We start from the raw sequence: 70,943 nt of genomic DNA on the forward strand, positions 1-70,943 counted from the left end.
TTTATTAAGGTTCAGGAACAGTTTGAACCACAGTGGGTTTTATTCATCAAGTGATTTGCCTTTCAGATCTGTCAGGCAGACAGCTGCAACAGCCACCGAGCGAAGGACAAGGGCTGATTGCTCAGCCCCAACCTCTTGGCAAATGCATCAAGTATTTATTGTAAAAGACTGACAAGGGAACCTTTGAAAAAAAACCCAAAACCCAACAAAACCCTTGTGGTTTGTTTTTTTAACTACTTTAAGGCATTTTGTCCCCATAAAGAACTTCTTAAACACAGAGGGAATAAAAGTTATCTTATTCATACTCATTTTTCTCTTCAGAAAACGACTCCTAGGACATGAGCCTTGTGCTGGGGATGGAACATACTTTCCATGTCCTGGGAGTTTTTCCTCACCCCTTTAATTGTACTCACCTCCCAAAAAACTGGAGTGCAAACCCTAGCTAAGTGCTGGGTCCCACACTGAAGCGACCCTGGAACCCCCAACACTCAGCAGGTCAAGTGGATTGTCTGGGGTGTCTTTATTCTCAGCACCATGGATGATTGATTTCATTCACCTCCAATACAGCAGGGAAAACCTGAGTTTCTCCTGTATGATGTTCATAAATGATGTATCAGTACAATTCACCATTCATTTCCACATGCTTTTTACATACCTACCTGTTGCTTCAAGTGCTGCCCGGCACAGAAGCCACACAGCCTCCCCAGGGGTGTCCCTGGGCACCTCCAAGGGTTGGACAGCTCTGGATCAGGCGGATGCTTTGCCCTGGGACCTCACTAGTTTGTGTGGAGCTACACAGCAGTGCTCAGAGCAGAGGAACAAAGCTGGGGTACAACCTTCAAGGGAATCACAGTGAGTCGTACATCCAAGCAGGATTCCCATCCCCACCATCCCTAAGTTCCCAGCCTCAGCTACCCCAGAGCTGCCATCCATCACTGCCCACAGCCCTCGACATCCAAACCTTGCCAGACCAGGTGACTGGACCTACAGCACAACACCACAGTAGCTGCCTGGCACATTACATCACTTTTCCCCTGGGAGCAGATGAAGGGTACATGTGGCTAATGATTTAAACCTCCTCCCTCGTTACCTTCCTAGGGAACCCGAGATTCCCATGGTGAAAGCTTGCATTGCCACCTGGAATCTCTCCAGAGAAGGAGACTCCACACCCCCTGGGCAGCCTGTCATTCGTGAGCTCTGCTCTGAACTGCTGCCGTGGGGAGCCCCAGCCCCTCTGGGCAGGGAGGGATGCTTCCAGCTCCTCACACCACAGCCAGGACTTTGTATGCTCAGTGCTTTTTGAAACGTGGACCCAAATAATCCATTTCTGCAGCAGAGATAGGCCTACATCATTATCTGTCCTTTGCACTGCCAGGCAATGTATATTAAAATGTTTGAATAGAGAACACTGCAATAAGTTCAGTTTTGATTTATTTTTTGCCTTCTGGAAAGTGTAAAAAAATAGAAGTGAATATAATAACCAAGAAAAGATAAAAATTCTAGTCTGCTTTCTTTTAAATTGAAGTTTACCTAAGTTACACACACGCAGCATTTTAGCAGCACCTTTTACACTTCAAAGGATTTCTATGTTTATATTAAGACCTTGATCAGTGGGATTTGTTATTTGACTAATTCCATTCATGGGAACAAACCAGAGATACAGAGGGTCTTGTTTGGGTGAGTTTTTCCTGATGAAGTGTTTTCTGTTTGGCAGAGGGAAGCAGGGAAGCTGCCAGTCACCCAGCCCCACACTTCTACTCTACCAAACTCACAGAGCTTTGGGTTCACAACACGTTCTCCCCCACGTCCCACCTCACAGAACACAACAGCTACTGAGCTATTGTGGGACAGCCACCGAGCCCCCAGCACAGCTCGACTCAACGGTGGGGAACCACATCCAGCTCCTGCAGCAGCTTGGGCTTTAGAATTTCAAATTCAGATGGAATAACCCGACCTCACACACGATGCACCAACAGCCCCTGTGCTGTAACAGTCCACAGCTTCCCAGAAGCTGCCTGTCGCTGCCTCACAGGGTACTGACAGGAACACCCTGACCCCCTGATAAGTCAGGAGCATTTCTAAAGGGGTATTAAAAAACAAACAAGCAAAAAAGGACTCGAATGAACTGAAGTGTCACCAGTTTATCCAGCTGGCTCCGGTCGGATGATGGGTCAAACTGCTCCTGGTCTGCCAGCCCTTGCAGATGCTCGTTAGAGAAGCAGCGACGGTAAATTCACAGTAACGGTGCTTGGGCTCCACCTCATCCTAGAATCACAGACTGGTCAGGGCTGGAAGGGACCTCAAAGATCATCAAGTCCCAACCCCCTCCCATGGGCAGGGACACCTCCCACCAGCCCAGGGTGCTCAAGGCCCCATCCAACCCGGCCTTGAACACCTCCAGGGAGGGGGCAGCCACCACCTCCCTGGACACCCTGTGCCAGGGCCTCCCCACCCTCGTAGTGAAGAATTTCTTCCTAACATCCAATCTAAATCTCCCCCCCTCCGATTTAAACCTATCCCCCCTCATCCTACTACTCCCCACCTTTCTAAAAAGTCCCTCCCCCGATTCCTTGTAAGCCCCTTCCAATACTGGAAGATGCTGTAAGATCTCCCCACAGCCTTCTCTTCTCCAGGCTGAACAAGCCCAACTCTCTCAGCCCAGTTTCACAGCAGAGGGGTTCCAGCCCTCCAGTCATCACCATGGCCTCCTCTGGACCCATTCCAACAACTCCACGTCCTTATGTTGGGTACCCCAGAGCCGGACCCAGCACTCCAGGTGGAGCAGAGGGGCTGAAATCACCCCCCAGACCTGCTGGCCACAATCCCTTTGATGCAGGACATGGTTGGCCTTCTGGGCTGCGAGCGTGCATTGTCATCTCCTGTCAAGCTTCTCACCCACCAGCACCCCCCAGTCCTTCTCTGCAGGGCTGCTCTCCAGCACATCATCTTCCAGCTTGTGTTGACAAGGAGGATTGTCCAGACCCAGGCACAGGACCTCGTGCCTGTCCACGTGCAGAAGCAGGTCTGTCTCCCCTGGGTGATGCACGTCTGTCCTGCTGCCAGGCTGGGGTTCGGGCACCACGGCAGCGACACAGTGCTCAGCACTTGTGACCAGCATGGTTAGTGCTGCAGGGATGTGCTGTAAGTAGATCCTGGAGAAAACAAAGCAAGGTTAGAGAGTCGCTTCTTGTCTCTGCTGAGCTCTTTGAACGGCACTTTCTTTCTGACAGAGTAGCAGAAACACATAATGATCCCTATTAAAAAACAAGAAAAACCCTACCTGAAGCAGAACCAAGCAGGGGTAAGCCAACACAGCCCAGCTCTGTGCAATTAATCTTACTCCACTTGCCAAGGCTATTGTTAACCTTCAAAGTGACCCGTTAACCACAGCATGACCTGATAACCCACTTTCTCAAGCAGGCTGTCAAAAATATCTGAGGGAATAAAGCACTCAGGTTCCCTGGTCTCAAGTCTCCTTGATGCTCCTTTAACAAGGCCAGGCTCCCTCCACTGCTGGCTCACCCAAGGAGAACTTGTGATGCAAACACTAGCAGTTAATTGCTACCCAGGTCAGAATTTAGCTCTTGGGAAAGCATCTCCAGGCAGGATTTGCCCACTGAGAGGTTGTGCACATCCAAAAGTCTCACCCAATGCTCCCCAAGAGATGGGCTGGCACTCATTCCCCTAGTCATTAACAAATGTTTCCCTTGTCCTTGAGATCTTCCCATTAAACACCCCCCTGTCTCTTGCAGAAAGCAAGCTTGACCTTTTCTATAGAATTAAGAGCCAATTTATTGCGTATTTTAAATTCATAATGAGATCAAAAGGGATAATGCTAAGATGACCTGGAGATCAGTCCAAGACATGAGAGATAATTGTTTCCTTAATTGTGATGCCCGAATTAAATTACTTTTGCACTCTGTGTACTCAGATGATATGTAAAGCAGAGGTCTCAGCAGCCTGTGGTCATTAATACTCCGGTGGCAGCTCCTGCAGCAAGAGGGGACTTAACCTCTCAGCTGCAGTTCAGGTGATTACATCCTCACACATCTATGCTCCTTCCAAACACGTACCCCAGGCTTCATTTGCTGATCCCAACAGCCACGCTGGGTGCAATCACTCCTGCCAGAGCCACCAAATCCCAGCCAGGGACAGGCTCAGATCATACTCTGTCCCTAGTAATTAAATTTAATCCAGACTTTAAATTAATTTAATTAAATTTAATCCAGACTTTGCTCAGGTAGGGAAAAAAACCACCACAACAAAACCCCAATGTGAATGCAGTGAGGGATGTTTGGAGCAGCACCAGAGGCTGCACGCATCACCCATCTTTCCTAACAAAAGAAAATGTTCAGTCTAATTTGAGGGTGACATCTGAAGTCGTTCGTTGCTGTTTAGAAAACAAACATTTTTCTTAAACCCAGCCAGCTGCTCTGTATCAGGAAAAATAAGCCACACTGCTCACAGGGAAAGTTTTGTTCAGGGATACAGATAGCTCCCAGAGAGCCCCATGAATTAGGGCTTATCTAGCACCCGCAGGCACAGGGACAGGGCTTACTTGATGTAAAACCAGAGACACTGGGCTTTGCAAAAAGAAAAAAAAAGGTTTACTTTACAAAGACTTGACAAATTATTGTCTGAGGTTTTAATGAGTGGAAAATCTATAGTTACAGGCTGGCTGGGTGCTTATAAATGATGCTAATAGGTAAGCAGGCATCCCACCGGTGCTCTCGGGTCGGGTCCCTCTACGGCACGTAGCGCATGGGTAATGTGTTTGTAACACCTCTGGACTGTTTACTAAGCACTTGCACTTCTGTCTCTCAACTCTACTGTTTGCCCAGTGAGATTTTCATACACAAACAGGGAGTTATTTACCAGCTGAGCACAGACAGGTCACGCTGGCTGAAGTGCTCCTTCCTCAAATCCAGGGCTGCAGCTCTGGGCACCTCGGTCACTGCTGCTCCTCCTTCAAAAAACTGCATCCTGTTCTTTTGCCAGCATCCTTTTTCCAAACTGTAGTGGAAAAAACTGGAATTATTGCACAGAATGGCAAGTCTAAGCCCCCAGCAAACCACAAGTGTTTGTTTTGGAAATACAGGTTAAAACTTCCAAACACTGCAGGAGATTTTGACCTGAGACCCCTGAAGCGTCCCCAGTTACCAGTAGTAGCCACAAACCCAAGATGTTCCTCTTCATTAGACACATTTGGAAGACACTGCACAGTGTTAATAGCACTCAAGGACAGACAGGTTTCACCAACTGCCCCAAAACAGCAGCAGGTTTTACCATTTTATGGTATTCTCACAGAGGCTTCTGGTTTCCTTCCCAACCCCAAGAGCCAGCGAGCACTGGGAGCATCACGATGCTCCTGGAAGCATGGCTGGCTCCATCCCACCATCCCAACTGCACCCAGCAAAGCTTGAAGACCAACCAGAGCCTCAATGGTAGAGGGAGGCTTGTTACAGGAGTCAGAGATCCCTCAGGTCTGATCTAGTGATTAGTTTGTTGAGTTCTAACCAGTAAATTTAGGCATGTAAGGTATTTAATAAGTACCCATGGATGGGTGGTCCATACTCCATGATTTGCCATGCTTGAAGTTCACATGGGATACAAAGATTGTCTCACAAACTTTCTGCGTCTATCTTAAATGTTAGATGCATGCAAAAGATGTCACTTACCACACCACTGATGCCTGGTGCCAGGTCAGGGGTGTCTCAGCCTCGAGGGCTAACTGGGAGGCAAGGGACATCCCCACCACACAGCCAGCTGTTACTGGGAGCAGCCCAGCAGACCCCGATGGCTGCAGGTATCTGTAGCACAAAGTGCTTGGTTTGTGGTCACATATTCTGCTGTGTCCACACAGTTTCAGCTGCTCATCAGCCCAAACTCCAGCCAAATTGGCTATTTTGGTTTTATTTGGGTGCCAGTTCTTGTTGGTTGCCTCACAACAGGATCCACTTTGGGTACCCATCCTTGCTGAGCAGCCACCCGGACCGCAGTTCAGCTGGTTCGAATGGGGGGAGTGCATCCATCACAGGGCTCCAGCTCCCGGCTTGCAGGGGAGAAAAGACAAATCAGACACACAGCCAGGCAAATAGAAAATGCTGCTCAGCATCACACTAAGTCCCACCTTGCCTTGGGCACTAAAGAAAGATGAGACACATGTTGCCCCAACCCCAGGGCCACCACGGAGTGCCTGCAGCCACCGCATCACTCAGCATCATCACCCCACCAGCCACCACCATCGCTGGCAGTGAGGGGCAGGAGAGCATTTCCTGCAGCCAGCTTCACCTCTGCCCACAGCCCTCAGCACACGTTGCCTTGAAAGGTAGATAAAGACATCGATATGCTTATTACATTCCTTTTTACACATCATTTAGAGCTGATTTAAGCTTTGGCAAGAGCAAACAGTGTTTATGTTAAACACTCTGCAATAGCTACCCAGTGGCTTTTATTATAAATAGCTGATGGATTTGCTGAGTTCTCTAACCTGCAAAAGCCATCGATCATTTAATAAAATTGTTAATGCAAACACAACTGCAAGTTATTAACCTGACTGTGAAAAGTATTTAAACATCCTAAGAAGGCCTGTTAATGGTAGAGAAGACAGAACAGCACGTCTCTGTACATCCAGTATATCTGATTGAAAGGATAAAGAATTAAAAGACAATATTAAAGTTAATTATATATTAGTCACCTCTTGCATACGCCAGGATCCAAGCTCACAGTGGTGGGCAGCCAAATTAAATCTACTGAATGGCATCAATTCCTACCTTTGCAAGGGGTCTGGCCCCAGAGAGATGCAAATTACCTCACAGGGCTGGTGGCAGGGCAGTAGGGGTGCTGGGGTCCATGAGCGACCTGAGAGGGAAGCTAAGGGTCAGGCAGAGCCACGCTGGGAGCTGGGATGAATCTTCCAGGTGGGAAGAGCTCTGGGGTTGGTGGGAAACTGGTTGTGTAAGTGGCTATGGACAATACAGCAGTGGGGTAAAGGGACCAGCTAGTCTTTCCTTCTACAGCAGCACCTAGGGAAGGAAGGGACCTTCCTAGGACAGCTCCATCTCCACTGTACATACTTACTGCCTGCCAGTCGTGCCTGTTGGCAAGCTAAAATGACAGGAGCTGTCCTTTTCCTACCTAGAATTGCATTTCTGTTCCTTTCCTCTAGCCCAAAGATGTTTCCCTTACAGAGAGTGATGGGAGCACACACAGACGTGGGTGTCACACCCCCACCCACACGGACTAATGAGAAACCACTGGGATGGAAACAATGAGATTGTATCTTACAGCTAACTGGGTAAGAGGCATGGTGTGCTGAAACCTGGGATAATGAACCTGGAAGCCAGGGACAAAGCAGGATGAATAGCAAGTAAATTAAAGGGTTTGCAGGAGGCTGATTTGGGGGAGGGGATGGAAAAGCACTCAGACAATTACCATCCAAAAAATCCCTAAAGCCTCCAGAGAGAAGTCCAGCATCAGTAGAGGAAGATGAAATCAAAGCAGAAAAAAAAGATTAGTGGTTGTTGACAGTGGAGAAATTGGTTATAAATCAGGGAAAGATGCTGAGGTCCCCAAGAAGATGCTCCCAGTATCGTTCACTGACTGCACGATGGAAATTATTGCTTTGGAGGAGGTCAGTGCAGGGCACTCAAAAACCTGTCCAGCAATATAAACCACATTAAGATGTGAAGCACCATGAGCCAGGTGAGCCCAGAGTTCATCTGCACACCCAGCTTTCAGGACCCATCCTGGGGAGCAGAGCTGACAGGCTCCCCTCCAGCCGGGCGAGCACGGGGATGCACAGCACGGCTGCTGGAAAAGTCCCCCCCAGCAAGGACTAACACAGCCGTCTGTGTCTGTTAGTGCTGAAGAACCACAGCTGGGACCTGATGACTGGTGGAGCCCCCCCACTCCCTCCAGCAGCATCATTTCTTACCAAACACATGCAGCCCCCCCAAAAAAGCGGATTTTCCTTCAGTTGTGTTACAGTTAACAAGCAGTTAACAAGCAGTGAGCCTGCTGAGCGCTCTGCCACAGCCTCCAGCCCCAGCTTCAGCCTTTAGCCCCCTCCCTGCAACGGAAGGTGTGAGAGACACATAGAAGTTAAAAAACAATCCCTAAATGAGAAAGCAGATGCACAACTCCAGCTCCACTCAGGGAGCAGAGATTTGCCCAGGGGGTGTGGAGTCTCCATCTCTGGAGAGATTCCAGCCCCATCTGGACACTGACCTACCCCAGGGACTCTGCTTTGGCAGGGGGTTGGACCCCATGGGCTCTGGGGGGCCCTTCCAACCCCCATGACTGTGTGATAGGCACGCTCATCCATGGCAACACCCTCTCATTTTGCCCCACCTGCATATGCTGTGTCAAGAGGAAATTCATCTGTCTCAGCAGATCTGAGTACCCGACTCCCAGCACCCCTGAGCTCCCGTCCCATTCACACACACCTTTCACTGCCACGGAGCTCCAGCCCAGCCTCCTAAGTAAGACTCAGCTTCTTCATCCATCTCACCGCATTCTAAACAACTTCCCTAGAAACTGGCAACATTCCCTAGACCAACAGAGCCTCCCTTACTTCCAGCAATTATCTTAAGGTCTGATTAGCATTTTAAATGTCACCTGTATAAATTAGAGCTGTTTACCGCTAACGCTGCCGGTATCCTGAGTCATCTGGCAATAACCAGTTTTGTTTCCCCAAGAAAGAGCTGCCACAAGTCCAACCCCCAGATGCTGGCTGGGGCTGGGGCTGCCCCCCTGATGCTGTTGGCAGTGGAGCTGTAACACCTATGGGTTCTCCCTAGTGCCTAATCCTGGCAACACACCTACTCCCGAGCATCCCTTGGGATACATTTCTCAGCGGTTGCTGTGGATCTCCACTGCCAGCAGGATGTAGAGGCAACAACCCTCTCCAGTGTTTTCAGGCACTGGTTTGGATTCTCCTACAGCCAATTCTTAGGTTATAAATAGTAATTTCCTTTCCTTACACCAAACTTTCATGACAAACAGGAGGTCTTCTCCCCACTTGAAAAGTTTGAATTCCACTTAACTAAGTCAGGCAATCAAGAGGCTGTGCTCCCAGTGAGCAGCTGTCAAATTGGTTGGCTCCCAGTTTAGACTGGAAGATGTCTGCTGATCCTCAGTGCCCAAGGGCTAGGTAAACCCTGAATTAAACTCCATCCCCTTGCCAGTGAGGCTCCGTACCCCGGCTCGCAGCCACCACACTCGGCTCATGGACAAGACAGCTTCTGAGCTGGAAAAAGGCAAAGCCCACCCAAATCTGACCATGCTCACACCAATATTCCACAAATTTGAGGTATTGGAACAATAGAGCCTGACCACATCTACCTATATGACCTATAAGAATAAGCAACAGTGAGGATTTGCAGTTCTATCACGTTTTCTCATCCTCTGACCTGGAAAGGTCAACTCCAGCCCTGTAGCAGAGATGGGTCAGGACCGTTCATTGGACCTCGTGCGATGCCCTCACACCCCAAGTGCAAACCAGAGCACGTCCCACCCGCAGCCTGTGCCCCCTACTGCTGAGGAACATCTCCCCAGCGCCTTACTAAGCAAAGTCCCTTGAGGATGGGAGAAGCTAGAAGCGTAGGTCCTGACCACCTGCAAAGACCCTCTGATGGTCAGTGGGCAATCACATCCCCCCTGGTTTTTTATGATGTCATCGTAACAACTTGTATCATTTTCCTTCATTTCTTACTCCAGGGTTTTTTCCACCCTACAAATTCTGGTTTACACACCTGCACCCAGGACTGAGAACTGAAGAGGAGCTGCTAAAAATCACAGTTTCTCCCTGGAAATTAATAATTGGGAGGAGAGAGTCCCTTCCCTCACATACCCACAAACTAGAATTTTCCACCTTAAAAAAAATAATAAAAAAAAAGCACAAAACACCAAAGACCTCAGAGACCTTCCCATGGGGTCTGAGACCCAGCTCAGCACCCACAGGTCTCCCCATCTGCACCAGGGACCAAGCGTTCCCACTCTTCTTTCTAAAGAAAGAACAGCACCACGTTTGGGTCTTTGCCCTCAGGCACATCAGGAGCAGCATCAGAGCCCCTGAGGTCACAGGCTGGTGTCCTTCACCAGCATCAGTGGGGAGAATTATTATTCTAAGGAAGTTTAGGAAATGATTATTTTGTCCAACTTTCCAGTTCAGCTTAAAGATCAATCTAGGTGAACTAATTTCATCTCCCTAATGATTAAATGCTTCATATTAATATAACCCTGAGAAAGTGAGTTCAAGAAGCCTGGGTTGGTTTTTTTTGTTCCCTGGAATAATTAGATCTTGAGAATAATTTTGTACCTCCTTGGCTTTCTCCAAATTTATTTCTTTTTAAAAAAAAAAAAGCAGCTTTCCTGTGCCTTCTGTTGCCATCTGTCCTACCAGGCAAACCAGCATCTTAACTCTGGGCTTACACAGTAAATAAAGTGAGAACACAATGAAGAGCCAGGCTCAGCAAAGCTGACTGACACCAGCACTGCTCAGCAGCACCACAGTACAGACAGAAACACCCTGCTCCTTAACAGCACGTTGGAAAATACCCAGGCTGAGGGTGTTTCCTGTGTAACTCACCAGGAGAAGTCAGTTCTGCCAAGGAGAAGACAACTTCCAATAGACCCAACGTGCTGATCCTGCAGCGATGCTGGAGACGCCGGGCAGAGCACGGTGATGCTCCGGAGCGACTTCCAACCTCCTGCATCCCCAGTCCTGACCTGGGACCAATTAGTGAGAAAAGTTGTTAAACCCAGTGATGTCTTCAGAAATCAGGGAAATGAAATACACCTCAGGTTATGGAAAGTGATGAACATCCTGTAGCGAGCTGGAGGGTCTGGGCCCCGTGTAGCTCAGCCACCCACCAATGCTCTGCCCAGCAATGCCAGGGAGGTGGCCTTGTGCCCCCCCCCCAGCACCTCCCAAAAGCACAGGGACTCCTTCTGTCCATACCAGAGGACACTGCACAGAGAAAACGCGCCCGGTCTCAGGATTTCACCCCCCTCCTCCCAAAGCTTATGCTGCAATTTCACACCACAAAGCCTGTGATTGCCCTTCACAAGGATGTTTTTAGCAGGTGATGGCCAGGCTCTCTGCTGGGGATGGGGGGACAGCGTTTGAGGTCTGATTTGACCCGATTCTCCAGTTTCTGCAATATGAAAGTGTGGCTTAAAGAGGAATTCTCCCTCATTGAGGCATCCCTGCAGACAGCCCAACACCCTGCCAGCAGACACTGCCCTCAGGCTTGGACCTCCAGCACTGCCCAGTTCAAGGCTGGGAACTGCAGCATTAATTAAACACAGCCCAAAGAGGCAGCAGACAACAAACCACCTTGGGTTTAGCCCTGCAGTAGAAGCCAGTGCTGCGCCTCAGCCATTCCCAGTAAGGCAGAGGAAGCACAAGGGCAGTGAGGAGACCTGGCAGAGCAATGCTGCTGGCCTGCAGCAGTTAGATTGGATATTAGAAAAAAAATTGTTAAAGAGTTGTCAGGGCTGGAACAGGCTGCCCAGGGAGGTGGTTGAGTCACCATCCCTGGATGCCTTCAAAAAAAGGGTTGATGAGGTACTTAGGGATATGGTTTAGCATAGGATGGGAATGATTGGACTCAATCTTCAACAGTCTCTCCCAACCTTGTGATTCTGTGAATTGCAGGGCAGAAATCCCACCTTTCACGTGAATCACCACACTGCTCCAGGGTGCTTCACAGAGGAGAGCACAAGGGTACATGGGTCGTGCTGGTTTCAGTGCTGGGTTGGGTGTTTACACTTGACCAGGACAAAAACAGAAGGAGGAAACAGAAAATAACATCAGCCATTTGTTGATGCTCAATTTAAAAACCCCTTTTAAAGTCAGTTTTATGCAAAATTCACCCCTCCTTCAATCAAAAGGAAGACACCCTGATATCTACCAGCCCTGATGCTGGTGGCAGGGGCACAAGGAAGGGCAATTGATGTCATTGTTACACTACAGATTGCATCATCATTACTGACCTGTCCTGGGGCTGGACACTGATTGCCTCTCCTAGTTTCCTCTCCTATTATTGTTTGCATGTATCTGACTATTCCTGCCCCATCCCCCCGTTATATCCAATTATATCTTTTTAATTATCTTCAAAACAGAAATTGGAGTCTCCTCCTCTCCTCCATCCACGCTGATGCACCAGAAGCCAGCGCAAGCACGGGCTTGGCCCTGCAGAACTTACCTGGCACCGTGTCCTGCTCCATCCCCAGGGACAAGGAGCTCCTGGATGGAGCTGTGGTGCAGGTCTCCAGGCCAGCTCTGGCAGCAGCGTGTGCCCTCCCTGGGTACCAGCAGCTGCCTGATCCCCGAAATCCCTCCGTGCTTCTGAGCTGCAGCCGGAAAGGTTTTGACCCCAGAGGGTGACACACGTAGGAGGAGATCCTCAGGGCTCATTCAGCGTGTTACAGCCTCGGAACTGCTCCTGCAGCAGATCCCCTGAACCTGCATCGCAGCGAATCCCAGTGAGACCCCCAGCCCCAGGCAGGAGGAGGAAAAGGCCAAGGCAACACACTGGAAAACAAAGCCCAGGCTTGTTTTATCGCATCCCTGCGGTGACACGTGTGGCAGCACCACTCCACCCACCACTGAGCTCTTCAGAACCTGCGGGGACCAAAGGAATTACACACCAGAAAAATACAGGGGGCAGGGAGGGGACAGATGCTTTCAGATGGTGAGGATTCCTCAAAGCCAAGTCTTTTTGTACAGCACCTTTGGGATGGGGCAGGAGCCACCCCCAAGCCAGGCTGCCAACCCCTCCCCAGGCAGGACCAGCTCCTCAAACACAAAGACTTTTATTCTTTTAATTCTTTTTTCCCCATGAAAACTGGTATATACAGGCTGGACTTTTAAAACAGTCATACAAACCGCCTGGAACAAATTGATTTTGCTGCTCCTGCATTTATTATGCAGGAAGAGTTGTCCCTAATTAGATAATATTAGATTTCTTGGCTCACACAAAGCAATTCAGAAATAAGGCTCGTGGTTATTGATGGGACAGACCATACAAAGAAACCGAGCGGGGTTTAATAATGCAGAAAAATATTAAAGGGAGAAAGGTCTGAATCCTTAATGAGCAGATCCATGGGTTTCATTAACCGGTGCTCAAGAGGGGTTTTTTTTAGGGTGGCTGTTATTACCTAATTAATTAAAGCCTGACCAATAAGATAGATTAATCTAACGGAGTCGCATCTTGTATTAATAGCAATACTAATTAATCACTGGACTGAAGCATCCCTCACTCACTGAAACCTTCCTGGGGTAAGGTAGAGGGACCACTGGGAAGGAAGGGGGAAGGATGGGCTGAGCACGGTTGTGCACCACAACACGTGGTTTGGGGGGAGCTGGGAGGGCAAAGCTGCAGCTCTGCCAGTGAGCGGGCTGTGTGACATCAGCTGCGACACGCGTGTGACATCACACCCCTGCCAGCGCACACAGGTCCCAGGTCTGGCATTGGCCACAGCAGATGGACACGGCTGAAAGAGCCAAACCTCAGGGTTCCAGAGGCTGCAGGGTGTGAGCCCAGCAGCACAAGCCTGGCTGTGTGTGACTGGGAGCAGCCTCACATCTCCTGCAGCTCGGCTGCACAACCCACAGATCAGCCCTACAGAACCACCCGCTCGGTTCACTGCCAGGAAGGGGATCAGAAATCCAAACACACACCCAGCTCAGGACCAGCAGGCCCACGTTACCACCCAGGTCACCCATGATATGGCCACTGAACCTTCTGAGGGCTGTGCTGTGCCAGCAGACGAGGCCCATCTGCTTTTCTTTACCATCGTACCAGTTGTTAAACCTCTTCCTTGGGTCAGAAAGCTGGGCGGGCGGGGGGGCTCGTTTGTGTTGTGTCAGCAGCAAAAGCAGCTCCAGGGGCAGGAATCCTCCCAGCCTCCCAGTGTGTCCGCAGAAGCCAAAGGCTCCATTTCTCACATTATGAATAATACATCTTTAATAGTGTTGCCATTCCTGCAGGTTTAAGTGCCTCAGCTTGAACCCTTCCCTCAGCCCCATCCTTGCTCTGCCCCTGGTTACGTCTCCGTGCAGGCGCAGCCCTGGGATGAAGGGAACCAGCACCACACCGACACACAGGGGCACCCTAATTTTTAATTATTTTTTAGAAAATCACCCCGATCTCTACTTGTGTGTGAGCAGCCTGCACTGCAATGGGTGGCAAAATTAACACCAGAGCCCCGCTCCTTCCCCTTACCCGCACCAGACGCTGAGCTTCCGGGATGTCCTCTAAGATGAGAGCCATCCCTGGAGCTGAGGAGCCGCTGACCTTACTGAAGCATCCCCGGTGCCTGCAGCTCCAGTGGGATTTGAAGGGCTCAGCTGGCTGCAGTCCCTCTGCCATGCCTCAGGCTGTCGCGACATCCGAGGAGAACATCAGGCTGGGATGGGATCTCACCCCTCACTGCAGCCTCCACGGTCGCCCTGAAGCTCCCTGGCTGGTTGGGGCCTGACTCCTTCCCAAGCAAGCCCTCCCTGAGCCAGTTGCCCAGGACCATGTCCAGATGCTTCCAAGCATTCCCACAAATGGAGACCCCACAGAGTCTCTGCACCAGTGCTCAGTGAGAAGGAGGAAAGTGCAAAGCCCCATGCAAAGAACTGACATAACTCATACCACCAGTTCACACCAGGAAGCACAGCCCCATGGGACCTCCCAGGCTGCACTTGCAGTCTCCCCTGGGGAACACGAGGTGACAAGAAGACATGCACTCACCCCAGTTTTCTAAGGAACAGGAGCTTCACACCAACAGGCTGAGCATGAGCAGAGTGTTTCCAGCCCCAGGCTGCCAGTACGTGACCTTGGCACCCCGTGTCCTGCTCCCACTGGCAATCACAGCTCCCAAGGGCCATACCAAGCAGGAATCACTCCAGGTTTCTTCCAGCAGAGGACCAGGACGCTGTTTGAGCTTCACGTGGGTTCGGCAGCTGCTGAGAGCCACAGAAAGGTGCTGGGAGGTGACCCTGCCAGCTCCCCCACCAGCAAGGACAGCGAGGCCGAAAGCCGAGCTGGAATAGAAGCAGCAGAGAGAACCTTCCACCTCTGCCAAGGCATGAACTCATCCAGGCCATAATTTAACTATTCTCTCAGGAATTTCACCCATTTTAAATGAAAAGCATCAGCTCCAGTACCCTTGAGGAGCTTTTCCCTGGGGGGGTTCTGCAGGCTGGTGCCTGCTGGCTGCCAGGATCAGCATGTTGCTCCCACACAGCCCAGGAAACATCTGGAGCTTCCCCAGCTGAGCCACGGGGACAGGATGGGGACACTCTGTGGGTGACACTACCAAAGCCTCTCGACCCCAGTGCACCCCAGCCCAGCAGCCAGCACCTCCACCTCTCGCTATCAGCGACCCAGTGAGCACACAGCTGCCCCCAAGGTGCCAATGGCCCCTATGGCAGCTCCGCCTGACCTCCCACAACCAGCCGGCGAAGGCTGTGTGCCAGGCAGACTGCAGTCGTGCTGCCATCAGGTGCAAAACACACTGGCCAGGGCTTGAAAAGTGGAAAGAAGAGAGGAAGGGGGGAAAAACAAACCCCAAAATACCCCCCAGAAGCCCAAACGCTGTTGGATCTGGTTGTTCTTCGAGTTATGATTAATTAACTCCACAGAGTCCCACCGGCTTGATGACGGCACATGAAAACGGCAGCAAGCCCGTTGGCTGATGGGCATAAAGGCAGAGCCAGGCTGTGTGGCAGTGGGGATGGGAGCAAAAGCAAAGGAGAAGTCATCATTTGCAAAAAAAAAAAATATAATAATCCATAGCTACCACCTAATTTGTTTTTTCATTAAGCAGCATCCGAGAGCAGGGGGATATTTGTTCTATTAAAATGATTATTTAAGAACTCCTTTCAGGGCGTTTTTCCTCCTGAAGGCTGTTTTTAAAATCAATCTCCTCCATAAAAGAGGAGGAAAAAACAGTATTTTTCCAACCCTGAGTTTTGTATTTCAGCTGAAGTTAATGCAACACAGCTCCTTGACAGGAGCACATCGTGCCAGCGCTGCCGTTACGCGGTGAAGATAATTGATTCATGGTACTTCTCAAGAGCTGTTAATGTTAAGAATTACTTATTCCACCAAATGAACATTATAAAAAATTAATAGTATGCAGATTGCCATTATTGCAAAAGCCTCTGGGCCTCACAGGGCAAGTAATTTCAATTATCCAAAAATATTAATAAAGTAATTTTTTTTAAATGTTGTTTTTTGCTGTTTTTCCACGGTTTCAGAGCACCTGCCCTGAGTGTGCCAGTGCTGCTGCACCTCGGCATCCACCTCCCAAAGTGCAACAGCATCGCTGAAGGAGAGAGGTTTGCCAGGGGAGCTCCCAGCACCACATCCGCTCTCCCCCAGTGCTCCCAGCTGCACCAATTGCTCCTTCCCAGCCTGCTAAATCCCCACCTGACCACACAGGACTGGTCCCAGCTCTCCCAGTGCACCCAGCCACCACAGCAGCTCCAACCTGTGGTCCATCAGTACAGTTCCTGCCTGGGGCTTGGGCGCCTTGCAGGATGTGGGTGCATCCTCACCGTCTCCAGGGTGGGACATACAGGCACCTTCTCCACTCTCACCAGCGTTTCCTGGAGACAAGGATTCCTTCACAGGGTACAGCTCCACAGAGTTTCAGAATCCAGACTGGGAAATGGGAGCAACCAGCTCTCTCAGGGCTGTAGGGCTGGGTTGTGCTGGTGAGCAGAGAGCAGCTCTCCCAAGCTGTTCCCTCCTGCAGCCTCTTCACATTTAACCCAGCAGAGACTGTGTTATCTTTGGGGCAAAACAAACAAGAAGAAGATGCTGTTCAATGTGATCTTCCCAACCAAGCAGCCGAATCCCCTGTGTAAGGTAAGTGGGGGATAAATGAGGCACAAGCAGCACCAAGAGGCTTTCAGCCAATACTCAGGGATCTCCCTTGGGTAGATAAACCACACGAGGGGCAAAATTCCTCTCTTAAGGAAGTTTCAAGCAAGGATAAAGGTCTCCAGGAATTAGAAAAGATGGTTTTCTGTGACGGCAGGGAGAGCCCCGGGGAGCAGGAGGCAGCAGCACCCACCTGGGCCCCTCACACTCCTCCTTCCTCCGCAGGCTGCAGCTGCCTGAAGGAGACGCGATGCTCCGGGAGCTACAGAGCTCCATCTTCCCTCGCTCTGCCCGCCAGATGTTGCGGTCCCCTCGCTGCTGTACAGGACGCGAGTCTCCAAGAGCGGCACAAGAGTGGTCTCTGGTGGAAGCAGATCAGAGCTACAGCTCTGGAGATCCAAACGCGGGCACCCAAGCCAAGGGCCTTTGTCCTTCGCTACCAGCAGTCGCCTCTCTCCAGCCACCGTCCTCAGTCAGCCTCATGCATCACACACTGAACAAGAGAGTTTTAAGGCACACTTTGGGACTCCAGGTCTTTTATCACATGGGATCTTCTTGTGCTCGATCTGCCAGAGCATCAAGAACAGGAAGGGGGCTTTTCTGGGGTCCTTTCTTAACCGTGGCCTCGATAGAAACCACAGCCAAACCCCTCAGAGCCACAACCCAGGGACCAGGCAACCTTCAGGTAAGGAAGCCAAGATATGGAAAGCCACACAGGCCCCCAGGAACAGCAAGTGGCTGCTCAGGGCTCTGACACCTGTAGTAAATGTGCAACCACAGTGCCAGCACCAGAGCTCTGGTCCTTCCCCCCAAAAGTGGGATTTCAGCCCACTTACCTTACCTCAGCATCAGCACCTGGCATTCTGAACCCAGCAGAAGTAGCATCAGGTGGGAGAGAGTCTCGTTATCCAAACCATCAGAGGAACTTTGGAAACACAGCAAGAAATCCATCACTGATGTTCAGTAGCCATTCCCTTGTAACCCAGAGTTTGATCAAAACAGACAACAGAAAAGGTCCTGGCAGCCTCAGCAGCCTGGGAATGGGGATTACAGACTCGAGAACAGCAGAGGAGGCACCGTCAGAGAAAACAAACCCAGGAGAAGGGAAAGTAGGAAGGAAAAAGAAATCTCTCAAAGTGGCAGCCAGGTGACTTGTTCCCACATTCAGGTTCCTAACATGGCCTGAACTCTTTCCCCACATACAGTTATCCCCTGGGAAGAGCCAGAAGGTTCTCAGTGCAGAATTCTCACCTGTGGTTGGCTCTTCACAGACCAGCTTGGAGAGAGGGGTGTCAGGGAGCACCACCAAGGGGGTCAGTACTCACTCAGGCCCAGCTCCTGGCTCCCAGGGCCACCAGCTTGATGCCTCATTTCTCTGCTGTCCTTCAGCACTGGCTGTCCCTCCAGTCATTAAGCAGGGAAGATGAAAAGGGGGTGAGGGGGAGAAGAAAGAGGCCACTTCTATTGGTGGCAGGGTGGGGTTATTGTTTTCCTGGGGTAAGGAGCCATCCCTTGCTCTAACGAGATGAAAACCCAGCACCTCATGTCTAGTAAGCAAGGCAGATGAAGGTGGTGGGAAAGCTCTCACTGGAGAGTAATCCCCTCTCCAGACCTTTGTATGTTACTGCCAGGGTATGGTTGAGAAGCCTCCCTTCCCACAGGGAAGAGGAAATTACATATTCCTGAGCTAACCAGGACTAAGCAAAGCCCAAACCAAGTTACCCTTGGAGACAGAACTGTGAACAGCAGGTGGGGACAGCCTTCTTTCCCTCTGGAAACACCCAGCAGTATGCCCAGCCCTGGAGAAAGCAGAGTGATGTGGTATTTGCTGCAACAGGCAGCAACATTCTCCACAGCGACAGCCTGTGATGAAGGCTGGCTCAGTAGAAAGGTGAACTCCCAGTCTTCCCACTTTGTGGCACTGGTCAGAATTCCATCTCCACCCCACGACTGCCACAGCCACCTGCAACCGAGCCAGGGGCTTGGGCTACCAGAGTCAACACTCGAGCTCTTCTGATGGGCCAAGTCCTGAGAGCCTGGGTTGGACTCGATGATCTCTCGAGGTCCCGTCCAGCTCCTCCAATTCTGTGAACTCCACTTGAACCCAGACTTGAGATGCTCTTCCTTCACTCACCCCTACTCCAGTCCTACTCAAGTGCTGAAGTTTTCCTGCCTGGGGAACAGCAAAGATCAGGTATACGCACTCAAATTCCTCTTCTCCCCACATGTTGGAATACACCTGCAAGCTTTGCAACAGCCTTACAAGAACTACAGGGTAAGAAAAGCACACAGGAAAGTGGTGAAATACACTATTCTTTAATGCAGATTTGTAAAATTTTAAGCTCAGTTTTGAAACTTCAGGACATTTCATGGAAGAGAGCGTGGTCCCCTTAAAAATTTCCCACCCCCCCCAATTAAATACTTCATGGAAATACAACAAGTAAGCACAGGCTGCATTTTTAATTAGGAAAAGTTGATATTGCACATTATACCAAGAGATACAAAAGTCTGTTTCAGCAAGTTATTCCAGCCATGTTTGCAGCTTCAGTTTGATATCACTGACTTGTACAAAAGGTTTTTAGTGCATTTGTCATTAGAGAGTAAAAACGTATCAAAGGATTTTTAAAAGAGGGAGGAAGCAAAGCCAGCCCCTGACAGAGCACAGCCAGCAGCCAGCACCAGTCCCCTCACAGACAAAACCCATTCCTATGGAAAGGCAACTGTCACATCACCTTGGCAACACAGATTTCAGCGTGGTTTGGAAGGAGAAGCTGGTTGTGCACCACTGGGCACTACAGCCTTCAGGGCCACGATACCTGTCTGTACCCACTCCTGTTCTCCAAGCTCTGCTCCCAGCAATGAGGGAGAGAAAGCACAGTGGGCAGAACGGCCAGGCAGCTTTCTTATAGTGGTGTCATTCCCCAAGGAGAACTCAGACAGGTTTCTGGAGCCCTCAGCAGGGTTCAGGGGCTCCAGAAGGCACCAAACACTGAGAGACAACCACGAGGCACATTCCGAGGAGCTAAACTGGGAGTCAGGGAGAAGCGGCCACCAACAGCTGGGGCAACATCTGTCCTGGCGTCTGCCACACCGTGCCCAGAAACACCTCACTGGGAAGATCAGACCCAGCAGCAGCACTGCAGGAAGTCCAAGACATCTCTCTGCTGTCTGCCTCCCCCTGTCAGCACCAAGCTCTCCCCTTACACATCCTCCCAGATCTCCTTCCACATCCACGGCCAGGCAACGCTCACCCACTCAGGAGCTACACCTCAACCCCCTCCCAATACCTCTTTGGATCCTAACACCTTGAATTTATGTTGTACTTTGAAATAGGCAACTGGACAGGCAACCAAAGACATCCAGTAACAGGTCTGCACCAGGAGTCAGAACCTCCAGCTCCCTCAGGCATCAAGACAACTGGTTCTATTGCAAAGCTTTGGGAAGTCTTAACATCTTTCCCACCCCAGCCCCCCGAACACACAGGCAGTCAGACTAAGAAGACAGGATTGTTATTTTTTTGCTTGAATATTAGATCCAGCTCTCAGGCAACAGAAGGATCTATGAGGAGTCCCTGAGATGCACCTGTACACTGAAAGATACAAACAATAACCTCTTCAGCACTACCTTGGGGTTTATTACAAGTGTTTTGAGTTGCAACACATGGTTTATGAAAACCAATGTTGTTTTCAGAAGGTGAGAATACAGCAGATCAAGTTTGCCCTTACATTTAAGCCTTAATTTTAAAACAATTAACCCAAGAGTAACATTCAACTGCTTCAACCATAGTCAAAATAAAATCCACATAAGGAACAGGAAGCCACTGGAAAAACCCCACAAACCTCTTTTATTCTGAGCCAGTTGTTTCAGCCTTGGTTTGTTTCCATCCCTCAACAGCCCTGCCTGAATTCAACCACTCTCTTCCTCACAGTCCACAGGCAGTTACTCCTCAAACACATCTGACTGCGTTCCAGGGTGGTGGGATGAAGCAACAGCTCTGTCACCATCCCTGGCCAGACCCAGAAGGTGAGGTTTCCCAGTACAGCAGGGTTTCCTGGTATGGCACAGGATTTCAGTTGGCACATAGAGCTGCTGCCCTGCAGCAGAGGGACGTTGGCACGCTGCAGGCTCAGGCCTCTCACCGCCTCCAGCCCCAGGAGGATCCACAGGCAACCCCATTACTCTCTGAACCAACACAGGGAATAAATCCAGCCCACCAGTATCCTTTGGGATGGGCACAGCAGTTGATATTTTTCCAGTATCTTTAAAAAAAAGAATCAAGTCACCTCACATGTAAGTGACTTCTTAAAGTTACTTTGGGATCCACTGTCCAGCTAATCAGAAATACTTTATCCACCTTCCCAAGCAAGCTCAGTTTTCCTGCAAGGGAAGGAAACTTAAGGCACTAGCATGTCAATGCTGTCAGGAATGTGAAATAGTTACAGTTTGTTCTTCATGTGCTGTTAGAGCAGTTCTTAGCAGCATCTCTCCTGAAAAGGCACTAGATACATGGCAAACAACGCGGTTTTGGAACTTCAGCTCAGCTAAGCTACAGAAGGTTAGCTGCTCGGGCAGCTGAGTGGCTTTGCAATTCCCCCTGCCCTCCTTCCCCCCATTCCCTCCCCAAAATAAAGGCACCTGATTTGGTTCATTACTGGTTTTGCAGCCCCAGGCTCCTGCAACCCCGCGGGTCTGCACGACTGCGTGTGCGAGGGAGATCACGACGACACCCACAGCTTCTTCTCCAGTGAGGGGATACCTTTTCCAGATACTGTTCTAGATACAGAGGGTTTGTTTCAGCAAAACCCATTACCAGTGGGTTCCTACCTGAGTAGTACTTAAGGTTGTGTATTGCTAGTCAGAGTAATTCAATGATTAAGCTCGGTGTAAGAAATTGCACTTTCCCATTCCTTCCCCAACCCCAAGATCATTTCAGATTAAATACCAGGCCCTTTGCTAAAGGGATGTCTGTAATACAGCTACAAAGAGGTAGCTAAGTGGCACATGCCAATTTTCTTTTCTTTTTAGTATATTCAGCCTTCATTTGCAACATTTTTCATAGGAAATCTTCAAGCAAGAAATCTCTGTTCAGGTGGCACATGGAGTTACCACAGTTCAGAAGAAGGATCTCAGAAGAGAACTTGATCTCCCTTCAGGTCCATAACTGAAGACTAACAAGCATGGGGGACACCCAAGTGACTCAGCGTAGGCAGGTGTGGAGCTGGAGAGGAGAGGAACATCCACAGCCAAATCCTGCAGCTCCTCCCAACACACAATACAAGTTACTCCCAGGAGTCCCTCAGATCAAGCCCACCATCCGATCGATCTGTCTCATGTAGTTACTCTTCAAAGGCAGTAAGTATCTCCTCTCATCAGGAACTCTGTTACACTGGTAACAAAAGGAGAGGGGTTTTAAGACCTCAAATACCACACCAGGCAACCCCACACCCCTGTCACCTCCCGGACATCGCAGCAGCAGTAACCACAGCCTTCCTCCCAGCACCCAGCAGCACCTTTGGGCCACACTCTCCCCCAACCCTTTGCAAAGACTTGGGGCACAGACCACAGAAAAGAACAGCAAGCAGCTCCCTGTGCAGGCTGCTGCTTCCAAGCACTGCTGCAGCTCATTATTCACCTGAGCCTTCCTTCACTATGACAACCAGGAGTGGTTTTTTTTAAATAATGCTCTTTTTCTGCAGGACTGGGATGGGGGGGAGAAAAGGAACCATGCTAGAACCTACTAGCAGAGATTTTAACAACTGTTTTGTATTAAAAGCTCCTCTGTTTTGGTTGGTGAGGGCACTGGGCCCATTGCTCTGCACTCAGTTGATGCCTAGCTCAGAAAAGTCACCTTTACATGCCTCAAAACTATTCAGAAGGGGAAAAAAAAAAGCTCTGTTTAAATGACTCTCTGCTCTTCTCTTTCCCCATCACAGCAACACCAGAAAATTTTAAGGCCAAAGAAAATGGAAAGGAAAAATATCTGGAAATAAATTAGCAAAGAGCAAACTAACTGCTGCAAAATCCTGAAGAGGGGACAGGTCTCCTCACCACTCTCAGATTATCCTACTCCATTCCTTCCACCACTGAAAGGGTTTTTCACAACACTCAGGTGTTTGACTTCCCTAAACCCAGCCCCTCTGTGTGTGCTTCTTACGTTCGAACTGAAGTTGACTGCCTTGAGTTCGTTAGGTTTGACTTTCTCCGCGCTGCCCTCTTCTCCAGGGAGGATGTCTTGCCACAGCGAGTTACGGAAACGCTCGTCCACAGACACAACGTGTCCCTCAGTAGTAAACATGTACTTATTGCCAGATTGATGCAGCGGATTCTCTTCATCAAACAACTGAACAAGAGAAGGGAGAGACAGCTCTAGTATGGGGACAACACTCTTCACACCCCATCAACAGCAGGTTAAAACACCCCACACTCCTGCCTGGAAGGACCCCACAAAAAGCACACCTTTCAGCAATGAATGGGTAACTACTCTTAGAGGAAATGGGAATAAAAGAGTTTTAACACAAGGGATTTATTTTAACAGTTAAAATGGGAGAGCAAAAGAAAAACTCCTTGTAGAGGAGAAAACAACTGCCCTTGTTTTCCAAGCTGCACCACACAGGCGTTTCTCAGCTGGCACCCACTGTTTCCCTTCAGCCACAGATTTGGTTTCTATGCTAAAGGAGATGGAGAACAGCAGCTTAAGCAGCTCAAACGCTTTCTGCTGTGCCTGCCAAAGCCTGATGGAGAAATCAGGGGCTGAACAGCTCCCAGCAGCAATGGAGCTCAGAGCTGAGCAGCAGCTTCCTTCCATCTTGCTTCCTCTCCTTCCCAGTTCCCCCCCAGGATGAGCAGCCCAGCTCCCCAACCAGCAGCTGCTCACACCCCCAGGATCAGAGCAGGGTGAAGGAAAGCAAAGCAGTGCATTCTCTGACACTGTCCAATCCCTAATCCCCTCTCCTTGCAGGGCACAGCAGTCCCCAGTTAACAACGTCCTGCCCCCCGCACCGTGCCTGTGCACAGTGTGTGCAAGAGAGAGAGCCTGCCCACTGCAGAGCCCAGACATACCAGGTACAAATACTTGCAGGTTTCACTGAGAAAGAAGCTCTCCATTCGATCTTCCTTTGTCTTCTCTACAACGTGGTGTAAGGTGGCATAGCCACACCTGTGGGATGCAAGATTTGTGTGGGTTTAGTTCACACACACTCTGGTCTGGGGGTGCTCCCCAGGTATCCCCAAACCACAGACCATTCCTCTCAAAACAAACTGGTCTCTCTCCCACATAAGGCCTGACTGATGGTTTCTGGTGAGACTGCCATCACTGACCCCCTGGCTCATCTATTCATAGAATCCCAGACTGGTCTGGGTTGGAAGGGACCCCAAGGATCACAGAGCTCCAACCCCCCTGCCACAGGCAGGGACACCAACCTCCAGGCCTGGAGCTACACAAGGCTGCCCAGGGCCCCAGCCAACCTGGCCTTGAACACCCCCAGGGACGGGGCACCCACCCCCTCTCTGGGCAGCCCCTTCCAGCCCCTCACCACTCTCTCTGTAAAGAGCTTCCCCCATCATGCAGATTTATTAAGAGTCTCTCAAAGGAACTCTCAAGGCACAGAGCACGTAATTTCCCCTCTGAGCACACAAGAAACCCATGCCTGGAAGCTGCTCTCACACTTCCCAAGCTGCCTACTCCTTCCTCCCACCAACACTTAACAAATGAGGAGGCTGGAAGCTGCCACACAGTGCACTTGTGCCTCTACCAGCCCCACAGAGCAGCTGACTCCCACTGCACTGCAGAACAGCACGGCTTTATACTGCCCTGGGGTTAGGACAGGCTTGCCTAGGAAATCCAGGAATACCAAGAGCTGAATAAAAATTCCCTGTTTTCCCTCTGGGTCTGGCAAGAAATTCAGATACTCAGTATTAGTCAGGATTCACCATTAGCATCTTGAGATGAAAGCTGATAGGCAACAACTTTTATCTTAGGGGCCACCCCCCCAGTTTGCTTAAAGACAACAGAGTCAGAAATATTTTTGGAGGATCCATAGGAAAAAAAAACCCAAACCAAACCATCAGCTACCAGTTTTACCAGTTTTTAGCAACTGCTCATCAACAGTGTGTCTTGAAGTAGTTATCAAATTCTGAAGGCACAGAGTTGCCACTGGACTATAATTTCATTTTCCATGGGGAAAGAAATAATTGCTCAATAAATAAATCATTGCTTGTGGCTTTCACAGAGGGTTGGGGTCTCTGGTTTACCCATGTCTGGCAGACTGGATTCTACATAATATTTATAAAATAATATCATGTACACAGCAGCAAGAGAAGACAAAGAAGATTGAGGACTGACTTGGCTTTTGTGTATTTTTCCAAACTCTGCAGAATATCCATTCCCACATGAAGGTAAAACGGGTTCTTTGTGGCCTAAATAAGAAAGGCAGGAAAGAGTTAGAGTCAGCAATTTGGAAATCATGTAAAAATAACACTTACAACAAAGCCCTAGTAGTACAAGTGTGTTACAGTAAACTTATCTTTATAGGAACTTGACTGAGATTACTCCATGCAAGCTTCTCACATTTGCTTTAGTGCAAACCCTAATAAAACTTGCAGTAAATTCAAACTCTGATAGCTTTCTTGCAGCCAGAATGTTATTTTAGCTTACTGCATCTCCTGCCAGTTGGAGACTGTGCCTAGAGAATACAGCAAGGAAAAAATATTACATCTCCTTCAACCACTTCTATTAAGAAGTCACAAGTCTCTACCTTGTAAATACCTGCCAGCTATTTTTAAGAGGCTGTTGAGTCTCATTTTTCTCTCATAAAAAGGCTATTTTTGAACACCACAGCAACTACATCGTGTAACAGTGTAGTGCCAAAGCAGAAGCCTCCACATCAGAGCAGGCAGACCCCCAGGCACCGTGTTTTAGCAGGCCAGGTGCCCAAAAAGCAGCTGTGGAAAGGAAACAGTTCCAAGGTGCACGCTGCAACCCCCAGTACCTGATAGAGAAGATAGGTGGACTCCACTAACTCCGGCCTCAGCGGATAGAAGGGAACATCAGGTGCTTGCAACTGCCAGTTGTACCTTTCTGGGAGAGCCCCATATCGTTTCCATATGGCATAGTAAAAGGCATGGAGACAAATGGCATCTTCCACATCTCCTATCAACACCTGGGCATAACGAGAGCCGTAAAGATGTGGGAGCCAGCAATGTGATTTCCAGCACAGCTCTACAATGTTGTTGGGCCTTTATCAGAGTGGAAGTTTACCTGGAGCCCAGGGAAAAAGGCTTGGAGAGAGTCAATCCAGGTGTTCATCAGCTGTCCTGTGAACATGTTGACATTAACGTACAGGGGAGGGTCACCTTCGCCTTCGTTGCAAGCTTCTCGGCTGCCAGGGAGCAACAAGCACGTGTAAACAGTCACTGTTTTAGAGAGCACAATGCACGTTGTGTTTCACAGCAGTGCTGATGGCAAAGGCACAAGCCCCAGGCTCGCTGTGCCAGGCTCAGAACTGTGCTGGAAAGAACCAAACCATCCATCAGGCTCTCAGAAGAATGAATCCATAACGGTATGTATCCGTATGGTAACCGTATCCTAAAGTCACATCAGGAGAACCTCTACCAAGAGGTCTCACTAGGTAAGATCAGGCCTTAAGAAGTATTACACCAGCAGATATAATACACTTTCCTACCAGTGCTACAGCCTTCCCTCAGCCCAGCATGTGCTAACTGGGACAGTGAGTGAGCAATTCAGCCTCTTTATACATATTGGTTGACTAAGGAGCAAAGGGAACATTAAAATGTATTTCCAGGGTGACTACCATGGAAATAAGGTTTTGTTTTTAAAGGGAAAAAGAATAAAAAGAGAAAATTGATTTTCTAGAGCACAAAGCACCACACAATCTCTCACACCATTGCTTAAGGAACTGATACTCCTGTGAAATAACATACCCTCTCCTTAAGTGGTTCTGAATGTTCCGATAAGCATCGTTGAACATCTCCAAGTCTTCTTTCTCTCCAAAGAGGATGTAAGACTTCAGGAGGTATTCATAGAACGAATCTGACCCTGCTCCCAATCCACTCTGCTTTCCAACCCAGTGACCGGTTTGGATATTCACAACGTTTCCTTCCAGAACAGACAAAGACCAGAGGGGTTTTTTAAGACTTTTTTTAACACAAAAAGTTTTAACTTGCCAGGTACATCAGAGAAAAAGAACTGAGAACCAGAACTCAGAAATACTACATCTTCAAAAGGTCTTAAGGAAGATTGATCAAAGATTTTGATCCAAGGAACTGGCACACACATGCAGCTGGTTTAGGTACTGTCTGTCACCTGCCAATCTAACCTGTATTAACAGGGGTATGAGTGCCAGAACTCTGTTTCATTTCCCAGTTTCTTGGAAGCCTGTGCCCCAAGCAGTCATTCAGACACTCCGTTTTCCTTATGGAATCACAAAGCACACCATTTGGCCAACGCCAACCACGAGCACATAAGGGGAGTGTGACTTAACAGCTACAGGGGGAGCAGGCTGCCAAAGTTTACAGTATGTGAAAGAAACCCGTGGCACGATGGCATTCTGCTGCAGGAGCCTGAGGGGGGTTAAAAGGTGGAGACAGCCAACACAGCATCTCACCTAGCAGCCCGGTGTTGTTGCTCCTGAGACTCCAGAGCGCTTTGACAGCTCTCCTGGCCACCCATTCAAACGTGGAATCACCGAGCAGCCTGCTGAGGATCCCAAACTCCACCAGCAAGGAACCGGCTCCTGCTGTACAGGTTTCGTTATTGCTGTCTGGAGGTACTCCCGTCTTCAGATTGACCTGTGAGGAGGCAGAGTGTGGCAGCAGTGAGAAGACAGGCTGAACCTCACCCCGTGGTGCTTGCCCTCAGTCTGAGATTCACCATAAACCCCTGTTCTTAGCCTGTACCACGCACAGCATGCAAGGTGTCCGTGGTTAGAGAGCCAGCACATCGCTGCTTGGTCAAAAAGCTTTCCTGAGGAATCCTTAAATTCATCTTCCAACCTCGTAGCACCCCGTGCAAGGCAGGCAACCCTCATTTTCCAACACCTTCTTCCAAGGGTGATGCAAGTACTGCTTCCCCTCCCTGAGAGCTCTTGAAACCAGGAGTTTCCTCAGCGAGTACTCCTCAGCTTCCCCACGGCACAGAACGCTGAAGGGAAGTTACACCACCCTGAGCTGCTTTACCAGCCTCCAAACAGAAGGGAAAGTTCCCACTTCTACAGCCTGACAGGTCTGCAAAACCAGCAGTGCTGCTGTCCCCAGAAACAAAACGTAGTCAGGGGAGGGGTAACTGCTTTTACAGTTCAGAGATGTTCCATCAGAACTGACAGCCTAAACTTTGAGAGCTGCACCTGCTTCAAACAGGAGGATGTATTTGAGAACACTGCAGTACCCACATGCTCACTGAGCAGTAGTCAAGAAAACAACAAATTCCAAGCCCAAAACAACAGGTTCAGAGCAGTTTCATTTCATCTTCGTGCCAAGTCACCAGTGAAGTCCCTTTCCTCAGCTACTTGCCTTCAGAGTGTTTCTTGTCACCCTTCCCAATGATAGCATTGTTCACTGCTGCGTGAGGCATGGATGGCAGCGTGGGGCAGGGTGTGCTCCAGCCCAGCAGCACAGAAACAAATGACCACTGACCCATGAGGAACAAGACATCCAGTGAAACAACAGCCTAAAGAAAACAATCCCTGGACAGGAGGAACAACTTCTGTACCACTCATGTCACCTTAACTTCACACAGTTCCCCCCCCTCGCCTGCTGTCTTGTAACGAAGTGCAGGTTCAACACCCCAAGTGTTCACACAAAGGCACAGGCAGGGAGCCAAATCTAAGGTGGGGGGACACAATTACTACTTTTAGATGATCTCCCCACGGTGCTGGGGTGCTCACTTACCCGAGGATATGGGATCCCAGTCTTGGTGTTCTCAAAGGCTGGCAGCAGTCTCACGGCGAGGTCGTGAGCCATGTGCAGCAGTTCGTTGTCGTAATCCTTAATGGTCATGTCACCAAAAGGCTGTTTGGTGTCTGTGATGATGATGTGGGCAGAAAGCAGGCTGCCCAAAACCCTGTGGAAAAAGGAACCTTCAGTCTCTAAGCACCATCTAAACCTAGCTCTTCAGAGAAACCCTGATCAGGACCACATTCAGCAGCAGAATTGCTTTGTGCACTTCATAGGTGAAAATGTCTAGAAGCCACGTTGCTTGTCACCCACAGTAACCCCTAAATCTGGTTCTTCAAAAACTGCCCAACCCAGCAGCATCTTAGGACTTAGAGTGAAGATCCTGCCCCTGCAAAGGGCAGCCAGGCTGTTACACAAACTCAGTATTCTTTAAAAGAGGGAAAGCCTACCTGAGTTAAGCAGCAGTGGAACAAGCACTGATTAACACACTCAGGAAATGAAACCATTGAAAACCAGAGAGTATCTTAAACTCAACTCTGAGACACACAGGCTGGTTTTCATCTAAAGCAAAAGTGAAAGTGAGCAGAAGGCCCATGTAAGAAAACCAAACCAGGGGAAACCTGCCAGCAGGGCTGTTTGCTGCACACAGACCTGAGGCTCTGCTGCAAGAGTGGCAACAAGAAAGGAGCAGCCTGCAAGCCAGAGACAGCCAAGCCTACCATGGCATCACTGTGTCAACTCACCTGCCACTTGTTAACATGATGAAAGGATGGAATATTTTCAGTAAAGGACAAAAAATCTTGAGGCACAGTTACAGAGCAAAGCCCAAAGACATCCTCACTGGTGTTTTCACTCTGGGTCCCCCACATATGCACACCCCAGGACTGTTTCACAGAGAGAAACTTAGAGCCACGTACCTGATCGTTGCCTCAAAAACTTGGACCGTTGAGTCTTTATCAAATGAAACCGTGTCAATCACCAGCTTCACTGCTTTCTGGAATTCTGAGGAGTTTCCCATCACCTTTCACAGAAAAATAAAGCCATTTTGTCTGACTGCTGCTTCAGAAGAGGGGTGGGGAAGAGAATGGTGGGTTCACATTTTAGGCCAACAGTCGTATTAACTAGCTCCAGAACAGAGTTCTTCAAGCTCCTGCTAATGAGACTTTCCAGAAAGTTACCCATCCTACTGGCATGTAAAAGCACATTATTAAAAGCACATTACACCAGGGAAATCCATCTGCCCAATCTCTGCACTCTCACACATCAACCTTGGGGGTGATTTCTCGGAGCTGGAGTCCAAAACCTCTTTGAGATTCAGCACACTGAGTGTTTTAACTGCTTAAACTATCAGTTTAAGAGGTGAGTTCACCTTGAAAGGCAACACAACTTGCAGAACAAGGAACCCGGGTTGACAGTTGACCAGGAGAGCCCACCCTTTGGGGCCATGCCCGTGGGTTCCCACAAGCCCTTTTCTATATGTACCCCTCAGCAGTCCAGTTCTGCTGTGTCCAGAGACAGACATACATTCAGCCCCAGCTTCGAGGACAGAGAATGGAAGGAAAACTCAGGTTCCTGCTTCCTAAGTTCAGGATAAGGCTGGGCATACAGGGAACACATATAGTAGCTCCTCAGCCACCAAAGCCCCCTGTGCCAGCCAGCCTGCTCTGCCCATTACTCTGAGGGGAAGCATCCACGTGCTCCTCCTGAGCAGATGAAGAGCAAAACAGGCTCTCTCCACACAGCATGGTCCAAAATACATGAGACTGGAAGAGCTGTTTGAGGGGAAAAAAAGAAAGAGCTTTGCAGTGCCCCAAAGGTATGGCCAGGGCACTGCTGAATGAGGACAGACAGGCAACTCTTTGGCCAACATGCCACCAGCCCTGCAGCGTGCATCCCTAACCACTGTTTCAGTTCAAACTTAGGTTTCCCTCAGTTCCTGCTTTCAGTTCCCTCTGCTGCCACCATGTTCAGCTAACAGCCATTCCACCGCAGTGATGGGAAGGGTTTCATAGCCTGAAGCTCACACACACCCCCCTCCTTCCGCAGGAGGGAACTGCCCCACAGATCCAGCACAGCATCCCGAGCCCTGGCACTCCAAAAAGCCATCGACCCGCCCTGGCTGCGCCTTTCAGCCACCAGTGTGTGTCCCTGTTTAAATTCGCCCTTCCTGAGCACCAGGGGGATGTCAGTATCCCAAAAGAGATCTCACACGAGCCTTGGGGAAGACCTCCAGCATGCCCTCTATCTTTTCTGGACACGTCTAGTACCCTTATCCTTCCCTGCACGCCCTACACCGCTAGCTCGAGGTCCAGCTGTTGGCTGCAACACACCCAGCACTAGCATCTCCCCAGCAAACAATGATCTGATAACCTCTCCCTTACAAACTATCAGACCCTTTAACTTTATATTGCTGAAGTTATAATTTTAATTGGTCCTCCCAGTATCACCTCATCCGCTCTTCATGTCCAGGACTGATCTTTATTTCCACCAGCAACTCCCCAGGAAACAGCAGCTCTTTTTGCTATGTGAAGCCCAGTACTAGTCCTTGGAAAATTGTGGAGCAACTCCCTCCAGCTGGAAACTACCTGCTGCCATCTTCCCCCACCAACATCCTCTACCAAGTGCCCCTCTCCTTCAGCTCCACTGGCTTTCTTTTTGTTAAATGTGGAGCTGATTCAAGACATGGGCGCTGGCACAGGCTGCCCAGGGAGGGGATTGAGTCACCACCCCCGGGTGTATTTAACAGATGAGCAGATGAGGTGCTCAGGGATAGGGTTTCGTAGGTTGGACTCTAGGCTACCAAAAATCTCCTCCACCCTTGGGATTCTGTGATACCTGCTCCACCGTGGTCGCAAGTCCAAGTGCAGAGCGACACACGGTACCCGTGTCACTCGGCACCAGGGCAGGTGAACCTAGCAAAAGCCACTGCCAGGAGAAGGGGGGACAAACAGACGCTGCGCTGCCCCCTTGAACTCCTCCCTCCAAAGCCCGTCCCAGCACGCTGCCTGCGTGGGGCAACAGCCCACAGCCACGCTCCCACCTCAGCCCAACCGCCCGGCACCCAGCCCCGCGGCTCCCCAGCCCCTCTCTTGAGGCTCCGTGCGGGAGAGCGACCCCCGGGGCTGGGCACCGACCCCTGGGCCAGCTGCGGGGGCGCCCAAGGGAAGGGCCCACTCGAGGCCCGGGCGCGCCGGGGGCCCGTCACCTCTCCAGGCCCCGCGTCCCCCGGCTCCGGCCTTGCAGACGCAGACAGCCGCCCCCCGCAGCCAGCAGAGCCGCTCCTGGGCAGCCCCTCGGGGTCATTAACGCGCCCCCGAGCTCACAGCGCCGCGGGAGCCTCCCCGGTGAATTTAACGGGGCGAAGCGGCGTCCCGCAGCCTCCCCGCGGGGCACCGCGGGGCGCAGCGCAGCTCCGGGGCTCGCCGGGACTCACCGCCAGCGTGTCCAGCGCGTCGATCAGCGTCAGCGAGTAGTTCCCCAGCACGTCGTTGATGTTGAGGTTGGAGCTGGGAGAGAGGAGCCGAGCGTCAGGCCCCGCCGCGCCCCGCTCCATCCCCCCCCCACCCCCGCCCCGCTCTCCCCGGCGACTCACGGGTCGTGGCGGTCGGGGCCGCGGCCGCGGCAGTGGAGGGGGTCGAGCTCGTCCCGCGGGAAGGCGTGCCGCATGTAGCTGTCGTAGCCGAAGACGAACATACCGCGGGCGGCGTCGCGCAGCCGGGCCCGCAGCTGCGGCGGGAAGGCGCCGCTGTACCGCCGCTCGTACTCATCGCCCCCCGCCGCCCCGCCGCCGCCCCGCCGCAGCAGCGAGCCCCAGTGCGAGGGGCCGGGGCCGGCGGCGGCGGCGACACCACCACCGGGCGGGCCGAGCGCGGCGGGCGGCGGCGGCGGCGGGGGGAAGGGGAAGGAGAAGCGGAGGCGCAGGCAGAGGCCGGGCGCCAGCGCGGGCAGCAGCGCCAGCAGCGCCTGCAGCGCCAGCCTCAGCAGCAGCAGCCCCAGCACCACCGACCGCCATTGCATGGTCGCCCCCGCGCCGCGCGCATAGTTCAAAGGCGCCGCGCGCCCCCCGCCCGGCTCGGAGCCCCCAGCCGCGCCGCGACGCCCTGAGCAGCGGAAGGGAAACACGGGCTGCGGGCGGAGCGCGGCCCCGCCCCCGCACCGCTCCCATTGGCTAAGGCGAGCCGGAGGCGGGACCCAGCGCTCGCTCATTGGGCGCTCTGAGATGTCGCTCAGTGGCGATAACAGGCGGGGCGCGGAGGGCGCCCGGGGCTGTCGTGGCACGACCCGGGGCGGGGCGGGGCCGGGCCGGGCCCGCCCGGCGGAAGGGGCGCTCCGGTCCGGCGGAAAAGTCCCTCCGGGGGGGTGGAGAAGCGGCGAAGCCGTTTATCATTCGTTCCGCCGGTGCTGGCCTGGCCCGACGCGGCCCCGCTTGCCCGCCCGCGCCGCGAGGGGCGGCTGGGGACCGATCCTCCCAGCCCCGGGCAGGGAGAGCGCAGCGGACGCCGGGGAACCGGGAGCGGCGGAGCAGCGAGCGCAGGGCGGAAGGGGCAGCGGGGACACCAGCTGCGGCCGCGGGGCGGGAGCGAAGGGAGGCGGGGGGGGCTGGCGAACACCCCCCGAGACGGGCAGGGGAAGCGGGGTGGGGGCAGAGAGGGGTCCGGAGAGGGGACCGGCTGCCCCCGAGCCCCTGACGCCGCGGGAGGGGGGCCCCATCCTCCCCCCAAGGACGGCGGGGAGGGAAGAGCCATGGCTGGAGGCTGTTCCCTCACACAGACAGACAGCCGGACACGCCTGGGTTGGCTTCAGCCTGTATTTTATACATCGCTTCAGGAATCAGATCAGTTTTCCATTCATTGCAACAGAAACAGAGCTAATTAATGTCAGCCCCAGCCAGCGGTCCGTCCAGCCTCCTGGGAGCCGATGCCCGTTGAAAGCCCCGAGCCCACTCACCCCCCGCAGCCCGAGGGGGCTCTTGCCGTCCCTCTCCTCAATCTGGGCAATACATACATCATCTTCACGTTTCCTCCCCTTATGCAACCAGAAACAGTAATACCGACACCAAAAAGGGATTTACCGACCCTAAAAACACAGTGGTGAAGGACTGAAACACCTTTCCACAGCCCAAGGTGACACAGTTACACAGAAGCAACTTCACACAGAGACTGCTGTGAAACACAAAGCTAAATCTGATCCTCACACATCACACCAGCTTTCTCTTTCTTTGCTCACCTTCTTGCTTGGTTTGGTGACTAATCTGGTTTATTAACCCCATAGGTCTTTTCAGCATGAAACACAAATGAGACCAGCCAACGCCCCTGGCATGAAAAGCAAAGCCACAATCAGAAGTGAGAGGTTTCACAGACCGACTGAGAACTCTCAGAACTACTCAGAAGTTGCACAAGGCTCTCTGTAACTTCATCTTGAGAGGGGGACGTAGTTACAGCTCCTACCAGCTTCCACTGAGAACTCTCTGCCAACACAGCACACAATGACCAAGCATCAACCAGGCAACAACATCGATTACTTCTCTTTTAGATGAAAACATCACATTTAGAATTGATTTGCCATTAGCCTCCTCGTCCATACATCCAAGATCACTGGTTTATGAGTGTTTAAAACATAACGTTTCCTAATTAGGCCAGGAAAGTCTCCCTGAATCAACTATCACTGGAGAGGAGTGAGTGCTCTAAGGACTCAGCCTGTTTGCTCCTCTCATAGATCATCTAAAGAACCAGATTTTGGCACAGATGTGTTTGGCTTAGCTGGAATGTTTCCCCCAATTTGGTAACGAGGGCTTCTCAGAGATTCCTACCACCACTAAGAGCAGCTGTGGTACTAGAGATGAACATGCCAGAGAATGGGTTTCAACAACACTTTATTGAAGCACTTCAAAACGATCACAATGAGAGATGTCGCCTTTAACAGAATAAAACCTGTACTGTCATCATGAAAAGGCACTAATCCTGGCACAAAGGTCTACTTACCCACCTTCCACTGTGATGGAAACACAAAATGTTGAGTATTTTACTTGTCCTTTAAGAGAGTACGTGTGTATCCCCCACCCCAGAGTGCCACTGCACCTCTGTCAGCTACGTGACACACAAGAGAAAGTCCCTGGTGTTCCACCAACGTGTACTTTGATGCTCATTCCTAAAGTACTACTCATACCAGGGTTATGGTTTAGTGAGACAAGTCCTTCTAAACTCATGCTTTGGGAACCGAAGCCCTGAAGCACAGACCAGTCTCATGGGCACTCACATGCTACTTAACACGATTCATTGTTTTGCTGCTCATGCCATGCACCAAGACAGCTCAAATAACCTGATTTACAGCCCCCTGCTCAGGATGCACCCAGCTCCCTGCTCTAGTCAGGGTCAGTCTAAAGCAAGCCAGCACAGAGCAGTGCTGGGGCACGCTCCGGGGAGAAAGCATGCTTCCTTCACACTCAGCATCCACACACAAAGCAAATCATGACATGCCAACACACAGCCACAGGAACTACCAACTTACACCTTAGAAAAGTTAAAAGCTTGATAACCCAGCTAAATCACACTTCAAGTTATTACAGATCCCTGCACAACGTTCCTCTATTAATTTAACCAGAGAGACTGTTTAAGGCATTTTTCTTTGGCCTCCTGTCTTCTACCAGAAGGTGAAGACCAGGCAGTTTTATGTGTCAGCATCCAAAAGGACCATCTTCCCAACCTGTTTCCATGAAGATGCAAAGAGAAAGCACACACCGATGAGGAACTAGATTATTAGTTCCTCAGGCCACGACACAGCTCCACATTTGTGCATTTTTCACGCTGCCAAGTAGGACAGAACTGCTAAGACACTCAGCTGCGCTCGGGGCGATGAGGAGAATCAGGCTGCACAGTAATTGCACTTAAGAAACCACCATCCACACTGAAGCTCATAGGACATCACTACTCTGAGGAGAACTTTCACACAGCCCAGTGCCATGACTGCACACACAAACCTTCCTTCCTGGTGTAAGTCTAGAGACACGGTGCTTTATGATCAGAGAGAGGGATCACCTGTACCAAACAAAACTGAGAGGAAGTTCAGCAGACAAGACTGCTAATGCCTATCTGAGGCTCCACACCTTTATTAGAGCAGAGGTGGTCTAATCTGGGCCAGATGAGCAAGTATTCTCAGCCCAAGGCTGAAAGGCAGAGAGAAAAGCCTCCACAAAGACCTACATCCTACATCCCTTCCATTTCAAAACGAAGGTAGCTGGAAAGTTAAGTCCTCAAACAGGAGAAGCATAATGCTCACACTGGATTCAAATGGTGACTGAGGTGTCTACATCTCTGCCATGTGAGTAACTGAAGGCACCTGGAAGAACTGCACAAGAATGGCTGTGATACCTAGGAGAAGCCTCTTCATGAAGTAGCATTTTTGAGTACACACATCATAGGTGGTCAGTGGAGCTCTCCTCCTGGTTACATTTAGGAGTTCTTTACTTAAACAGCACATCAAGTGGCCAACAGCTGTTGGCCCCACTCACACCACAGCTGATTCAAGTCATTAGCACTGGTATCAGCCCAACCAGGGTGCCAAACCTTACAGCAGTAATCCTGTTCTCAGGTTTTGCATCAAGACACATTTTGTTTTGAACATTAAGTCCAGGGAGCTTGTTCTGCATGCAGGAAACCCATCAACTGAACAGCCACATGATCTTTCACTCAACAGCTCATTAGTCCTTCCCACCAGCCAAGTTATACCTGAGGGATGCTAACTGATCAGCACTCACACCGAAAAACTAACCCTAACCTGTTGCAGCTCAGCACATCTGAAAGCTCACACAGAGAAAGGCCATGAAGAGAAGACATCCAATCTGTTACTGTTACTTGGAAGATGTTGACAAACAGTCCTGTTAATTAATCAGTAACTCAAGAGAAATTAATGCAACAAAGCATTTAGGAAGAATGGTCAGTGTAACTTGGAATTAAAACCCAGACAAAGGTTTTGCCCAAGTCCTCACACAACAAAAGCCTCACTTTCTGATTAGAACCTCTACACCTCATTGGCAGTGAATGATCAGGCACTGCTAGATCTGACACTTGTGCTACAGAAGCAAAGGTTTTACTCTAGGCTTGACAACAAGAAACAAGCTTGTAGGCATGCATTTTCCTCCTGGAAGCAGAGCTCCAGAAGGCTGCCCCTACTTAAGACCCGTCAGCTGGCCAGTGCTTTTCATAAACGTAAAAACACCCCACTGAAGTCTGCTGAGAGTGGCTAGCTAAACTGGCTCAGGTAAGCTGAAAGCCCCAGGCTTGAAGGTAGTTTGACAGGCATTTCACTTGAACAGTTGAACTGCAGAACATGAAGAAGCTCAGGTATTTACCAAGCCTTCTTCCCACACTGTAATCTCGTGGGAGAGGGGACAGACACCCCATAAGGTACTTCCATGAGTTTAAGCCACATCAACTCAGTCAGTTTAGTGTCAATACAACCCTCATAAACATAAGTTTATTGAATAAAGCTGAAGAGCAGTAAACCAACATATGCATCCACCTAAATAAAAAAATCCACGTATTTACAAAGTTCAGTAATTGTATAAGTTGTTCACATGCAGAGAGTAATGCACAGGTTAACAATCCGTAGTGTTTGGATGCCATAAACGCTGAAAGCAGTGAAGTATATCAACACCAAACACATCAAGTTTAGCTATAGGCCAGTTAACTAAACAGTGACCTGGTCCCCCACAAAGATTCACACATTCTAGTTTAGTTTTCCTTATTTTAGGCACAAGCAAGTTTGCTAAAGAAAAGTAACTGTAGCAGTTCCTGGTGAACTGGGGACTACAGTAGCAAGTTAATATACCCTCTCCTCTACAGCACCAGAGAATGAGTTAATTGAAATCATGCTTCAGAGAACTGAAAGGGGACAAAGAAAGTTAAAAATGCAAGTTCAGACCCGATGCAGGCAGCACGCAGCGCGGCAGCTGGTACCAACAGTAAGGCCATGGCAGCCTAAGTTAGAACTGGCTTGTAACTCATATGGACTGAACAGTGTTTCCAACCAAAGACTCCGATGTAAATGCAAACTACACTGAGGTGAAGAATCACACACGGTGTGAGGCAACACAAGCAGGTGTACCATGTATTTGCATACACTAGTAAGCTACACTGATGTTACTGTATGAACAAACCAGTCTTAACAAGCCTGTCCCTTTAAATACACTGAAGTCATTGAGAAAGTAAAGCTACAAAAACATTACAATCTTTAGCTTGTACATACTTCCCTATGCTGCAGGAGCTAGTCAAGAAACAGGATCGATTCGTGGGCTCTCTTGTGCTTTGACACAGTGGAACATTTCGTCTTGCAGCTTACAGACTTTGCACATGGTTACATCAAGAAAGCAGGCAGGTCTAGAGTTGTCACAATAGCCTAGATATTCCATAGCACCAGGTGAAACTGTGCCCAGCCATTTCATGAGCAGGAGAGACACTAGACAATTACATAGATATTGTGCTAAAGGTCAACGACTGACTCTATACAAAACCACCAGTAACTTAAGTGTCATGCAGCTGCTCAGAATGTGTGTTCTGGTTTTGGATAGAGACCACTAGTTTCTGTAGATAGAAAAATGTATTTGAGCAAAGTCTGGTGTTCCTAGCAATTTGTTTTCACACTGGGATATTCCAGTTTTGGAAAGCCTGACAGAACAGTCCATCCCCACCCCCTGCACAAATGTTAAACAGAAGCAACAAAATGATTTTCAAGGGTTGACTCTTTCCTAATTCATCATCAGAGTTTTCCTTTTTCAAGTGACAGGGTAAAGATCTCAGCTGTAGATTAGTGACGCTGATCTATGCCTTGTGCTCCCCTCTGCAAACAGTTCCCATTCCTCTGCTTACACACACACATCACATGCATTTGTGAGATAAATCAGTATCCCACAGCTCACGCTTAAATGTTTTCTAACTACTGTATGTGGCATCTTACAGAATCTTAATGCTGTCAAGCATCAGCATCTTCAAGCCACTAAACACTAGAAATAAAACACTTGCTGAAAATCATATAAAAACCTGGCCCTGAAAAACCAGAACAGAGTGTACCATCATAGTTAACATGGTAGAGATTTTTTCGTCTTTAAAAAGCCCCCCCACGACCCTCCCACCAGAGATGGTTGTAAAATAAATATTTGTGCTGACTTTATCATGACAACTCTAGTTGTTTTGTGACAGAATAGGAATACAAGTCTTCAGCAGTGCACATGAGAAATGAACCGTGAAAAGGCAGATTCTTGATACAGGATTTTGGGGTAATATCTCATCATGGAGGGAAGTGGACAATCGAGATTATGGCCAACTGGTACTGGAGATTCCAGGAAGACTTCAGCTTCTTCTAGATTTTGAATGCTGAATAAGCCACTGAAGCGTGATATCTAAAGAGAGAGAGAAGAAGGGTTCAGTTCCACGTTCAGGCACCTGTCTGTGTGTGAGTAACTGGCACGGCTTTGGTGTGCCAGTGTCCTCAAACACATGCAGGAATATCCACCTCTTCTCTTGGGGATGGTTCAAGACCCATCAACAGCTTGATTTTTTGGAACACTTGCTGTCAGTGCTTTGCTCCTCTAACTGCCCAGCATCCTTTAAGCAACTTTTCAAGGAATTGCCCCAGTGCTGTAGTTTTGCCTGGTTCCTCAGTCAGCTAAAGCTCTAAGAAAAAAAGACTTCCTCTAATCTGATCCGCTGGTATGGCTCACAATTAATTTAGGACTAACATTGCTCCATTTAGTCAGTCTGTTTCTCCTCACCTGATGAGAATGAGGTTAGTTTAGCCCCACAGTACGAGGCATCAGGCTCCCCCAGGCTTGAAAGACAGTCTCCCAAGGAAGTGACATGCAGTAGCACCATTCCAGCCCGATGCTTCCAGCAGCACCTTCCCTACAGCATCAGTGATGCTCAGCTGTGCTGTGAGCCCTGGGCAGGAGGTAGGATCCACAGGCCCATCTGCTCCTCCTAACCACCATGTTTGTATCTTTCACTGATGGTAAGGTGAGAAGCCAGAAGAGTTCCACAGGCTGTTTGTTCCTCTTGGAAAGGGGTTGAGTGCTTAATATAAAGCAATTCTGGTGCCCTTTGTAGCCTGGTCCTGTAGCACCAGGCAGTGGTTTCCCCCACCAGTAACCTTGTGCCAGCCAGCATTAATCTCATGGCAGCCACAAGAAGGTACCAGGAGAAAGATGGCCAGTGTTGGTGAGTACTGTTTGCATTTAGTTGCAACTACTCGGTTTACTTACAATACCTTCTAAGTGTTGAGTCCTTGGCATTACACAGCACCATGGTTCCTGCCTGTGAACTCCAGGAGTTCTAAAGCAATTGATGTCAGCACTGGAAAAACGAACTGGGTGGCTGCATGGAGTACTGACTGGCACAGGCCACAAGGTAAAAAGCTTTGATAAAACCAGCGAGGGAACAGGATTATTTCAAGGGAACAGCTGTTGAGGAAAATCTTGTTGCAAGTACTTGCTAGCCCCATGAAGTGAGGCAGAGTTGAAAGTACCTGGCAGAAGCATAAAATCATTTAGGCCAAGCTGACTAGTCAGCTATTTTCTGCCAACTAACTCAAGAGTCAGCAGATTTCACAGGAGACTGACATACACTTTGATAACTACAGCCCCAACCACTTCAATACCGAGCCTCCTCACTGCCACCATGACCTACACTGAATTGAACCAGTGCACTTACACACTGTTCTTTGATCTGCTACCAGTTTCCAGAAGCCAGGATGCTTGTGTTTAAGAAGTTACAATCCCCCAATCCATCCTCTGACAGCACTTAGTAACATTTAGCATTTTATGTTAATAATTACCTATATTATCTTTCTCTTTGCAAGAAATTGAGTAGCAGCAGATTTCTCTGTCCTGAATAGCAGCAAGGTTCCTAGGGAAGAGAGAACATTTCAACACACACTTCACTTGCAACAAAGGTCTCTTAGATTCTAAAACTGTCCCACTTCATCTTCTTCATGTAACTTGTTTCTGTGCAATCTACTTACAAATGCAAGCTTCTTGATCCAAGAACCCTACAGCCATTCATTATCACAGTAGCCTTTCTTAGGAAGGGTTAGACTTACATCTTTTCAATTAGCTGTTTCTCATCCAAAGCATTAGGAAGGTCTCTCTTATTTCCAAGTACTAGAACCTGAAATGCAGAGCAAAAGGAAACTGTTTCAGCTTTGGGTTTGTTTGTTTAAAAAAGAGTAAAGCCTGCAACAAACACAACACAAGCAACACACTTCAGGGGAGTGTGCCAAGCAGTTTTGCTCTAGGCTATTAAACTTAATGGAACGAGACAGTCAATATTAAACCAAATCAAGAAGGAAGACTGACCTAGTCACAGAGGAAGAGGGGATACAAATGAACTGTTATGTGCAAAAAAAAGCATGAGAACACATCAGCTGATAAAACTACAAACAATCAACTTTTGGCTGAAATTCCCCAAACTTACTCTGTACTTCTCTACTACACTCTGCTTAACCTGTGCTACAGCAGACTCTAGAAGAGAGCACAAACTCACACTGTGGAATACTCTGAACTGCTGTTTCAGTTTTTAAAGATTTTTGGCAGGCACTGAACAAGAGTGAGATCACTGAAGGACTGACTGAGGCCAACGGTTTTATCTAAGGCACTAGAAGCAGGTATTGCTCATGCTCACACTAATCAGTAAGGTTAGGCCTTAGATTGACTTAAGAGTTCAAGCTGGACTTCAGAGCTCTGAAGTTATACACATTCCTGAAGCAAGTTTAACACTGTGTAGGGCAACATTACTTACAGGGATCCCTTGTAACTGTGGCTTGTCTAGAAGATTGTGCAGCTCATTTCGAGAGGCTTCTATTTTTTCACGATCTGCAGCATCTACCATGTAGCTTTAAAGAGAATTTAAGGTTGGGTCAGTGAGGCTGAGAGTGTAAAGGAAGCACTGCTGCTTCTGAAGTAGTTCAGTTCTGAGCACACTCAACAAGGCTTTAAACAAAGCTGGGCCTTCTGAGCAAAGAATTTGGTTCTTTTAAAAAAATTCTCTAAGATCAGAGCACATAAAAGACTCTGAGTTATGACAGCACTGCCACCCACTCCAGGCAGGAAGCAGTTACTACTTTCAGATCAGGCACTGATAAGAAAATAATCCATCTTGAGCACTGAACTTAAGGGTAAAAAGGTCAATGCAGTTGCAGTACAGTTTCAAAATTAAAGAGAGGAGTGCTAGAGTCAAGCATGCACTGTTAGAGAGGCTACACACAGAAGAGAGGCAAACCTGAAGTTAAGTACTAGCTGAAGGAAGACAACACTTACACAATAGCATTAACTCCTCTGCAATATCGCTCCCACATGCTCCGGAATCGTGGCTGCCCTCCTATATCCCAAATCTTAAGGCAAGGGGAAAGAGACAAGTCAGCCATGCAGTCTGTTGAAATGTGTCACGCAAAGATAAGGCAAGAAATCAAACCCCAAGTTCTCCCTTCTCCTCAGGCCAGCTGCAGGGCCTCACACGTCCTGCAACAGCTACAATCCCTTGCACAGCCACTCAAAGCTTGCATCTCATGCTACTGGGCCTGCAAACTGGAGCATCTTGCACCAGATGCAAGAACACACACGTGTACTAACTTTACACATCGTGGTACACAAGAAAATAAAGCTATATTGACTTAAAACTTTGCTTTTGATGTAAGCCTTCCCTTAAGCAATGCTGATGAGCAGAGGAGGAGGATCTTTGGGCTCTAAACATGTGAAAATCAAATCAGATTGAAGCCAAACAGCATTATCACAACATGGCTTCAACTAGTCCATCACTCTCATTTAAGAAACCCCACGAACAAGCAGGAGTGCACTCTTAAAGCTGTCTGACAGATTTAGCTGAGCCTCTTCAGTTTCCTGTAGCTGTCCCAATGGTGGAAGCAGAACAGGGCAAACATACACGTTTTAAACTAGAAGCTGAACAGCACCTTGCATGGGTTTAAGAGACAGTAGCAGTAACATACCTTTATTGTAACATTACCCTTCGTAACTTTTCTCATGTTGAAGCCCACAGTAGGAATCATATCTTCACTGAATTGACCTGACTGGAAAAAGAGAAAGTTAAGTTTAGTGCTTATCTGATGTGACTGGTAAAATATCATAAGCTTTTTCTAAGCATCTGCATTCCAACCAAAGGCTTTATAGCCAAGAAGTCGCAGATACTACGTTAATGTGCACTGAAGCTTGTGTGAAGCCAGTCAAGTCATTTCTTACAAGCACTTACATAATTTTCCAGGCCCTGAGGCAGTCAGGAGAACAGAGTTACTCAGAGAGAAGTGCTTTGAAAAGCTGAACAGATGGACAGCCAGGGCAAGAACAGAAAAGCCTACTTCTGCTGGAGCCACCTTCTGTACAACAGGATCTCCTAGTTACCTGGAAGCTAGAAACATCCAGAAGATTTCCCTCTGATGCAAGCTACTCCATGGACAGCATTTACAGTCATAAATCACTCTGGTGGAGTAAGCCTCCAGCCCACAGGTATGGTTACCTCCCCAAGGAGCTTTAAAAGGCTGGAGAGAGGAAGGACCTGACAGGTCTGCTTCCTGCTAGGCTATGCAGTGTCCACCTTGCTCAGCAGCAGAGGCAGTCAAAGGGCAACTGGAGAGGATTTCAGCCTGTTTCTGCCAGTTCAGCATCAGTTCAAGCTCTGATATAACTGCTGCAAAAAAGTGTCATGTTGGAGAGGTTTGTTCTCTAGTGGCAGATGTTTTTATCTGTAACAGCTTGAAAGCAGAGCTCACAGCTATCTCCTGTAGCCAACCCAGGAGCCATAACAAGTGTTACCAACAGGAGCACAGATTCCTCCTGTGCTCCCTTGGCTCTTTGGCAGAAAGTTCATCTCAGCCACCGTGGTCAGTACATATCTACATCCATCATGTGTAACCAAACCAGACAGTCAAACAGACTTGGAAAAAAGGGCAACTCAAATGCACTCAGTTAATTAGGGTTCAATATTGTAGCAGCAAAAAGTCTGCTTCTCCCCCTGAAGCTGCTCGGGGAAGCCAGCCTGAGTTAAAAGCCTTTAGGATCTCTGAAGCCAGTGTCACGTTACCCTGTAGAGTTAGTTACTATTTCCACTTGGGCCCTAAGTCTGATGACCACGCCTTGAGTACACACTGTTCAGAGATAGCAACCAGAAGACGAGCAGCTTGTAGTACCAATGCTTTGTCATTCACTTCCACGCCTGGAAGCCCAGACTGTCCTCAGCTTGTTCCCATTATTTCACCCCCTAAAAACCTCGTGATTTTCCACTAGCAAACCAAAGTGTCAAGCTTCACACAGTACAGACCCCAGTCTAGTGCTGATAAACATTAGAAGTCAACTGAAAACCAAGATCTCATTCGAGCTTATTTGGCCAAGTCACTCAGCTAGGCAGCACGCTGGTCTTGCTGTTGACCTCCAAACCAGAAATACACCCAGAGCTTGGATTTGAAGCCAGCAGTCCCCTAAATGGGTGGTGATTTCTCATACTGAAGATCTGCTTTACAGATGCACAGCTGTACACACTAGCAGTCTTTTAAAAGGAGTGGAAAAAAAAGGCAAACCACAAATTAAGTCCTTGAATGAAAGGAATGCAACAGTAAAATCAGTGATGCCCTGAGAAATAGACAGCTTAAGCCTCACTAGGCAGGTGTTCTCCTTCAAAAGCAGTTCCAACTGTTTAAGCTACACAGACGAGCTGACACCAACCTCATGCAGCAGAGCTGCAGGAACCTTGAAGCATTCTAACTTAGCAGGGCAGGGGCAGGACCTGAAGCTCCATACCTTCCCCTTCCTGTCCTGAAAGCCCAGTGCATGAGTCCTCCACTCCAGCCAGTCTGACCATGCATGCATAGTTCAGCAGCACATGTCTAGAAGTTTCCAGGCCTGATGCTGGCTAGTGCAGTTCATAAAGCACGGGCTGCCAATCTTGCCTTTGAAGGGTCACCCTGACACGGTTGCTCAAGAACCTCTGCATTCCTGCCTCTCCAGTCACACACCCTACACCCACATGGGCTAACCAAACACCTCCCAAGCACTCCCTGCACCTCCATCTCCTTGTGCTACTTGTTATTACCCCACTTCCAGATTCTTCACTCAAGAGCTGTTCCTATCAATAGTTCACGCTCTTTCACTGCTCTTTCAGCGTACACAATCCTTCAGATCAGAGGCCATGTGTTTAATTTAACGTTGAAGAACTTACTGTGATCTGTCACAGCTTTTCCAGCACGTTCAGAAGAGCCACTGCACTTTACAGTACTTTCCAGGCACCCTCTCCCCACGCTACACACCCAGGCAGCAGAAAAACTTCTGTCTTAAAAACTACACTACAGAGCTGCTCAGGTACAACCTGAGTTTCAGCTCTGCTCTGAGGTGAGACAAACCAGTGCTACCCCACACACTGCTGATCTGTCAGAAGGAAACAGCAGCAGGCGCCTCCTCCAGCTGCTGCCAAACCCAAGCACATCCTTTCTGCCCATGGGAGAGTGGGAGGCTGTGGATCCCGGGGTGGGGCAGGTACTCCACCGCTTTGAGAGACACGCTGGACTGCGGGTTTTCAGCATACTGATCCGCTCAGATCTTCATCTGAAAGGCTCTGACAGCAGTGCAGGCATTCCTCTGTTCACAGAGGACCTAAGCTGACTGCCAGTAGCTTTCAGTATCTTCTAACACAGGTCAAAAAATGGTTCAAGTTATTGTAATGGATTTTGTTAGCAGGCAGTGAGCTCCTTGGAAAGGTTCTGCTATCGTATCCAACTGTCTTGGCCCAGGAGGAGTTCTCTAAACCCAGAATTTAGAAGGCTTTAGTTTACTACTAGGGATGAAAAAAGGCAGGAATTCAGCTGCATCTTTGAGTACTTGTATGCAAGAGCTACTTGCACAGCACAATGAGAAGAATATGCTTTATTAGTAGGCGGTTCTGTTTGAATCAGACTTCCCTCTATCCCCCCAGTGCAGATTACTCAGCCCTATCACTGTGTGCTCACAACCCAATGCCTTCTCCTTCTAAAACAGGCATCAGCTTTACAACAAGCTTGATAAGCACAGAAATATTTTCAATTCCCAATCTGAAAGTGCTTGGCTGTTGTCATACACAGTAGCATCGCTCCAACACTTGTCAGGGACAGCGAGACTAGTCGCTTACAAATCCAGCACCAGCATCTCTTCCCAGCAGCTGCGACTGTCCCAACAGGCACGCTTCACCCAGGCCTCCTGAAGATCAGCCTTGTGTGTGAGAAGCGATTATAAATTAAGCTGTTAGCTCTAAGGTCACACAGACCATACAGCAGCAACACAAACAGTCTGCTGAAGGTCACAAAATAAAGTTAACTCTAGCCCCTATGTGAAAGATAAGGAAGAAGGAGACTAAACAGAGCGAAGTTCAGAGACCACATGTGGGAAGAACCTGCAGGGCTTCAAGCCTCCTGCTTTCCAAGAGGCTCCTTCTCAATACTCCAAGTTCCTGGGGAAACCAAGCACATCGTTGCACCGTAGTGCAACATGAACCCATTTACCTCCCCGAGTGTTTCTGTTGAGTAAGGATTATTCAGAGGAGCAAAACTGCTTCCAGACTGGACTAAGTCCCTGCAGTGCACTCCAGTGACGCAGGCAGACAGGGCAGACACCCACCTGTGTGAACCCCTTCGGGCTCAGCTCGTATCCAGCCCTCCCACAGACCACAGCACTTGTGTTGTGCTCTCCATCTCCTGGATCCATGTCTGGCTCACCAGTTACACAGCAGCTAACACCAGCTTCAGCCTGTGCTCTGCAACGCCACGGACACCCCTAAGCTCAGCCATGCTCCTGAGCACGCTGCTGGCCTGTAACTCTGGCAGGCTGGCTCTCTGGGTCTGTGCCCGCTCCCACAGCCCATCGACAGCCCAGGGGCGGCTTTGCCAGCCAGTGCCCACACAAGCCTTGCCACAGATCCAGCCAGCAGTGTGCCAGCTGCTGGGATGCCTCATTCCCAGAGGGTGGGATCAGGAGACTTTGGATAAGCTTTTAATTTTCCATCACCAAACATGCCAGAAGCATACACAGGACGCAAGTTTAGTCTTTTGTAATATTTGGTTGTTATTAAAGAAACTGCTTACTAAACAATCAGTTTCCAGTTGTCTTTAGTGAAGAAAAACAACCCAAACCAAAACGAAATTGACTCTGGCTACTTCATCTGCCTCTCCATAAGCCACAGCCAGAGGATTGCCAGTCTCCAAGGAGTTAGGCTTACCAGCCTGTCAGCATCCAGCCCTAAGCAGCCTGATCAAGTGAGCGAGCCTAGACTGGAATTCCTGCTTCCTGTATCCTCCTTAAAAATTCATTTCAATACATTAAAGGAGCCATTAAAGGCAGAACATAAACTGCAGCAGTTGAACTGATGTTGCTGCTTCTTTCTTTGCAGCTAGAGCAGTAGCAGTGTCCTGCTGCCTACAATGGTCCCTGACCAGCAATTAATCCTCAGCCACCAGACTTTGATTCCACAACTGCACAAGGAGATTCTTTATATAAACAGGAAAGGCCAGGGCAGCCTTTAGTGCCCATCTCATGAAGCTAACATGACTCATTGCTGCTATAGGACAAATTTCTTCATATAGGTTTTGTTACTAAACAAAGATTTTTTAAATCTTTACTCATAATACTTTCTGTCCACCCACAAGAGATCATAAACAAGCTTAGCTGACTAGGAGAGAACATCACTGGAGAATGAATTTCAGCCAGGACACTCCCAATCCACCTAAGCCAGTGTACTACCTTAAGCCCTGCTGTTCATCCCTAAATTTCTTCTTTCTCACGCTAAGGAAAACACCACATCTCTCAGAAAACTCCCTTAGAGAAAAAACAAAAAAAGCAGAGTCATTTCAGCATTATATAAAGCCACCCCTACACTAAACCTCCTCTGCAACATTCATAGCCTCGACCAAGGAGCCATGGACCAATCGACTCTCTAGTTTCTGTAGCCTGGCTTCCTTCTCAAAATACTCCAGTGTTTCAGCTACTACTTGTGATCACATTCAGAAGCTTGAACTCTAGTTTAAGCAGCTTCAGTCCTCGTGTTCCAACAGGAAAGGCTTTACAACAGCACTCCTATGAATGATTGCTGCAGAAAGCAAAACAGCAGTATGTGACAAGAAAACACATTTCTACTTCCCCAACCCTGACATCAGTGGGATATTTGAAAGGACACAGACTGGATGTCATGTAACTGCCACACACCAGTGAAACAAGACCTAAAAAGGCATATTTCTATCTGGAAGTTAGCTGTGTAAGAGCTCAGGACGTGCTATGCCTCTGACAGTCATGAAAGCATCTTTCTCTGGGTGCTTAAAGATGCTGTACAAGAACTTAAGACCACAACAGAAATAGCAGATTCCAATTCCAGCACCTGTTTCAAACCATTCAGGGTACAGCAAGCAGGACCTCAAAGAAAGACTATTAACTGGAGCATGAGTCAGCTCATATTAGCTTTATTGCCCGATTAAGTGAAGCAACCCATTTTAAAAGACTTCTGTGATTAAGAAACAGTTAATTTAAAAACATATCAGCCTTCTCACTTAACAACTACGTGTATGAAGTGTCAACACAGGCTATTTACGACCTCCCTGGGTGTTCCAGAAGGCACGACAGTATAGGTACTAAAGTACAAAGCTCTTCAGCTCAATTGTTTCCCACACTTCTCAGGTGTGGCTTCTTCAGGGACAAGTTACTTATGACAGTCCTGAGGGTGGAAGTCACAGTCCCCAGCTGGCCAAAGGAACCTTTAGTCGAAGTGCTGCAAAACTGTCCCTCTGGAAACCAAAACCTCATTCAGCAGCTTGTCAGATATTCCGAAGTTAAACACCAAACTGCACTAATTCAGGCTTTGACACAACCCCCAAAAAGGAATCTTACTTATCCCCTCACCACAGAAAGAGCAGGATGAGTCTAGCTCAAACCTGACAACTGTGATCATGCCAGTCCAACCCCATCCCACCCCCACAGCTCCCCTCTCCTGCCCGCTGAACGCCCAGCTATCGAGCTTTGGTGCCAAATGCCTGGATCAAGGATCACTCTACCAGGCTCTAAGCAAGACTTCACAATAGGAAGCACCTCTCTTGCATGAAATACCTTTTTGAAACCGAACAAGTGTGCCATTATTCACCAGCATGCACTGCCCCAAGCCTGGAAGCAGAGTCAGTTTACTTGAGTCATGTTTCAGTTGCGTCAGAGGGCTGTGGAGCAGGGCTGTGGAGCAGGGCTGCCTCTCCTGCCTCCCCACACCAGCATGGTGGGGACTCAGAGCCTTGACAGCGGCTCTGATGAAAGGCTCTTCACCGACACTAACTGCAGGGATGCAAACGACAGGAGATACTGCAGACTCCAGTACACAGTGGGCATTTCCAGCCCTCAGATAAGCAGCTAACAACCCAAGATGTGATACCAGGATGACATGCAGTTTCTCTAAATGAGAGCCACAGGCCATCCACATTATGGAAATTAGGGCCAGGAAGAAATGATATCCTCCCTTGTGAGCAAGTTTACTCACGCACACGGAAAACTTATGCTTAATATCTAATTAGAGACAGTGACTAATAAGGAGCCTTAGCAAAGCAGAAGCTGCATTAGTTGTATCCAGCTATAAGCTGATTTCACTGCTAAGGTTGGTTTTTAAACCTTCTAGTCAAACTAAGTTTGATCTGACGACTTAGTGCACTGCTTGCTTACACTGGAGGAATAAATATGGTCCAAACCAGCTACCAACCTGGAAAAAGATTATTCTGGAACTGGACTGTCTGCCTTTCCTGGCCTCTCCACTCCAGCAGCAGTCCAGCCTCCTGTGTAACTGGCCTGAGTTTCTCCTCTCGTTACATATGCCTGATTTGATTGGCAGAGATTACATTACAGATTTCTATTACATTAAACTCAGTGCCGTCAAGAGACTGGTAACGGCCCTTTGTTAGACAAAATGCAACCTTCTAAGCCATAGCAAGCTCTTGCTATGCAGTCCAGCTCTTAGAGCTGTCTCCAGGACTAGCATCTTGCTGTGTCATTCCTTCTGTTTTAGTTCTACAGAATCCCAGTGCTTGACAGCTCCATCCATCCCAACCATTACCTGGCCTGCAGAGGCCAGACACTCTTCTCCAACACTCGTTTCCTAACACATGCTGCTCAATTCCAGGCAGTCAAGGAAGCAACTAACAAGACGTTAGTTAGTGCCATGGACACCACTACTCCTCCTGCAAGAAGTAATATCACACTAATGACTGAAGCTCATGCTATTATTTTTTTAAGCCAATAACAAAACCCCTGAGCAAGGCCCCTCACTCTGGGTTTTTTTTTTTGAGAGTCACTACATTTCTTAATTAAAAACTTCAGAAATGTGACCTGCTGCTTCCAAACCTGAACCAGCTAACTAGGCTGTGTCATTATGCCTAACAGCTTCCCTATTTCACTGGGTTTTGCAAGGCTCTCTGAATGACACTTACTCAGATAAGTGTCTGGGTGTGATCCTAATGCGCGGTTGAAACCTTGCGAGATCCAACCCCTAGCAGAGCAAGTTGGAAACAGATGCCAGCTTCACTTAGGAGTACTTCAACCATTTGAGATGGCTTAGATAAACTAAACTGTGTACAACTACTACAGTTCTGTACTCCTCCAGCAGTAAGTGCAGTACAGCTTCACAGGTAACCCCCCCAAGGAGATGTGCTGCTGGCATGACACAGAGAGGAGAGCACAGCAGCACTTTGTGGAGGGCCAGCACCATCCACAACTCCTGCAGAGTCACCTCAGAGCCCAAAGTTGCACGAATGCACCAACTGGTATCAGCTCAGCGGCCACAGACTGAGGTCGTCCAACAACTTCAGAGTTCCATTTTCAGAGATCCAAGCCCAGAAGTAGCAGCAGCCACTACTGTGTGGGAAAGAAAAGGCTCCAGGCATTCTCAGGTCAGTCCAGCGACGTCCACCTCATGTAACCAGGAAGAGGCACCTTCTGTGAGGGTGGATCCGTTTCTCATGGCTGTCAAGAAGCCCACTGAGCACTATCAGCCTCCACTACACGATAGCTGAGTTAGGCTTTGACAGCTTGTCAGAGTAAGAAGGGTTAGGCATAACTGCAGGAGAATCAAAGTCCTTTTCCTATCCAGCACCTCACTCAACTGACAGATAAATAAACATACTCAGCAATATTAATGAGACAGCCTCAAAAAACAAACAAAAGGCAAAGGTCTGCTCAGGTCGGAGGCTGAAGACCTCAGCTTTCCCAGTCCAGGTGCCCTAGACTCAAGTCACTCATGCTCTTTGCAAACCCAGAAGGTACCCCAGTTTCACCTATCAGCCTCCCTACAAGAGCTTCCAGCTCGTCTCTTCGAATGCTTCCTGCCACATGCATTCACAGCACAGGGCACTGATGAAGCTGGGGAAGCCATTTAAGCAAGCCACTCTATCTTGTTAAACGTTCAACAATGGAAAAAGCTTCGTGTAGGAGGATTCCCACACCCAGCCTTCATCTGCTCCAGGCAGATCACCAGATAAGTAGGCCCAAGTTCAGCAGCCTGCTGCTGCTACAGCTGCAACCACAGGACATTCAGAGTCAGAAGGGTCCTCAAAAGCTCATCTAGTCCAACCCCCTACCAGAGCAGGATCACCCACACTAAATCACACAGGAACACACCCAGGTGGGTCTGAATGTCTCCAGAGAAGGGACTCTACAACCGCTCAGCAGTCTGTCCCAGGGCTCTGTCACCCTCACAGGGAAAAAGTTTCTCCTCATGTTCACATGGAGCCTCCTGTGCTCCACCTTGCACCCGCTGCCCCTCGGAGGTTTCCTTCTCAGTGCACACCTTAAGAGAAGGTGGGTCGTTGGGTGGGGGTTTCAGCAGCCAGAGCGAGGAAAAGTCAGAGTGCTGACAGCAGGAAACATTCGCATCCCTCACCGAGGGCCCCGAGAGGGCCACAGGGGCCACGGACCCAAAGGCGCTCTGCGCTTCGGGCTGACCGAGCGAGCCCCCAGCGCGGCGCGGAGCTGGGCTCGGCTCTGCGCCGGCCCCGGCACACGGCAAGGCCCGCGGCGGCGCGGCCCCCTCCCCGCCGGCCTTGCCCCGCCAGGGCAGCCGCGTTCTGCCCACCGCCGGCGAGGCGGCTCCGTCCCGCCACCTCAGCCCGGCGGGCGGGACGCGGCCGCGAAGCTGGGGGAGCCCGGGCCCGGCCACCGGGCCGCCTCCGGCCCAGCCGCTGCCCCGGCCCCCAGCCGCCGGGCCCGCGCAGGCCGCGGCCTCCCCTCGGCTCCGCGCCGCCCCCGCGCCCCCTCCGCCCCTCGCCAGGCCCGCCGCCGCCCCCGGCGCGGCCCGCTCACCGCGATGACGTTGACGAAGGTGGTCTTGCCCGAGTACTGCAGCCCCACCAGGGTGAGCTCCATCTCCTCCTTCCAGAAGAGGGAGCGGAACCAGTCCAGCAGCCGGGAGAGCAGCGCCAGCATGGCTGCGGCGGGCGGGCCGGGGGCACCGGCGGGCTGGGCGGCACCGGCAGGCTGGGCCCGGGCACTGGCGGCGGCGGCACTCGCACACCCGCGCGCTCACACACGGCCCGGCTCGTCCCCGCGCCGCGGTCATATGACGCACCACGACAGGCCGCGCCGCCGCCGCCGCCGGATGCCGCGCCTCAGCACACCGCCCCCTGCCGGCCGCCGCCCGCGCCGCGCCTCTGGAGGACCGGAGGGGGCGGGGGCGGGGCCGCGCGGGGCGGGGCGGCCGCGTGCCCTCAGCCCCGCCATCTTGGGCTGGGGCGGGAGGGGGAGATGTGAGCTCGTCCCCCTCAGCCTCCCTAACGGCCTGTCCCTGCCCCGCGTTCGCCTCACGCCTCACGCCCCCCCGCCAAGGTGGTCCCCTGGCAGCCGTGCCGTGCTCCCAGCCCGCAATCCCCGCCTCCCGCCCCGGCCCTGCGAGCCTCGGGCCGCTCTGCCTCCCAGCAGGGCGGGAAACAGGACCCCAGGGAGGCAGGTGGAGAGCCAGAGCTCTGCCATAAAGCACAGATCGATAAAGGACATGTTCTGCTGCAGCCCCCAGCCTGGGAACCGCCCTCGGCCTCCCAGAGCTGCTGCTCTGCCCCCGGAGCCTTTGCGGAGGACGTGGGATTGAGAAATATTAACCAGGATATTGTCATATGATGGGCGGAGTGTTGCTTAAGCCAGTGAAACAGCTCATAAAACCTTGTGTACTCCCAGAACGTACAAAAACTAAGGGCCCGCCCGCACAACCTGTTATCCCCGGGTATTCTCACATAATTGGCCGTTCTCTACAAGCTTTTGGCAAGAATCCATGTGTTCGGCCTGGACTTCAGCAGGTGATGTGCTGGGGGCCTCCCTGCTGAGCTGCTCAGGTAGCTGGAGCTGCTTATTTTCACTTCCAGCCGAGTTAAACCCGGTTCTGTGCAGTACAGCCAAAAGCAGGTGGAGATTAGAGATTATTCCCCCCAACGTCAAAAACCAGCAGAACGAGAAAGCAAGCCAACACATCGGTGTGGTTTCCAAAAGCAGGTGATACAGATGTGGAAGCTGTAGACATCCCCATTTACATGAGAATTTTCACGCCTTCTCCAAACATCTGTCCTCCAGACACTGCTGAGGGCCCCGGTGTTGGTACCGACCACAGATGAGGCACTGCCAGCTCCCCGGGTGGTGAAACGATGACTTCTGCAGTGCGAGGCCAAGGCAGGAGAGACACGAGCTGAGCAAACAAAGGTGTAGCTCAAAAACAATCGTGAGGAGTCTACGAGATTCCCAAGGAACAGGAATACATCACTTCACCTGAAAGTACAGGCTTTTCCCCTCGGGATTTCTTAGGAAAATTTTGATGACTGAAATGGATCATCTCCATTAAGATACTGAACAGGATTTGTAGGTTGTCAGTGGGTTGGGACACAGGTGTTCTGCTCTTGTCTGCAATTGTTTTGAAATATATTTACTAAGGACCTAAACCCAGTGTTGTACAAAGAGTGGCTCTCTGCCCTGCGATACTAGCTTGCTGTGCTTCCTCACTTCCACAGCATTTTTCAGGGCCCCAGGATCTGAGGACTTCTCTCCCTAGCAAGAGTCAAAGTGCCCAGCAGCCCTGGCAGAACTGGAAACCTTCTGACTCCATGGCCCTTGGGGACCCAGAGCCACACAGCCTCCATATCCCCAAAGGCCATCCCCCCTCCTTCCCCCCAGCAATGTGCTGGGCTCCATTCCCCCCTCGCTCACTTATGGGGTTATGGACATCCCATCTCCAAGGGGAGCAGAGCGGGAAGCAAGTTAAGGAGTTTTAAGGAGGCTGAATAATGAAGAGGGAGACTGATACCTCCAGAAGCCCTGTCCTGACTGTGGTTTGCACTTGTGTATGTTGAAGGCTGCATGGAAGGTGGAAGCTACGCCCAGGCCCTCAGAGTACAAGTCAGCTAGGGCCAGTCTGCATGGTCAGTTGCTTCTGTATGTCCATCATTATTAGAGAGATAAAAGCTTCCTGGGGTACACGTTGTAGCTCGCTGCAAACAGATGTGGAACAGGCAGCAGCACATCTCATACAGCAGTCATGTTTCCCATGAAATGATAAATGAATATTTTACTCCTGGGAGCAAATCCAATTTGCTAATTCACCCACTGGAACAAAACAGTGTGAGAGCACTTTCATAGCTGAAAACAACAACATGATGCCCCCTCTCCCTGTACTGGAAAGACAGGGCAGACGCTTTCTACATGGACTGCAGATTCTGCACAGAGGAAGCCTCTTCTCATGTGCAGCATGTTTTCAGGCAACAGACGTGTGATTTACTATCAGCTACTGCCAGAGCCAGCAAATGGGGATGCTGTGTGTGCTCTCCCAAGCCTGGTGCAGTCACGGTGTATTTTGGGTTCTCGTATGTCTGTGTTTGAATGCTGTGGGTATTTCTCCCAATGAAATCCTGCTGCAGTGTGTAGCATAACAAACACTGCGTGTCTAAGCTCAAAGGAATGATAAAAGTCATTACATTAAGGTAATAGTATGTTCTTGGCATTCACCTCAAGTTATGGGACCCTCCAAAATGCCTTTCACTCTGACAAGAAAGGCAGCACTGAGCTGGGTATGTAGTTCTGACTGTTCCACACAGGGTTTCTCAGGCCTTTAGACTTTAGACTCACCATTTCCAACCCCAGCCACCTGGAAAAGCACCCTGGGAATCTTTGCACTAATGAGTGTGGCACGGCAGAGCTCGTACAGCAATGCAGTTACTGACACTGTGGCTTGCAGGTATTTCTGGTATCTGAGGAGGACCAGTCTGCCAATGGCCAGAGCAGAAGACAGCACACAAAACCAGGATCAGATCTTTGCTTTCTGTATCTAGACACATCCTGGAAGTTCTCTGGAGGTTGGAGCCTGCAAAACAGAAGGAGAAACACTGGATTCACCCAGTGATACAGTACATCCTTCCAAATATACTTTGAATGGGTACGTGGTTTGTTTGGCATTGGTATAATGACAAACTGCCTAAATGATCGAAGTTCTGCAGTACCCTGGAGTGGGATGTTGCTGCATCCTCAGGTGAAATCTAAAAGTTCGTAATGTTTGGGTAATGAAAGGGAAAATACTCCTCTACTGCTCCTAAGGACAAAAGCTTCAGATTTTCCATGCCTGCTCAGGAATGTATTGACACGACAAAAGGCAGTAGGGACTATCTAATCAGTGTTAGATGATGCCAAATCAGTACTGACCAGGCAGAGGGGGTGTGGGTGTGGGGATGTGTAAGGGGATATTCTGTTCCACCTGGTAACCTCAGGGTCCCAGCTCATCACACTGAGCTCCACCATTTGGGTCCTGTGACCCCATGCTGCCTCTGGGACACCTGCAAAGGGCTCTCCTCCTCCATCACTGCCAGAAGGAAGTTTCCTGTATCACACACTCTGCTCTTACAGACCAGTTGCAAACGAGCACAAAACCCCAACTGGAATGTGACTGGTGTAACACCCCTGGGACCGCACACCCACACACGGTCGTTGATCGCTGGCATCAGGAGCGCATCAGAAGGATCCCCAGCGCCCTGACTGCTGCTTCACCTGCCTGGCAGCTCCCCTGACCTTGCTGGCAGAGCTGGACTAATTGGCTCCTCTCCACGGGGTGTTATGCAGGAGGAAACAGCCCGTTCCTGTGCCCCTCAGCTGCAGGGTGTGCTGCGGGGCGCTCAGGAAGGTGCCTGCCATCGAACAGCACTACTCACTGGCACTGAAAGCAGAAATCCCCCAGCTCCCCAGGGGCAGGGAGGGCGCCTGTGCATGTGCTTTCCCACCCCCAAACATGCCTTTCCTTTGTATCCCTAAAAAGCCACCTAATAGACTCCTTCCGATTCCGCTGTGATACCAACCGCACTTTGAAAGTTCTTAATCCATTTTATGGCTCATTAACTCAGAAAATTTCATACCCATGGTTGGCCATATCAAAGAGGATGGAATGCCTGGCACCAATTAGTTCTAATAATGAGCCAAATTGTGCACAGATCCCTGAGTCTGTCAGTAGGAGAAAATAGGACAGCTCCTCTCAAAATAGACCGTCTTGCTGGACGTCTCTTTAATTTGCCTTCAGCTCACTCCCACTAGCTGATGCAGACAAAGAAACTAATTGGCTTGATGCGTTACAGAAGCCTGCTGTGTGGCACTTTCCCCTGCTGCTGAGCAAGGAACCACGGCAAAACAGTAGTGTGGGGCTGGAGGTTTTGCATTTCTGCTTGTTCACGTTTCCTGCGTTTAGGGAGGAAAACACACGCTGCCTGGGTTGTGCCGTCTGTTCGCTCTGACGCTGGTTTTCTGTCGGGAGGGATCGAGTGGGCCACTTGTAAAGTGTCTGAGAAACTGCGGGTGCCTTCCAGGTCAGGCATCCTCCCTTGTCAAAGGAGGAAGAAGCTCTCTGGGCCGGGGAAGCCGTGGAGGAATTGTGAGTATGACATGGCCCCGGCCCAGAGCACCAGCAGGTGGGGTCTGTGGTCTGTTTCCAGCTCTGCGCCTTCAAGCCTCACTTAAGGTATTAGCAACAGAAACAGAGGCACAGGGTAGAGTCTATGAGCTAAGTGCTGTCCTTGTGTTCCCGACGCTTAAAGGAAAGGGTAAAGTCAGCATCACCTCTGAAGAGCTGGACACCGCGGTAAGCGATGGCTCCTCACTCCGGCTGATGGCTCCTGCCTGGAGCGCTCGGTATATCCCGGCGTGTTGGGGGGCAGCGCCCGGTGCCTTCCCCTAATTTTACTCAGGTTTGCTCTTGTGCAAGACTTTTGGGTACTGCCCCAGTATAAACACTGGCTGAAGAACCTGAGGAAGTGAAGGAAGGATTTCACTGTGTCTTCCCCACAGCTTCCCTGGGAAAGAAACACATCTATTGTGCTATTGCTGCTTGAGCTAAACCAGAAATACTCCTTTGCCATTCAGAGGGAGACGCCTTGAAAACTAAAACATACCTCTCGTTTTCTTAGAGATGCTTGCATGCTGCTGGCGTGCCTTTCAGTCCTGCCTCTCCTCTGCAGCCCAGGACAGCACCAACTCTTCACCACCCTGGGGAGGAGAGAGGTGCTGGTGGGGGGAAGCACAGCCCAGCTTCCCCAGGGACTGCATGCAGCGGCTGACTCCTGTGGGAAACCTGACGTGAGCAGAAGTATCTGGTTTCTCAGTGTCTTGCATGTTTGTCTGAGAGAGACTGGTGGGTCAGAGGGGTGCGTGTTGGCTTTCTGAATCTCTGCCTGTAGGTGAGCTGGGGTGAAAATCCTCAGGCTGCGGTGGCACTGAGATGACCTGGTGTGGGGTTTGTGGGGAGACATTACCTTTCATTTACCCTCTAGTAGTCTAGCAGACTGGAAACGTGGCAGCTACAAGGCTGGCAAGCTGTAAGATTTCCCGTCACTGACAGTGAAAATATAAATTATCAGCGTGGTTTCAGCGTCCTGGTTCGGCAGACGCTGGCAACCCCGCTGCAGCCTGAGCTGCTGCATGCAAGCGATGACCTTCAGGAATGCTGGCGTCTCCCCACGGTGAAGCAGCAGGAGCATGAATCAGCAGAAGAGAGAGGGGAAAAAATGATGGTGAAAAAAGAGCCTGCTGTTAGTGGCCAGTTAAAAAAAACAACAAGTTTCCTCCTGGTCCTCTGGTCAGATTTATTAGCAGAGACCTTGGCACTTGCACAGAGCCCTGTGCAAAAGCCAGGCCCATGCTTGCAGATTTATTGCACAGTCAGGGCCTCTGCCAGCTCAGTCACAGCATTTCACCCTCTCTGTGATTTTGATTTAAAACCCCAAAAAGAAACAAACCCATTCTTCCAGTGCTAAGGCCAAGCACAGACAGTCTCCAAGTGAGCCTCTGAAAGAAGGGCATAGAGCCCTCAGCCTCCAGCTCTGCGCAGACACGTGTACTGCCAAATTTAGAGGAAGCCAGCACCAAGGGGAAGCCCATAGTGGGTGCTTTTTAGAGCTCCTAAGCCAGGCTGAGCTGTGAGCCACCCACGCAGGCACCATGCACAGGGTCCACGGTGGCAAACCCCTGCTGCCACCACAGCTCTGCGTGCCCCCCGCTCCCAACAGCCCCACGTGCCAGCCCTGGGCTGGTGGAGAGGAACAAGCAGCTCCAGCAGCAGTGCTCAAGGTAGGGCAGCTGCCTGCCCTTGCAGCCCAGTGGGAGATGGTGCCAGGCGTGGGGGAGCTGCTCTTGTGCCAAAGTGTCTCCAAGGAGCCGTGCCTAGAAATGAAACCCCCTCCCCAGTTCCCCACTCCCTGCCACTGCTCACTGCCACTCATTATCCCAGGGTGCTGGGTGCCTTGGCCACTGATGTGCTGCCCTGTGCCCAAGAGCTGCTGGCGTCAGCCTTCCTGGCACGTGGGACAAGAGGTGACCCACCAGGACAGGCCCGGTGAGGTGTTTCTCCAGGCTCTGATTCGACACAGGACTCCCGACCAGCTGCTTGGCAAGAAGCCACAGGCAGCTCTGCAGCACCCTTTAGGTGCCCGTGGTGCAGGTTTCCTCAGGCATTTAAGTCCCACCGAGGTGTCTGGCACCTCAGTGCCCATCAACCGTGGCCCCTCGGCTCCGAAGCATCTCAGGACCTGGCATGCAGGCTGACCTTGTCTGCAGAGTGCTGTGTACCGATTTTCAGAGCCTGCCACGTCACCCATACCCGTGGTGTCACCCAGCTGGTGTCCCAGACCCCTGAGGTCAGTCCTACGGGGGGGCAGGTGCCCAGCTCCCCCCATCCATCTCCCTTTTGCTGACCGGGGCTTCCTTTCTCTCACCCGTTTTCTCCTCGCCCGCCCCCGCTCCTCTGCCTTTGCTTGGATTTTCCAGCAGAGGGGGATGCAACCTCACCAAAACTGTCCTCCTGGGCCCGAAGCCTTCAGCTATGCCTTCGCCTTCATCCTCACCTTCGCCTGCACCCTTTCCCTCACCCAGGAATGGATGGGCTCCCTGCACAGCACAGTTCCCCCGGCCTGGCAGTGCCAGCACCCACAGCCCAGCTCACCTCAGGCACACGGGCACCGTGGGGTCCAGCAGCTCTTCTTTTCTATTGCACATCACCAGTGGAACCAAGGGGGTTGACCTGCAGGAGAGTGAATAAGGTGAATGAGCACAAGCAGCAAGGTGATGGCCACGTGTCAGCCCCCACTTCCACACCACAAAGGTCTTTGGTTTTCCCTGGTGTTGTCACAGACAAGGGAGAAGATAATCCTGGAACCGACTGTCACACTGACATGAGGGAAAGGAAGGGGTGTTTACTCCCAGCCTCGGGGGCTGTGTAATGCACATCAAGCCAGGAGGACAAGATGGTCTCACTTAATGTGTTTTAATCAGTGAAATTTGAAGTCCTTCATACAGCGTTGAACAGCTGGGGAAACTGAGGCAGGGGTGGGAGAAGTGATCATAGACTCATAGAATGCGGTAGGTGGGAAGGGACCTTAAAGGCCATCCAGTCCCACCCCTGCAGCGAGCAGGGACATCTTCACCAGAGCAGGTCACTCAGAGCCCCATCAAGTCTGACCTTGGATATCTCCAGGGATGGGTCCTCAACCACCTCTCTGGGCAGCCTGTGCCAGTGTCTCACCGCCCTCAGAGGGAAGAACTCTCTCCTAACACCCCACCTAAATCCCCACTTTCCTAGTTTAAAACCATCGCCCCATGTCCTATCACTCCACACCCTTGGGAACAGCTCTTCCCAGGTTTCCTATAGGCACATCTCAGGGACTGGAAGGCCGCCCTTAGCTTCTCCCAGAGCCTTTTCTTCTCCAAGCTGTGGCTGAAGGTATCAGGCAGCCGGCGTGGCACAGACCCCAGGCACTGGGAGCTGCAGTTTCACTGGCAGGCTGCAGACCAGGTACTGTGAAGCGATGCAGAGGGCAGCGTGAGGTTTTGCTCAGGTACCACCTGCTGCAGTTCCACAGCAGTGCCGTGGAGAAGCTGCCCACGCTCCTGCCTGGCAGCAAGGGAGTGTCCAACCCACTGCGGCTGCGAGGGGCAAGTCCCAGGCCATGTCCTTGCCTTTGGTGGGGGAAGAAGTAACACACCCACAGGGACAAACAGCCTCACGTGAACCAGGTCAGTTGAGCCGCAGTGATTTACACCAGCCTATTTACTCCACCTAGGAGGAGCCCTACGCTGAAGAGGAGCACCTGTCGATGCTGAAACCATTTCTTGATGGGGAGCAGAGGAGCAGGCTGGAGCACCCAGCCTGCTCTGCAGTCTCTCTTGCACTGGACTCTGTGTGCTCTGGTTGTCTTCACTGTCCTTTGTTGTCTCCTCTGGAAGTTATATTCCCATTGGCATTTTGTGGCACATGGAGCTGGGCACCTCGTATGCCATCATGTCAGCGAGCTGCACTCCAAGGTTATTTCCTAGCAAATGCTCCTTCTTCCAGCCATCCGCTTCTTTTCTCCTTGGCTAAATCATCTGAAAAGAGAAATAGTCTGCAGCCATCCTAGTTCTTCCTGCTTTATATGCATGAGCAGGGAAAGGAGTGTAGGATTTTGCTGTAACGCCGTACACAAAAACCTGCTGGGGAGCATCACTTTGATTAGCTCTTATTCTGCAACCAAGAAAACAGAAAAGAACAAAAATAAGGGAGAGCCCAGCATGTGGCTTCTGTGCCTCGCTGCATCAGGCGCCTCAGGAAAGCTGCCTGGGTGCCCAGCGCCCTCATCAATGGCACCTTTGTGCATATCCCAATCATCGCTTGGGCTTTATCCTCTTAATAGCGAGGACACGAAGCGTGGGAGCGGGGTAATGGTTTGCTGGCTGTCACATCAGAAAGCTCTGACTCCATTTGGCAGTAAACCAACAGAAATTGCCCAACCTCCAGGCCGCCCCTTCCCGCAGCCGTCGCTGTTGAGGGCAGGCAAACACCTCCAGGGTCCCAAGGTGTGGTACAGGCCGTAGCAAAGCCAAAACGGCTTCATGACTGCACACAACACATCCCCGGCTCGTGGAGGTCTGCGGTGGCCAAATTGGATTTGGATCTGGGGATTAAATTAGGAAAAGGGATGGAAAAGAAGAAGAATGCCTCACAGAATGAATCGCTGGGGGGGGAAAAAGTTAGGATGTGAACTCTGCAGATCGCTCCGGAGCGTGATGAACCGGACTGAGCTCTTCGTCCTACACTCCATGAACTTGGAAAATCTGATGAGGAGCCAGGTTTAAAACTTCTAATTAAAACCAGAAGCAGCAGGGGCTCATTTACCTCCAGATGCCGATTTGCCCCTTCTCCCTCTGCGCCCTGTCCCTCCCTCGAGCCTTTGTCAGCTTATGCCAGTCATGACATAAGGCACTTGCAAGCCAAGTGCTCCTGGTTCTCCCTAGACATAGGGCCCTTCACTCGCTGGGAAACCAGGCTACAGAATTCACCGCTAGCATCCACACACAGATATATATATTAATAAACATAATCCCAAATAAAGCTCATCTGAAGCTGTGGGCACTCAGAACCCTGTTTGAAAACACAAGAACATGGGAGAAACAGAACGCAAGCGGCGCATCCCTCCTTCCCACCCTGCCAGGCGAGCACCAGTCATGAGACTCGCACAGCTTAAATCCCACTGTTACACTTTCCCACCAGACAAATCCTACTTTATTAAACTAAAGTGAGAGGGAATTAGCAAAACCGCCCGTTTCCTTCACACTACAGTGTATATATAAGCAACCTAATCCATACGCTGAAGCTCCCACCGCTCCTGAACCCCCTCAGCTGGGAATTCCCATCACCAGCTCGCAGGCTGCCTCCTGTCAGCCCGCAAATACCTTTCCCTTCTGGGGCACGAGGAGGATTAAAACATGCAGACACCTGCCCAAAACACACCCCTGCAGCTCTCCATGCCCCCCCACCTGAAGGAGAAATACACGACCTGGGTGCTGGGTCAAGGAATTAGACACCGGACTAATTAGAGCTCGGCTTTTTAACTAGCAAAGACTCATTTGGCTGACCTGATCAAACCTTTTCAGTCCACCCCATCGCTGGTGGGTCTGCTTGCCCCAGGGGAGGATGGGGGGGGCTTCATCCTCTGGTGTGGGAAGGGATGCCCGGTCCCAGTGCCTGACCTGCCCTTCACCCCGCCTGGCAGGGGCAGCCCAAAACTCTGATGAAAGAGAAAGGAAGTGCGAGTCAGCGTGAAGACGGCGTGTCATTTACATGAGATAAGCGCCTTCATGTAGCAACTAGAAGCGAAGGGTAATTGGCGTGCTCGTGCTGGGTTGGGAGGCTGGTGCCTTTGGTTACACAAGGCAACCAGCCCCTTCAGAGGGAGCCCAGACCTGCATCCCTCCGAGCGAGTGCTGCAGCCTGGAATAGCGATGTGCTACATCCTATTTCTCAGGAGGGAGGAAGGAAGGAAGGACACGTGAAAAGAAAAATAGCAGTAAATGATCCCGCTTCATCTTTTCCCCCCCTCCCCCTGTAACCCTCCTGGCCTTACAAACAGGAACTTCATTTCAAACTAAAAATAAAGCCCGGTGCCTATTTCACAGTTGCAGATGGGTGTTTCCAACTGCGCTGCTAGGTTTCAGCCCCTTTTTATATGCAGCCTGAGCAAGGCACGGTAGGAAAGTGCCTCGCTTTGCATTTGCTATATTTACATGTCATCAGTTATCAGGAGAACAGGATGTCCCAGGGGATCTGAAATAGGATACGCCACACTCTCCAGCTCCTGGTCAGTTCAGCCACGGGCCAGGTCCGGATGACCGACACTGTTTGCTTGTCTGCCCGCGGCTCCGGTACCGGGCCGACGGCGCCCGGGTGGGTGTCAGCCATCCCCAGCCTGGCTGGCACGTGGCCGGGCTGCCCTGGCATCCCCAGCCTTCCTCACGACCCAGACTCGTGCGCCTAAGGCAGAGGAGAGCTGGGGGGGAGGATGGAAAGCTAGTTCTCTTTCTGCCACACCGTTTCTTGTAAGGGCAGAGGAGATTTTTTCGACCCTCAACACAACCAGATGTTTCCCTCTACACTTTGTATTTCACACTAAGTCCCCAGCAGCCATCAGGAACACTTCAGTATGGGGCAACGGAGCACAAGCAAACTATTTCCCAGGCAAGGTGGTGCTGAGGCATGAGCCATACCCCTGGCACAGCTTCCCACAGCCCCACAGAGACCTCACAGGGATGCAAAGCACAGATTTGGAGAGGGTGGGTGAGCAGATGGGGAGGTCAGTACCCAGTTCTCTGCTGGAGAGGGTACAGCTGGCACTACAGACCCCACCAGGACACAAGCAGCATCCCTCAGGAGCAGGCTGGATGCCCTGCCTGCCTTCCCACCTTGGATGTAAATGCCTTTCTCACACACTGGGCGTAGCTGCAAAGCATTGTGCCTTCTGTACATCACTCCACCTTGATTTCAAACCACTTCAGCTTCTGTTTGGGAGTGGTTTCCAAGCATTCAGCTCACCCATATCTTATCCACACTGGTTTCCTTTATGAGCTGCACCCACTACAGGTCCAGAGCCTTAAATGCAAACCCAAACAAATATGTGGTAGTGCTTCCCATTCCCACTGGGCTGGCCTGGAGTGGGAGGGGAGTGAGTCAGGAGTACCATAAAGGAAAGTGAAATAGATCCACCCTGAGCAGACGATAGGATCAGGGCAGATTAGTAGCCTTGGATCAGATTCAAGGGTCAGCATAAATCTTTAATCTTTGCAAAGTCCTAGAGACTCCCTCCCCTACACTGTCTCACATGCATACACACCAGGCATGACTAAACAGCTCTCTGCGGGGATGGCAGACGCTTCAGAAACTCCCGGCTGGTTTTGGTTTGCAAAATAAAACAATAAAGCTGCTCTCTCTCTCTCTTCTGTAAACGTGAGAACTTCCCTATGCAGGCAGATCACGACTGATGCAAGCCCAGCTCTGGAGATGCTGCCCAGGGACTGGTGTCACGCTGCGGCCGCCGCCCCTGCCAGTAACCGGAGGCTCTTTGCAGACCAGTTTGCTCCGATCTCATGGTCAGACTGCAAAACACTGGGCTGCTCGATGCAGCTGGGTGAGAACTGAGCACAATCCCCACCTCGTGTCTCACCAGGGCCCTACAGCACGACCTCCCAGGACATCATACCTCGCTGTTCCTCTGTATTTGCTCCCCACTGACACTGAGCTCAGTGGACATAATCTGGATTGGTCCCAGGTTTCACGTGGAGCTGCAAGTGCATCGCTCAGGGTAACGGAGGTGAGGGGAACACCAGGCTGCCCTGGGAGGGAACGATCCTGCAGGGCTGTACCCAGCTCTGTGGGGAGCATGGAGGCTGGAGGGGAGGGGGGATACCAGCTTTGCACCCCACTGACGCACTGGGGGAAACAGGGGGGAAAAGAAAAAAAAAGAGCAAAAAGCCCTGGCCTAGTTTTTGTTTCACTGCACTGGGCCCATCTCGAAGGATGTGGTTTGGTGGTCAGTGCGTAAGACAGCAAAAGAAGAAAAAAAAAATTCCTTTGATTTAATCCAGAGCGGGTCTGTGCATGCTCTTCCTGTGGCCATTGGGAAATCACAGATCACCGGAGGGAGAACTCAGCCCACGCTGCCTGCGGCTGGGCGCCGAGGGACGCAGTGCTGGTCCCACAGCAGCCCTGCCCTGCGTGGTGGGGTGTCACGTCCCCCCTGAGCAAGGTCTCCAGTCCCAAAGCCTGAAGGACTCGCTCCCCACATCCATCTCCTTGCCATGCAGCAGGCTCCATCCAACCTTTCCCCATAGATTCATCCCAGTTCAGGTTACTTCTGCCACCGCTCTGCGCGCGAAGGGCCAGGCGGGTTCTGAGTAAGTGAGTATTTACATCTTCCCATAAACATGTTTAATGGGAAATTGCCTAATATGTCTCACTAAACGTACAGCAGGAGCATCTGGCCAAGGGGGCCCGGCCGTGCTGCTGGCAGAGGATGTGCTGGTGCTGCTGCACCTCGTGGCTGGGATCCTTTCAGGAACCCTTTGACTCACCTTCCGAGCGGCTCCAGGATCTGCACGGAGATCTTGGCCTCACCGGTCTCTTTCAAAAAACACCTTTGCCTCCCGGCTGGGTTCACAGAGCTCACATCGCAAATACCTCCTGACCTCAAGAGCCCAGGTGTTTGTCAGAGCCCGGCTGCAGCTGGAAAACCCCTCTGTGGTTACTGCTTCGCTGGCACGCACAGCCAGGGCTCCTGCTCATCACGCACATGGGAGCACCGGGCATCGCTGGAGCCAGTGCCCGGCTGACTGCGGGCACAGCACTGGCACTGGAGGGCCCCTGAGCCCCACCATGCTGCCGCTTGCTGGGCGGACTGGGGATGAGTGTGGGCACTGGGGACAAGCTGCTGTCACCAGCCACCCCTGCTCTGGGCAAGCTCCTATCCTGTCCCTCACCTGCCTGGCTGCTGTGCCCTTGGCCAGCAGCTCCCAGCTGTTTCCCCAGGGCTGCAGAGACACAGTGAAAACTGACATGTTCTGAAGTGCAGGGGTGACATCCCTGGGCTCAGGTGCCCTACCGAGCTGTTGGGGTACAGCACGGGCTTTGCAGGTCCTGGGCTCTCACCCGGGGACCAGGGATGTCACCGGGTGCTGCAGTGGCAGCTGCTCTGTTACTATGGGGACAGGCATGGCAGGGAGGACAGGGATAAACACAGAAAAATCCCCGGCAGCTTTGCTCCGGGCGGCAGCGGGGATCACCGGGGTGCTGTAACCTGCCCGCCCTCCCTGCCCCCCACCCAGCTCCGTGGCCGCCCACCCATTGCAACACCCAACTCCTCGCTATCTTCCCCCAATCTGCGAGGCTGACAACTCAGAGCTTTACAGGCAGTTGTGGTTACGCTGGCCCGGAAACGCCTTGCGGCGGAGGCGGCGTGCCCGCTGCCCTGCCCGCTGCCCTGCCCGCTGCCAGGGCTGGGCCACCCCAGCTGCCCGGGGAGCATCCCTTGGGCCGTACCATGGGCAAGGGGCCTTGTGCTGCAGGCAGGGCACAGCACGGCATGGCATGGTGTTACCCTGCATGCTGTGCCAGCGCAGGCTTTGCAGCAGCACGGGGATGTGCAGCACCCAGCGGGGTTGCGCGGGAGCGGATTGAGTCAGGCGTGTCACACTCACTCCTTATTCATTCGGCTACGTGAGCCGCCGGGCAGAGGCTGAATGCTCTGTGACCTTTGGACACTCATTTGAACCACGGGAAGGGTGACGGGCAGCCAGCGGGCAGGGAAAAGAGGCAAATGGCTTTTGGGAGATGGCAGTGCACACTGCGGTCAGAGCCTCCGTCCTGGGCTGGTCCCTGAGTTGGGGTGAGTGCCAGGTGCCTGGCATGGGACTGCAGGGCTGATCACCATCCTTTGGAGGCCTTTCACCCTCCAAAACCAAGTGGCATGGCTCATGGGACACCTCTGTGCTTGCAGCCACTTACCTGTCCCTCCTGTAGCAAGCCCCTGCTGCCACCTGCAAACCAAAAGCTGGGCTCAGCCCCCCGAGCTGTGCCTTCAGGGGCTCCTGCATTCCCGGACCTGCTTTTGCTCATCACACACTTCCATCCAGCCAAACCGAGCAGAGATGCGCTGATAGAAATAGGCCTGAGACTGGCTGTGCCGCAGGGAGGGAGCCACCGCGCCACAGCCGAGGCCAATGACAGCTTTCCCGAGGGCATCGTCTTAGAAAGCATCTCCTCAGCAGCGAGGTGATTCAAGGGGAAAGCTCTGCAACAGTCATTCTGGGAAGTTTCCATTTGAATTGCTGCAAAGAGCATTTTTTCCATGATAAACAGATTGCTTCAGTTCCCCAGCAGCACTGAGTGGAGGGGCGGGGGGGGGGGGATGTCACCGCCACCCCCTCCATCTGCAGCCCTTCCAGCACAGGGGCCCTGAGTCATCCACCCTCCACCCAGAGACCCCACCAGTGAGCGGGATGTGTGGTGGGGCCGGGGTGGGTCCCGGTGGGATCCGCACCCGCAGCCCTCCCACGCGGCAAGGGGAATTCAGCCCCGGAGCAGCCGGTACGGCTTTGAGGTCAAACGTTTGTATGAAACCAAGAACCAGAGAAAACCCCTCCCCAGCCGATCCCTGACCGGCATGCGCAGGGCCAGAGCCCCCTCCGAGGCTCCTGGGGGGGCAAACACCTCAGCTGCACGGACAGCTTTCATGGGAATGCCTGGCTCACCCAGCCTGCCTCATCCCCACACCACTGGCTGTGCTCAGTCAAGGGGGTTTGCCCAGGTATGTTCTGGGGCTGCAGGTGTACTCACAGTGATCCTGCACCCCCAGAGCACACCCCAGCCTCGGCTCACCTTTGGGAGCGTCGCACATTGCTGCTCGTAGGGCTCCGCAGAGAAAACACCACTTGTCTGGTCCCTGGGTGGTCACTGAATCCAGGTCGGGCACCGCGTGTTCCCACCAGCTCCAAGGCAAACACCTGAGAGGTTGAGGGAGAGGAATCCCGCTCCCTGCGCCTCTGTAATCCTATGGAATAATGCATAGTATGAAGTGAGCTCTGGATCCGGTCCAGTGCTCACTGAAGGCACCGACAGGCCTCCTGCTGATTTCATGGGAGCGAGCCGGGGTTTCCATCAGCACGGTACCAGCAGCAGCAGGAGCTGGCCAAGCCCCGGCCTTACCCACGCAGCGCAGCAGGAGCACATTCAGAGGGGGCTGCCTGTGCCCACAGGCCACATTTCATCTCCATTCACACCGATTCCACAGCCACACGTGCTCACATCGCGTGAGGATCATCACCTGCTGCTTCCATTCGGGATGAAACGCTACCCCCTCCTGCTGTGCATCCATCCCTAGCGGAAGCAAAACTCTGCCAGTGGGGGGTCCGAACCCAACCGCAGCAGGAGGAGAGCGCTGGGAAGGGCCCCGAACATGGGCATAACCTTATTAATGATTCACCATCAAGAATAGAAATAAGAGTTAAATCTTCCATAAGCTGCTCAGCTCCATGGCCATGCTGCATCCATCCTCAGGCAGAAGCGTGGATATGAGCTCCCCACATACCCTGTGACAGGGATAAGTAATATTTCAGGTCTAGCTCTTTGCATATTCATCAGTGCTTTCAAGGCAGAGTGTATCTTTGCCTTTTTTTCCTAGCTGACACTAAAAGGAGACCAGCAGCAAGGCCACCGGGAGAGCCCTGGGCGGGAGAAGGGGACACCAGGATACTTCCAGCCAGGAAAGGCAGAGCTGTATTGCAGAGGAAACACAAATTCCCTCTCCTCCTGTGACAGCTCTGCTCACAACTGACTGCTGCCACTAGTTTTTTGGCCAGAGCTCCTGATGGGAAAACAATAAAGTGACATCCTGCCCTGGGTGATGGAATAAAGGGCAGCATGGGGATGGTGGGTAACAGGGAGCCCTGGGGACAAGCCCAAGGCAGCCGGCAGCTGACCCAGCTCTTCCCTGGGGGGTATTTTCACCCACACAGAGTGGGGTTCCCCAGCGGCAGCCCGGTGCAGAGTGGAATGGACACGCATGAGCAGCGCTGAGCCGGTGGAGGGTCTGGCGTCCTGCGGCAGACACAGACCTGACTTACCCAAACCTGCCTTAACCAGACCTGCCCTAACCCGGCCGTGCCGTGGGACTGCCCACATCCCAGGCAGGGTGGCTGCTCTGCCTGTGTGTGAAGGGTCAGGCACAGGGAGACCCGGAGCCACCAGCCTGGAACAGACCCCATCCAGGTTCCATTTTCCTGAGGGCAGCAGCGGGCACGAGACATCTGCCTCGTTATTTTCGGGCATTCCTTGGCGTTGTTTCTTGCAGACCGGTGCCAAACCCCTCTGCTGTCCCTCGGTGGTGTGGTGTCACCCAGCCTTCCCCAGCTTGCAGTTCGAACGGGGCACGGCATCGAGCAGCCCTTCCCAGCCTGAGCTTGGCTGTTCTGTCATTTCTGAAGGCTCTGGGCACGCTGGCAATAACTGACTCCAGGGAGTGACGTGCCTGGGGCAAAAACGCACCTGGGAGAGAGGTATAAGGAATTATTTCAAAACTCCAGGTAGAAATATTACCCTGTGTTTCTTAAAACCCCACCACGGGGAGTGCAGTGCCCTGGAAGTGTGGGTGCAAGAGCACAGGCATCCCCTCCCCACCCTTTCCAATGGCGTGAAGGGACTGCAAGCCTGGCCTTGGAGCCCAGGGATGGTAACGGTCACATCCAACGGCAGGGCCAGTTAGCGGGCTTTACCTGGCCGGCTGCCACGGGAGGTATTTGGGTGGGAAGGGCAACAGGAAGGGTCTGTGGGGGGATTCGTCTGTGAGAGCCGCATCTCCTGGCTCCAGCAGAGTGCTGTGTGCCAGGGTTATAAAACACGAATCCCCCGTGTCACGTTGCGAGGGTCAGCGCCGCGAGGGTCAGCGCCGCTGGCTCCGCTCCGGTTACGTGACCTGAGCCTGGCAGAGTTAATTTTTGCCTCCAGCCCTGAGGAGCTCGGCAGCGGCACGCAGCACTGGCTGGGCTCATCCTACTGCTGTCTGCCTGGGCATTCCCAGCCCTCTCCTTCCACCCAAGCATCGCACCAAACCTCTAAGGGGGAAAAAAAAAAAAGAAGATAATAAATAAAAAAAGAGCCTTGCTCAAGACCTGCTGCTTTTTTCCACAATGATGCAGCTAAAGCAGAAACGGCAATTATCTGGTTCAGTCTGGTGCTGCTGGCCTGGAACATGCCATGACAACGTGTTTCTTGTTTCAAAGCCTCTTTTGTACTAGGACACAGTTCAAGGGATCTTGCAATGCCTGCATTTGTAAACACGCGGCACTTGCAGCTACACGCTTTGCAGATGAAAGCCAGGGGCAGAGCAGAAGGGCACTTCTCCTCCCCGCCATGGCCGTGTCACGGCCTGGGGGGGAGCGCTCCCCCTTCCCCCTCACACCCCCTCCCTCAGCCCAGCGTCTGCGGGCGGACGTGCTGATTCAGGGACTCGGCAGCCCTGGGGCTGGGTAACCATGCGTGGTCCTCAAAAGTCACAGCACGTCCAGGAAAATGGAGTCCTGGAAAAGGGAAAGAAAAAGGGAAAAATAAAAGAAGGGGGGGGGGGGGAATCACAGCAAAAAACTGCGTCACTGCGGATTATTTTAGGCCCCGGTCCATACATAATGCAAATAAGCAGCTCCCGGGGTCCATGCCTGTAAAAACCATCCAGCCTCGTAGCACTCGGTTATAGGAGCTTTCCAAACAGGTGGTGAAAAGCTAAAATTATGCCCGTCGGTGTCCTCGCCGGGGTGAGGAAGGGCCCCGCGCCTCCGGGAGGGCCCTTGTCCTACCTCTGCAGCGCCCGTGTCAAAACGGGACCGAGACACTAAAAAATTCAAGAGCGTTTCTTTCCTTTTGAGGCGATCCTGTGCTCAGCCTGAACCAAACCACGCTCAGCATCTCCGCCATCTCCTTTGATCTCCTCCAAACTGGGCTGCTGCCTCCTCACACTCACTTTTTCACTCAGGCTGGCTTTAGTTTTTATGATTTTTTTACCTGCTGTTAGGGCTTTTAATTTTTTTTCTCCCCCTCTAAAAACCATCCTACCCTCCTCGCCTTACTTCAAGGAGTCGCTCGGGAAGCCCTATTTATGGGTTGAAACGCTGCTGAAAGAGTTATTGCCATGTTATTCAGCTGTTGTGCCAAGCCTGCATGGGGATCGGGTTTCTGCTGAAAGGGTGCCAGGCACGTCTTTTTCCAGGAACCAGCAGCCGTATTTAGCCTCCGGCTGCACATGAAAGACTGCAGTCGG

The 70,943-nt window shown here is 51.2% G+C and overlaps 2 protein-coding genes across 2 annotated transcripts; both read right to left on the bottom strand.

The window, feature by feature from the left end:
* Nucleotides 1–21,596: 21,596 nt before the first annotated feature.
* Nucleotides 21,597–32,816, bottom strand: EDEM1 (ER degradation enhancing alpha-mannosidase like protein 1; the record flags this gene model as incomplete). Its single annotated transcript, XM_084269764.1, has 12 exons — nt 21,597–22,275; nt 23,044–23,229; nt 23,949–24,045; nt 25,231–25,304; nt 25,877–26,047; nt 26,146–26,266; nt 26,829–27,003; nt 27,512–27,695; nt 28,794–28,965; nt 29,717–29,820; nt 32,233–32,305; nt 32,392–32,816. The coding sequence occupies 12 exons, from the start codon at nt 32,814–32,816 to the stop codon at nt 22,186–22,188; spliced, it is 1,872 nt and encodes a 623-aa protein (XP_084125890.1). The 3' UTR covers nt 21,597–22,185.
* A 6,141-nt stretch (nt 32,817–38,957) lies between these two features.
* Nucleotides 38,958–52,263, bottom strand: ARL8B (ARF like GTPase 8B). The gene is made up of 7 exons (XM_084269437.1): nt 52,132–52,263; nt 42,789–42,869; nt 42,103–42,176; nt 41,585–41,678; nt 40,887–40,954; nt 40,623–40,693; nt 38,958–39,192 (listed from the first exon to the last, which is right to left on the bottom strand). The coding sequence occupies exons 1-7, from the start codon at nt 52,252–52,254 to the stop codon at nt 39,143–39,145; spliced, it is 561 nt and encodes a 186-aa protein (XP_084125563.1). The 5' UTR covers nt 52,255–52,263; the 3' UTR covers nt 38,958–39,142.
* Nucleotides 52,264–70,943: the final 18,680 nt, after the last annotated feature.

This window comes from Gallinula chloropus (assembly GCF_964237585.1).
Source record: "Gallinula chloropus genome assembly, chromosome: 12".
NCBI lineage: Eukaryota > Metazoa > Chordata > Aves > Gruiformes > Rallidae > Gallinula > Gallinula chloropus.

Excerpts from the sequence above, each read along its gene's own strand:
- ARL8B (XM_084269437.1), bottom strand. The coding sequence starts at position 52,254 with ATGCTGGCGCTGCTCTCCCGGCTGCTGGACTGGTTCCGCTCCCTCTTC. Across the intron at positions 42,177-42,788 it reads AGGGTAATGTTACAATAAAG|ATTTGGGATATAGGAGGGCA; the intron begins GTATGTTACTGC and ends CCTTGCCTTAAG. Across the intron at positions 40,955-41,584 it reads CACAGTTACAAGGGATCCCT|GTTCTAGTACTTGGAAATAA; the intron begins GTAAGTAATGTT and ends TCTGCATTTCAG.